Source organism: Dendropsophus ebraccatus, chromosome 9 (genome assembly GCF_027789765.1).
Source record: "Dendropsophus ebraccatus isolate aDenEbr1 chromosome 9, aDenEbr1.pat, whole genome shotgun sequence".
Classification (NCBI taxonomy): domain Eukaryota; kingdom Metazoa; phylum Chordata; class Amphibia; order Anura; family Hylidae; genus Dendropsophus; species Dendropsophus ebraccatus.
Genome location: NC_091462.1, coordinates 55,023,801 through 55,095,889, shown reverse-complemented (window position 1 = coordinate 55,095,889; position 72,089 = coordinate 55,023,801). Strand labels below are relative to the sequence as shown.

Sequence of the window (72,089 nt, the reverse complement as noted above, 5' to 3'; positions counted from 1 at the left end):
CGTTTTACAAAGAAAGCTTTGTGGTCATTTTACATCCAAAAAAGGAGCAAGAAATATTGAGCATAACTTTAGGCCATATTCCCAGGGGCAGATTAACTTTACCATAGGCCCTGGGCTGTTTGCCAAGCCTGGGCCCCTCACCCCACTGTAACTATGGCAGCACTAGCATGGTGTGCATAGTACAGGGTAGATAATGTCATGATGCCCTGATTTGTGCAAAATCGATGTAGAAAAGCAGCAATTTTTTGCAAATCATGACGGAACTGTAGCCAGAAGATAATAAACCACTGAAAGTATGTTTGAATGGGTATGGGCCCCCCAGGAGCTCAAGGCCCTAGGCTACTGCCCGAAACTGACCTATTATAATCTGCTACTGCATATTCCCTGTTTTTTTTGGACTATTTTCAATGTCTCACCCAGATCACTCACTAAAATGCTGTGAACCAATAAGTCAAAAGATTCTGCAATGCAATCTCCTTTGTCGCCACTAGATGGAAGATGAACACTGTATTTCATTGCTGATGTTTAAAGGGAAGTAGAAATACAATGCAGTGTGAATTTTACTTCTTATAAGAAAGAAAAGAACTTGCTTGGCTCCTCTAAAAGCCAGAATATTTACTAAAAGGGAAAGTTACCCATCTGTAGATGTATTATTTTAAAGTAGAAGTCTGACCAATTTTAAAATCTTGCAGCCAGCAGGGGGAAATTTGATCAGGGGTACGAACTTACCTCTCCCCGCGCCCACTGTGAGTGGCAGAACCAGCCTCAGGACCCCCACCTGAAGGCATTTTTCCCCAAGTTGTGATGACGTCACGACTCAGGGTAATATGCCTGTCCTGGCTGATGGACTGGATGTTCAGCCAATCAGTGACTGGAGTGGCGTCCCAGCCGCTGACTGGCTGAATGGCCAGTCCATTAGCCGGGTCTTGAAGTGTCAGCGCCGAAGATCCCGGAGCCCACCGGGGGTCCCGCCACTCACCACTGGCATGGTAAGATCATACACCTGAAATTTTCTTTTTTTTTTCCAAAATCTGTTTATTAAAAATATGCAGAATACAACACAATGGCACATTAATAGACCACAATGTCGGTCTAAAAGGGGGCTGTCAATCTAACATCACTCAGGCCCTTGCAAAGAGGACGTCCAGCTTCCGATAAAATACTATTCGTTGCTAAAATAAGGTACATGTAGATATCCCCACCTGTGCATATCAGAATTGCCCCCTACGGACATCTTGTCAATGTAAAGAGAGTGTTGTTTTAAAAGAAACATCTGTAATGATTATAGCATAGCCCCTACCCCAACTGTGATCCCCCCTCCCTCCTCCCCGCCCCAACCCATCCAACTCCCACCCTCCCTCTTCTCTCTCGTCCACAGAGTCCTTGTTAAGTGTTATCCCTCCTGTCTGGTAGCCGCAATTTACCTAGAGTATTCCTCAGCGCCTTCTTATTGTACCACTCTGTGTATTTAAATACCAACATTAGTTCCTTAATTTCAGCCAATGTATAATGGTCCTCAATAAATGTCCTCCATTTCCGGAAAAAACCCTTAGCACTTTTTTCTTTGTGTCGTTCTGTCTCCAGTTTGTCTAAAAGTAGCAACTGATTCATGGCATCTGTTATCTCTTCTAATGTCGGTACTGAAGATTGTAACCAGTGTCTGAGGAGACACTTCTTTACTACCATAAGAAAGGTGTGGATAATTAGAACAGGGGTGCGGTTCAGTTCCAGGCCTGGCGTATCTAGTGAAAGAATGTGGAATACCGCAATTTGGGGGGTAAACGGCAACACAACCTTCCAAACTTGTTTGGCATGTGCAAACGCTGCCACCCATACGTTTATCACCTCTGGACATGACCATAAGCCGTGTAAGAGATTCACTCTGTCCTCATTGCAAGATGGACAGGCTCTGAGATAGTGGGCTGGAGCGTTTGCGTAAGACAAATCAAAGGCATAAGTCGCCCTGTGGATGATTCTGAAAAACATCTCCCGCCATTGTTCATTGATCATGGCTTTACACACACACTCCCACCCTTTTATAATACCCATGGGGAGATCTTCATCGTTCAGTTCCCTGGCCCACTTGAGGAACACCTCATCCCTTTCCTTTCTCAGCATCTGCTTTCTCAGTGTAGGGTATAGTGAAGAGATGGAGGCTGCCGTGTATTCGGAGCCCATGCGATCATCAAAAACTCCTGGAGCCTCTGCCTCCGCTAACCGCTTAACTCTGTTTTGGCAGTAACTCTTTATCTGAGCAAATAGTAAAAAATGCCCCGCCTGTAAGCCATACTGAGTAGAGAAAGCTTCCCAGGATTAAAATTGGCCGGTATCGTTTTGCAATAGGTCCCCTATAACTGTGATATCATTCGCCCTCCACTGAGAAAGCAGAGGGTGGTTCCCTCCTCGCGGTAATAATTGGTTGTTCCACAGAGGCATGTACTTTGATAAACAATACGGGAATCCGTAAAGTTTCCGTATCGATTTCCAGGCCTGAATTGTGTCTTTAAGGAGTATACTGGTTTTAACATGGGCGGGCAGTTCAGAATAACTATGGTGTAGGAGACCTCCCAGATCACGATCCCTGGCTAGTGCCTGTTCCAAGGAGAGATTAGAGTAAAACCTAGTCCCATAGAGCCAATCTCTGGCATGTCTTAGTAAGGCTGCCAGATTGTATCCCCGTATTAGGGGTAATTTGATGTTTTGGCAAAGCTAGCTTCATGTAGGCAATTCTCGGGTGTTGGGTAAAGGCGGATTGCAAGTGCATATTATCCACGTGTGTCAGCAGTAGGGGAATGGTCTGCATGGGATACAATAACGGGGCGAAACTCACCATCTTTAAGAGGTGAGCCCTGCCAATGAACGATAATGGGAGTTCCGACCATCGAGACAACTCAGAGGTAATCCTGGATATTAAAGGTGCGATGCCCTGGCCCCTGGGGGACACTTCCGCAGTGCTGTTGTTATGAGCGGGCAATAACCGGGGCAGCTGCAGGGGTTATACTTGTCACGGTATAGGCCTGAGGGCGGCACAGCTGTAGAGGCGGTCTGTGGAATCTGCGGGTGATGATGGGCATGCGATTCCTCGCTGCACCTAGTCAGGGCACCAGTTAGTGGACACCAATGCCGGGGTTCAGTAACAGCGGTTTTATTATAGATGAGGTAACTAGTAGCAACAGTTCTGTCCGGTTGCAACCGGGTATATAGCAGGCTTTGACAAACAAGGCAGGAGTGATGCTGCATAGGCTGGGAGAACACGTGCCGGATGATGGGAGTGGGAGTATGAAAGAAAGTAGCGTTGCTGGGTGGATTAGCTTGAGAATAATACTTGCTGTGAATACTTGAAACGATGATGAGAGATAACGGAATGACACCCAGATGAGAGAAGGAACTCCGGACACTTGAGCAGGCAGATACAGCCGAAGACTTGAATACAGCAGAGCACCTGATCCACACTTCTAGTGGTGAAGTGGGACCTGCGACATGTCCAACTCCTGTGAGGCAGGAGAGAGACGACACACACCCTCCTTGCTTGGAAGCAGGGGGAAAAACTCACTTGTTAGGAGGAAGTGGGAGGTCACATGGTTGCCCCTGGCCAGAGCTAGTCGGCCATTGGAGGAACCATGGTTACAGGGCACTGGCACGGTCACGTGATCAGCAGCCTTGCATACCACTGTACAATGTAATAATACACAGGAATATATAAGAATATGCATGAGAATACACATAACCAGAGAATACCAGGGGAATACTAGCAGCAGTTGCAGTGCAAACAATTACCAGAACAGGCATTTACATAGCAATAGAAATGAGCATAATAGGAGTAGTAGTCTGCATGTTCTGGGACACTGCAAAGGTAAGTAGTTTAAAGTGTAAAGGTGCCTGAAATTTTCAATTGTCATAAACATATATATGATGTACTGAGATACAGTTCAGGCTAAAAGTAGGCACAGGTTAAATTAGTACAAACACCATACATAGCATGACGGTACAATAAACAGTACAGGTTCATATACACATTCCTGCATACAATATAAACAACTCAAACAATAATGCATTATAGACAGTAATGGTGTGGCGTCCCACTGTTCTCAAAAAGTTCTCAGGTTAAGTGGTGGAGAAGGTACTTTACAGTTTCCCTACTAAAAATGGACCAAACTAACATATTAAATCATGAACAAATCTTTATTAATCAATTGAGTTAAAACACATGATACAAGTACACTGGTTAAAAAGAGCCAATGGCCGTACAAACAAAAAACAACCACCCCCACAGGAACAATAAATCGATAAGTGAAGAGTCAGTATCATGTAAACAGTAGGCAATGGATCTATGTTAAGTATTGCACAGTGGACTATATTCCAAAAACCGCATTGCATACACCCCCAGCCTTTAGGCTAGGTTCACACTATGTAACTGTGCGGCTGTATTTTTTATGCGGCTGTAAATGTGCGGATGAAACTACGGCCGTGGGAAAAAATAGACATGCGGCTCAAAACATACGGTCATTTACTTGGAAATCTGGTTCAACTAAAAATAACAAATCAAATCTTAAGAAAGTGATGCAAACACCTCTGGATGCATCTGGGAAAGCAGGGAACACAGTTTACATGAATTGCTATTACCGGGGTTTGCGATCCTCTGCACTAATGCCGATGTCTCTCATGGTTAATCTATTAAAATAATAAGACACATTTTCGTTGTAATAAAGTCCCTTTCATTGTTCAATAATTAAATTTAAACTAATCCATCAATTTGCAATTAAATATACTGTTAAAATAAATATATATATAAATAAATGTACATTTTATATATATATTTATTTTTTGACAGTATATGTAATTGCAAAATGATGGATTCGTTAGAATTAAATTATTGAACAACGAAACTGATTTTATTTCAACGAAAATGTGTTTTATTAATTAAATATTAATTAGTACAGGAAGCTCCATAAGCCGTTAATTCATATTGCCGGCAAAAGAGTATTCTGTACTAATCATCACTTTACTTTAATGAAAACATCAAATAGTTCTTCTAATTATGTTATCACAATAGCATTATTAGAAGAAACATTTAGAATTATATGTGCGCTCAGCTGATTGGCTGATCGGCTGAGCGCACATATAATTAGCGGGTCCGCAGCACAGTGACTTCATTGTGCTGCGGACCAGCGAAGAGGACACATCGGGGTGAGTATAGAGCTCTCCACACCCCCTCCCCAGCACTGCAACCCTCCCAGCAAGGAAGAGGGGGTCACTTAACCCCTTCGTTGCTGGGATGGGTGCAGTCTGACATCAGTCTGGCCCCCAAAGGGTTAAGGGGGATGCAATACATCCTCCCTTAACCCCTTGGGGGCCAGACTGTAAGCAGCGATCTGTAAAGATGCTGCATACTGTAAGGAGCACAACACCGCTCACAATGATGGGTGTTGTGCTCCTGTTTGTGTGTTTTTTGTGTGTTTCTCCCTTTTTGTTTTTCAGATATCGGTATCCTGTGGATTACGTCGGATTCCGTGGACTACGTCGATGACCAGCGTTTTTTTTTTTATAAAATGGTCAATGAGGGGTGTGGGGGTGTTTTTATTTGAATAAAAAAAATTTTTAACTTGTGTCTTGTCTTTATTTCTTTACTTTATAGACTTAGTAGCGGAAGCGAAAATGGCGCTCCTGGACCGGGCGGCAGCAGGCTGGTAAGATTTAGGCTGGGGAGGGCCTAAACCAATGGCTCTTCCCACCCTGGTGTTACCAGGCTGCTGTCGTTTGGTTTTTAACCCGGCTGGTTATAAAAATAGGGGGGACCCTATGCGTTTTTTTTTTATTATTTATTTATTTAAAAAAAAAAACTGCATAGGGTCCCCCCTATTTTTATAACCAGCTGGGTTAAAAACCAAACGACAGCAGCCTGGTAACACCAGGGTGGGAAGAGCCATTGGTTTAGGCCCTCCCCAGCCTAAATCTTACCAGCCTGCTGCCGCCCGGTCCAGGAGCGCCAATTTTGACGCTCCGGGACCACTGGCACCCGGCTCTTCCCAGTACCCCTGGTGGCATTGGGTACTGGGGTAATAATAGGGGGTTAGTGTTAGCCATTTTATACCGGCTAACACTAGGCCCCGACTTAGTAATGGATTCCGTCTATTAGACAGCTTCCACTACTAAGTCTATAAAGTAAAGAAATAAAGACAAGACACAAGTTAAAAAAATTTTTAATCAAATAAAAACACCCCCACAGCCCTCATTGACCATTTTATAAAAAAAAAAAAAAAAAAAAAAAACGCTGGTCATCGACGTAGTCCACGGAATCCGACGTAATCCCCAGGATACCGATATCTGAAAAACAAAAAGGGAGAAACACACAAAAAACACACAAACAGGAGCACAACACCCATCATTGTGAGCGGTGTTGTGCTCCTTACAGTATGCAGCATCTTTACAGATCGCTGCTTACAGTCTGGCCCCCAAGGGGTTAAGGGAGGATGTATTGCAACCCCCTTAACCCCTTGGGGGCCAGACTGATGTCAGACTGCACCCATCCCAGCAAGGAAGGGGTTAACTGACCCCCCCTTCCTTGCTGGGAGGGGTGCAGTGCTGGGGAGGGGGTGGGGAGAGCTCTATACTCACCCCGATGTGTCCTCTTCGCTGGTCCACAGCACAATAAAGTCACTGTACTGCGGACCGGCTCATTATATGTGCGCTCAGCCGATCAGCCAATCAGCTGAGGCACATATAATTCTAAATGTTTCTTCTAATAATGCTATTGTCATAACATAATTAGAAGAAACATTTGATGTTTTCATTAAAGTAAAGTGATGATTAGTACAGAATGCTCTTTTGCCGGCAATATGAATTAACGGCTTATGGAGCTTCCTGTACTAATTAATATTTAATTAACCCTTTAAGGACATGGCCCATTTTCGTTTTTACGTTTTCGGTTTTTCCTCCTTGTGTTTAAAAGGTCATAGCACTTGCATTTTTCCACCTAGAAACCCACATGACCCCTTATTTTTTGCGTCACTAATTGTACTTTGCAATTACAGGCTGAATTTTTGCATAAAGTACACTGCGAAACCAGAAAAAAATTCGAAGTGTGGTGAAATTGAAAAAAAAAACGCATTTCTTTTATTTGGGGGAAATGTGTTTTTACGCCATTCACCCTGGGGTAAAACTGACTTGTTATGCATGTTCCTCAAGTCGTTACGATTAAAACGATATATAACATGTATAACTTATATTGTATCTGATGGCCTGTAAAAAATTCAAACCGTTGTTAACCAATATACGTTCCTTAAAATCGCTCCATTCCCAGGGTTATAGCACTTTTATCCTTTGGTCTATGGGGCTGTGTAAGGTGTCATTTTTTGCGCCATGATGTGATCTTTCTATCGGTACCTTGATTGCCCATATACGTCTTTTTGATCGCTTTTTATTACATTTTTTCTGGATTTGATGCGACCAAAAATGCGCAATTTTGCACTTTGGGATTTTTTTGCGCTGACGCCGTTTACCGTACGAGATCAGGAATGTGATTAATTAATAGTTCGGGCGATTACGCACGCGGCGATAGCAAACATGTTTATTTATTTATTTATTTGTTTACTTTTATTTAAAACCTGGGAAAAGGGGGGTGATTCAGACTTTTATTAGGGGAGGGGGCTTTTTACTATTAACAACACTTTTTTTTTTTTTTTACACATATACTAGAAGCCCCCCTGGGGGACTTCTAGTATATACACTTGGATCTCTCATTGAGATCTCTGCAGCATAGATATGCTGCAGAGATCCATGAGATCGGCACTCGTTTGCTTTCGGCTGCTGCAGCCGAATACAAACGAGTGCCGAGCCGAGGACGGCGCCATCTTGGACGCGTCCCCGGCCGGCATCAGTAACGGAGATCGCTCCTCCAGGACAAGGTCCCGGAGGAGCGATCTCCCCCACTAGACACCAGGGAAACGTTGCCTCCGGTAATCGGAGGCAGCTGTCAACTTTGACAGCTGCCTCCGATTAGCTAATTAGCGGGCACGGCGATCAGACCGTGCCCGCTAATAGCGGCGGTCCCGGGCTACACGCGGCACCCGGGATCGCGGCACTTCAAAGCGGGGCCGCCGCGCGGCCCCGCTTTGAAGTGCAAGTGAGGACATAGGACGTACCGGTACGTCCTATGTCCTTAAGAGGTTAATAAAACACATTTTCGATTAAATAAATTCAGTTTCGTTGTTCAATAATTTAATTCTAACGAATCCATCATTGTGCAATTAAATATACTGTCAAAAAATAAATATATATATAAATATACATTTATTTATATATATATTTATTTTAACAGTATATTTAATTGCAAATTGATGGATTCGTTAGAATTAAATTATTGAACAACGAAAGGGACTTTATTACAAAGAAAATGTGTTTTATTAATTTAATATATTAACTATTAGAGGCATCGGCATTCGGCATCATTGCCGGCTATTTTTGAAGTACTCCGTACGGACCGCCTGTCAATCCACGGCCGCGTTTCCAGCCGCAAACAATGGTCTTGTTCATTTTTTACGGGTCAGTTTACGATCGGGCCGTAGATTCATACATAGTGTGCACTGTGCAGCCGTATATCTCATACTTTCCAGCGTACGCATGAACCACCAAAAATACCGCCGCACAATTACAGCCGCAAATACAGCCGCACACTTACATAGTCTGAACCTGGCCTTAAAGTGCAAGTAGTAATTGCATGTTGCCCAGGTCATTTACTGTAGCCAAACTGGAGATGAAAAAAGTAGTACTACTTATATTACCTGTGGTGTGGATGTGTGCACGTCCCCCTCCAACGCACGTTTCGCGCTGAGCTTTTTCCAGGGGGTCCAGTGTACTTGTATCATGTATTTTAACTAAATTGAGTAATGAAGATTTGTTCATGATTTAATATGTTAGTTTGGTCCATTTTTTGTAGGAATGTATAGCTTTTCAGCCAGGGGCAGGCTGTTATTGGTCAATATAGGAGTTTATTAGTTTCCCTACTAGTTGTCAGCATTTTATATATTCTTATGTCTTTCTATGCACAGCTGAAGGAAGCAAAAGGGTTAAGGTTTATCTGTGTGCCATGTGTTGTACACCAGGATTACTCGGTGCATCCTTGTACACCAGTGATCAACTGCAATCCAGGGCTCCAGAGGTGAGGTTAACCCTGTGAAGCACCTGCCAGGTTACGTTAGGTGGGCTGTTGTAAAACTGTGTCTGGCAGCAAAATAACTGTTATTGTTAATAATACTTATTTTGCTTATTAAAACAGACCACCTGACATAACCTGACAGGTGCTTCACAGGGTTATTTTCACCGATACAATGACTTATTGTACATCAGGGATCAACTGCTGTCTACAGCTCTCCTGGGTGAAATTAATACTGTGCACCTGTCAGATTACATCAGGTAAACTCTACCAATACAGTGTCTGGTATTAGTATCCTTCCCAGTCTGCGTTTCTTCCTTAAAATGTATATTTCTCTGTTGATGTTTGGGGTTTTTTATTTAATAAAAAGTGTTTTTCTTATATGAACAATCATTGTTGTTGTAGCATATATAATTTCTTTTTTTTTAACATCTTTATTTTTATCCATTTTTTAAAAACAAAAACACTTACTTATTACAGGGGCATTTCAAATCCATTCCAAGAGAAGTTTACATCCGCAAATACCCTAATAACTTTTATGCCACCTTTAATATACAAAAAGTAAAATAATCCCCCCTCCCTTTGCCTACCCTTACCCTACCCTTATCAGTTCTGAAAAGATCTTTGCATCTGAGTTTAAAAGTGATATAGGGCGGAATGCTGAGTGTGTTTAAAAAGTCACAGCCATGCCTTGAATTACAGATAATTACAAAGCAAAAGGGGCCAGAAGTAGGTTTGTATAGAAGCTCAGCTGCAATTACAGGTTGCCACCACTACACAGTGTATGGTGACAAACTGCTTCCAGTCCTGTTCACTGTGTAGCCCGGACAGTGAACAAATCAGTGGGGGTGCTGAGTTTCGCACCTCACTGATAGTGACCAATTAGTGATCCTGTGGATTACTCATCAGTCTATTTTGGCTTAAAACACCTTCAAGAAGGTAAGGCTGAGCCTGCAAAGTTGTAACACTATGTAACCCCAGCAGTGTAATGTGTAGGGAAGACTAGAACTCTTAGTAGTTACTGAAGGTTGTCAGGCAGGTCTATGGTTGTCATGGAATGCTGGGTTTTGTTGTTCCCTATAGAAATGATGGTGTTACCTGTTTGTATTAAGGCTACATCATTCTGGGGATGTGGGCTGCACAATTCTTTTAAACATCTCCTACCCACTCCTGGGCTACTAGTGCTACAACTTGTAGAGCTACCAGTATTACTGCTGCCTGCTCTGCTGATCCCACTGCCGCTAAAAAGGAGGCTGTAGGGAGCTAGATTCCTATAGGAGGATTTAAATATACCAGTATATAAAAATCAATGATACCAAGTTGGTATCATTGATATCAAGTCTTTAAGGTATGACCAACAGTACCAGATTACAAGAAACAAATACCACCACATACTGACTAATATTACCACATACTAACTAATACTGAATAGAATCCATTGTACTATGACCAATATCACCATATAGTACAAAACACATTACAATGGTTCGTGAAACCAGGATTAACAATAATTATGTAATTATCTACTGGACAATGGCTGGGAATAAAAGTTCTGCTTTCACATGCTTTTGTGGTGTCCCACCACGGGCGTTGCTATTGGTTACATCCTTTGTAAAAGCCTGTACTTTTAAGTGTAAGTGGTAATGTAGTGGTACCAAAGTTTTACCAATAACTATATGTATTCAGATATTGCACAGCTGTAGGTACCAAAGGGTTATTGTTTGTGTATCACATGGATCTGCACACCAATGGGAGTTCTTTCTTCTCTTCACCAATCATCTCTCTCTTTACTTCTTCATACGCACTCCTCACCCACTCACAGCACACCTTACAGGAAGAAAGTCACATGGGTAGACGAAGTGTAGGATCTTTTTGCCTTTAGACTCTGTTAAGGTAGGACGCTCCCTACAGTTTCTCTCCAAGTAACCGTATTCCACACTATGCAGTGTTAAGCTCCTACTAGAGAGGACAAGTCAAGGATCATCCAAACCCACGCCGTGGACAAGAGGAACACAGTGCAGGACAGTATCCACAAAGAAGTAAGCAACTGGTCCGGATAGAGCAAAGCCTATACACTCTATTTCACAGCCTGGGTGTCATCAGAGAACTCTGACCACTCCATCCCAGGTAACAAGGTCTGGGCCTTGTGTCACCCTCTAGGACGGGTCACCCGACACTGGTGGGCAATAGGTGGTACAAAGACCAAAAGAGTCAAAACACAAGTACAAGTATTCTCTCTACCCTCAAGTATTTTTCTATTTCTACCTCTGAAGTTTCGGCAGAGCACAGTACTATTTGGGTTGGGACTCTCTCGACATCCTCCTCTCTACTCTTCTGATCCTCTATTCTACCTCTCATCATGCAACTCAGTCAGCACAGCTGTATCACTCCTACTCTCAGTGCTGATCTGGACTCTAAAGTATTAAGTAACCTTTCAAGGGTAAAGTATTGTATCAAGGCAAAGCTGTATCATTTGCTGCCTACGTCAAGTATCTTCAGAGTAAACAAGATTCGATTTATGCGAAAGGGACTCTGATTCCTTATTAAGCACCGACACAGCACACACACCTTTTTTTGGGTCATCTCCCCTTTTTGTGGGTGGCAGTACCAATAGTCTGGGTGGGTCATTACTCCACTCCAGACCACCATAATAATTACCCAAGGGACCCTGCAACAGCCCGGAAGGTCAGTGTCCACAGGGGAACAAGGTATAGCCAAGCCCACTAAAATAAAAGCAGGTGTGCTTGACAAACTACCACCAGACAAGTCTATATCTCGGCCAACCAACACAGAACTGGCGTCGCACCTAACCATCTGGCAAGTGACCGGCCGCTCCTCCACTCCGGAGGTCACCACACTTTGACTTTAAGAATGGTTCTGCTGACGACAACATACTGTATAAGGAAGTTGTTGGTAATACAGTTTTCTGGGACTTTTTCATATAGATGTCCTGCCCTTGGAAAAGATTGGTGAGGCTCCAACTCCTTACACCACAGCCCTATTCATTTAAATAGGATTTGCTGAAAACAACTTTCTCAGCTTTATGGAAATTACTTTAAATTACAGAAATGTGTGTAACAAATTCACAATCGAAAGTGGACTTTACACCACGTTAAATGTAAAGTTTTGACTTTGACTGTTAGCAATATTATAGTGAATTGCTTATGTGGTGTTCCACATTTAATTGCTTTAGGCACCAGTCAAAAAGTTATCCCTTTAGTGGTAATGTAGGTGCATTTTCTAGTTTTACAACAAGGTGCCAGTATTGTTTTCATACATTGTTTTATGTTGCACAGCTGTAGTGATTCAAGGGTTACTGTTTATGTACCACATGGTCTGTACCCACCTATGAAAGATGCTGTGTGGTAGTAGACAGACACATATGGAGAACACAGAGACTTCTTTTCTTAAAGCAACCCTTATACTTACGATGCAGTGGTAAACACTAAAGAGAGGACAAGTCAGAGAACAACGCAACTAACGCCGTGAACATCTCTAACAGTGCAGGACAGTATCCTAGACTGAGGAACTAATCTGGATAGAGCAAAGCTACCGCAAAAGTCTACATACTCTATCTCACAGTGCAGGTGACACTGGGACACACTCAGACACTTAACTCAACTCGGACTAGGACTGGGGCTTGTGTCAACCTGGCAGGAAGGGTAACTCGACACTACAGAAGGTGGTAAAGCGACAAAGGTTGAAACACGGGCACAAGTATTCTTCTTCTTTCAAGTATTCACTTCTCAAGTATCTCTTCTTCTACTAATGTTCCGACAGAGCACAGTACTACATTGGGTTGGGACTCTCACAACAAACTCCTCTCCACTTCTATGAACTCTCTACTCTTATCAGCACGTAACCAAGTCAGCACTGCTATCTAATTCTCTACTCTTCTCAGCACGTAAACAAGTCAGCACTGCTATCTCACTCTCTACTTCAGCAACTCTCAGTACAGATCTAGTAAAAGCAAGTCTGTATCAGTCAAGTATTATTCACATTAACAGAAACTTGCCAGTAAAGAACAGTTTTATTTATTCTACTGGGACTCATTGCACGAGCACCTACACACAAGCTACACCGTTCTTAGGTTATTTCCTCTTTCTGTGGGTAGCAGTACCGACAATCCAGGTGAGTCAAAACTCCACTCCAGACCACCGTGATAAGTGCACAAGGAAGTCATTACAGCCTGGCAGGTCACAGACCATTGGAGAGCAGTATAGCCAGTCACACACTAAAAGCAGGTATACCATCACACCTGTATGCTGAGTTTGTACTGGCGTCACGACAACCTCCTAACCGGCTGAGCTATATTCCACCTAAAATCCACCATAGAAGTGACGTCCCACATAACCATCTAGCAAGTGACCAGTCGAGCAGGCACCACACTTATGTGCATGACCCACCACTCCCTGGTGGCTTTGCAAAGCAGATTAGAGGAGCTGGTAGTTTCCTACAGCCCTGGTGGCCAGTACCAGATTTTTTTAGGTGAGGTATTCCATTATACTTTATATGCAAAAGAGGAGCCCGTAGAGCCTCATTGAAGAGTCTCGAAACACAGGACTAGACAGATATCCCTCCGGGAAGGACCCGGCCAAGGGGCAGCTCCTGTTAGGAAACCACCAAATCCACCATATTAAGTGGCCCTATAGGTCAGTGTAATGACAAGGGATAAACCAAGGCTAGGTAACCATAGGTTGCCCCTCATCAGTGTGGAGCAGGATTCTGGCTAGGTGGGAGTAATGCCTAGTAGAGCCATAAGAGAAACAGATTGCATGCATGACAATGATCCAAAACACAAGGCCAATTCGACCTATCATTGGCTAAAGCAGAACACAGTGAAGGTTCTGGAGTGGTCATCCAATTCTCCTGACCTACATATATCACTGAGCCCCTCTGGGGAGATCTCAAGTTTATGCAAGGCATCCCAGGAATTTACAGAAACTGAAGGCTTTTTGCCAAGAAGAATTGGCAGCTTTACCATCTGAGAAAATAAAGAGCCTCATCCACAACTACCACAAAAGACTTCATGCTGTCATTGATGATAGAGGGGGCAATACACAGTATTAAGAACTGGGGTATGTAAACTTTTGATCAGGGTCGTTTGGATGTTTTTTTGTCGTGTAGCAGTTTGGTGTGTGACACTATTAATGCAGGGGGTTTTTATCACCCAGATGTGTCAGCAGCTTTATTTCCAAGCATAGAGGCTCCACAAACAAAATACAGCTTTCTTCAGCAGAAATAAGTCCTGCAAACAGCAGAAATGAAAGTCCACAGAAATAATACAGTCCTCTTTCTGTGCTTAGAGCACAGTTGGTTAAGACACAGGGTTATGTCTAATCCATCTGTAGATTAGAAGTCTCTCCTGGTAACACAGCTCCAGTATCAGCAGCAGAGCAGTGTCCATGCCATGCTGCTTCCAAGTTCAACTTCCCATCAAATTAGCTGGGTTTTTAGTCCCTTTGCACCTGTGGGGAGGGACTTTTAGTCCCTCTGCACCTGCTGGGTTCACACTACATTTTTTTTGCAAAAAAAAAAAAACAACGTATGGAGAAGAATGCATTTGTGTGCATCCATTTTGATCCATTTTTCCATTAAGTTCCATTATTAACCCCTTAGGGACCAAGCCTATTTGGACCTTAATGACCATACTCATTTTTCAAAATCTGACCTATCTCACTTTATGCGCTTATAGCTCAGTGATGCTTTAACATATGCTAGCGATTCTGAGATAGTTTTTTTTCGTAACATATGGTTCTTTATGTTAGGAGCAAAATTTGGTCACTGTCTTGTGTGTTTTTGTGTGAAAAACATCAAAATATCATGAAAAATTTGCACTTTACGAACTTTGAAATTCTTTGCTTCTAAAAAAAGGAAGTCACATGACAAAAATTAGTTTGTAAGTCACATTATCAATATGCCCTCTTTATTCTGGCTTCATTTCGTAAACATATTTCACTTTTTTAGGGTGTTATGGGGCTTAGAAATGTATCAGCAAATTATGAAATTTTCATGAAATTTCCAAAACTGATTTTTTTTAGGGACCAGTTCTTTTTTTAAGTTGATTTAGGAGGCTTTTATACTGGAAACCCCCATAAGTAACCATATTTTGGAAACTAGACACCTTAAAGAATCAATCTAGGGGTATATTGAGCATTTTAACCCTACTGGGGCTGGAGGAAAGTATTCACAATTAGGCCGGAAAAAAATGGAAAATAGAAATTTTCCAATAATATATTGGTTAAGATTAAAGTATCTCATTTTCATAAGCAACATGAGAGATAATGCACCCCAAATTTTGTAACGCAGGTTCTCCTCAGTACAACGGTACCCCATATGTGGGCGTAAACCACTGTATGAACACACAGAAAGGGTTCAGAAAGGAAGGAGTGCCTATTAGCATTTCCAGTTCAGATTTTGCTGAAGAAGTTTCTGAGCGCCAGGTGCATTTGCAGTGCCCCTGTAGTGTCAGCAGAATAAAAAAAAACTAAAGTCACCCAATTTAGGAAAGTACACCCCTCGAAGAAAACATCTTGGGGTGTGGTGACCATTTTGACCCCACAGGTATTGGAGGAAAGTATTCAAAAGAAGACAGTAAAAATGAAAAAATAGAATTTTTACAATAATATGTTTGTTTAGTTTGAAATTTCTCAATTTCACAAGGAACAGGGGAGAACGCTCACCCCAAAATATGTAACGCAGGTTCTCCTGAGTAGAACGGTACCCGATACGTGGGCATAAACCACTGTATGGGCACACAGGAGGGCTCAGAAGGTAAGGAGTGCCTATTAGCATTTCCAGTTCAGATTTTGCTGAAGAAGTTTCTGAGTGCCAGGTGCGTTTGCAGAGCCCCTGTAGGGTCCCCAGAATAGAACCCCCCCCCCCAAAAGTCACCCAATTTAGGAAAGTACACCCCTCAAAGAATACATCTTGGGGTGTGGTGACCATTTTGACCCCACAGGTATTGGAGGAAAGTATTCAAAAGAAGACAGTAAAAAAGAAAAAATAGAATTTTTACAATAATATGTTTGTTTAGTTTAAAATTTCTCAGTTTCACAAGGAACAGGGGAGAACGCTCACCCCAATATATGTAACGCAGGTTCTTTTGAGTAGAACGGTACCCCATACATGGGCATAAACCACTGTAAGGGCACACAGCGGGGCTCAGAAGGAAGGGAGCGCCAATTAGCATTTTCAGTGCATGATTTTTCTGAAGAAGTTTCTGAGCGCCAGGTGCATTTGCAGCGCCCCTGTAGTGTCAGCAAAATAACACCCCCACAAAAAAAAGTCACCCCATTTAGGAAAGTACAGCCTTCAAAGAATACATCTTGGGGTGTGGTGACCATTTTGACCCCACAGGTATTGGAGGAAAGTATTCAAAAGAAGACAGTAAAAATGAAAAAATAGAATTTTTACAATAATATGTTCGTTTAGTTTGAAATTTCTCAATTTCACAAGGAACAGGGGAGAAAACACACCCCAATATATGTAACTGAGGTTCCCCTGAGTGGAATGGTACTCCATACGTGGGCATAAACCACTGTATGGGCACACAGCAGGCCTCAGAAGGAAGGGAGCGCCAATTAGCATTTTCAGTGAAGATTTTTCTGAAGAAGTTTCTGAGCGCCAGGTGCGTTTGCAGTGCCCCTGTAATGTCTGCAGAATAGAATCCCCCCCCCAAAAGTCACCCCATTTTGGAAAGTACACCCCTCAAAGAATACATCTTGGGGTGTGGTGACCATTTTGACCCCACATGTATTGGAGGAAAATATTCAAAACTAGACCGTAAAAATGAAAAAAAAATTGAATTTTTCCAATAACATGTTTGTTTAGTTTGAAATTTCTCAATTTTACTAGGAACAGGGGAGAAAAAGCACCCCAACATTTGTAACGGAGATTCTCCTGAGTACAATGGTACCCCATATGTGGGCATAAACCACTATATGGGCACACAGCAGGGCTCAGAAGAGAAGGAGTGTCATTTTAGTTACAGGCAATATGTGGGTGTTTACTGGCTATCTGGGGTGGTAATGGACAATCTCGGGGTGTTTACTGGCTATCTGAGGTTGCGAAAGGGAATCTAGTGTGGTTATGGGCAATCTGGGGTGGTTATGAGCAGTCTTTGCCAATCTGGGTAGGTTATGGGCAATCTGGGATGGTTACGGGCAATCTGGGGTGGTTACAGGCAATCTGGGGGTGTTTACTGGCTATATGGGGTGGTAACGGGCAATCTGGGGGTGTTTACTGGCTATCTGGGGTTCTTCACTGGCTATCTGGGGTGGTGACGGGCAATCTTGTGGTGTTCACTGGCTATCTAGGGTGGCGACGGGCAATCTGGGGTGGCGACGGGTAATCTGGGGTGGCGACAGGCAATCTGGGGTGGCGACGGGCAATCTGGGGAGGTGACGGGTAATCAGGGGAGGAGACGGGCAATCTGGGGAGGTTGTGAGCAATCTGGGGTGGTTACAGGCAATTTGGGGTAGTTACGGGCAGTCTGTGGCAATCTGTGGTGGTTACGGGCAATCTGTGGAGGTGAATGGGCAATCTGGGGAGGCGACGGGCAATCTGTGGTGGTTACGGGCACGGGTGCCACGGGACATCGCGATCGTGTAAGTGACCCACGGCGCCGTCCGGGATCCACCGGGACCCGTTAGATGCCGCTGTCATGGTTTGAAATCGGCATTTAACGGGTCAAACTGCCCGGAGCGGAGAATCCTCCGCTCCGGGCAGTTACAGGGAGGGTCAGCTGTCACAATGACCACTGATTCCCCGCTCTGCTGCCGCCGCTGGGCGGCAGTTTATTCCGATGCGTACGCTGTTAAAAGGTGTACGCATCGGAATAAAGCCCATTAGTGACCGCCTTTAAAAGGCAGCATGGCGGTCACTAAGGGGTTAAGAAAAAATGGATCAAAACACATCTGTTTTTAATGTACTCAAAAATGTAGTTGACAACATTTTTGTGTTTAAAACAAAGGATCGGTTTTAATTCATTTCACTATCCTTTTTTTTTTCATCTGTGTTTTGTTTCCTTACGGGGAGGGAGTCGCCGGGTCAGGAAGAGCACAGGACCAGCCCACGGAGGCAATGGGCCATTCTTGCATGTGCCTGAAATGCCAGATGGCCAGTCCAGCCCTTATACCTATTTAACCTTCTATAACCCTCTTTAATTCCCATGCCTCTACCTATCTCTCTTTAGCTAGTGTAAATGTATGTGTTCAGATCACTGTATAGGAGCTGCTTTGCTTCAATGTATATAGTAAAAGAGAAAGTATGACATAATGGGGGGAAGCTGCCTTGCAGCCAATTGCACAATTACAATGGATTACCCATGCTCCTTGCACCAAGGCTTTTGATGTAATGTAATATAATCTTGATTCAGGAAGTTCAGTTCGCTCATCTCTACTGACAGTACATACAGTTTGTAGTATCTTAGTGGTGGCCTACAAAGTACATTGTAATCTACCCTCCTCACTGGCCATTTGGCTTATAATGGTTTATAATGAATAAATATGAGTATGCATGCATTAAGGTATAACCATAAAAATTATTTTTATTATATAAATACAAAATAAAAGGATAAAAGAAACAAAGAAAATTTGCGTGCTTAATGTTACATGGTTCAGTGGATCATCCTCTTTCCTTAGATAAAACAGGAACAAACAGAGTATGAGATGGATCTAGCTAGCATATAATAATCAAAGCCAGTTTAAATACCAAACAAAATGGAGCTTAAGCGCATGGTAGAAAGGGAGAGCACTTTACAAAGGCACACATTATGTCTCCCAGTCTACAGTCCACCAACACTTCAGTAACTTCCAGCACAACTGCCTCTCCTGCCGAGAGAGAGAAGTTTGTATCCTGGTATATACATTTCTTAGACCAACAGACAGAACATTGTGCTGTTGCTGTCCTGCCTCATTCACTTTCTGACTGAGTTTTGTGGGGGGGGGGGGTTATGTTTTTTTTTTCATCCATGGGTGCATTTGTTCTGATCCATTTTTGCATTGACTTCCATCATTTAAAAAAAAAAAAAGATCAAAACGCATCCATTATTTTATTTTTATTTTTTTTGAACGTACACAAAAATGTGGTCGACTACTTTTTGCTTGTTAAAAAACCAGATGCGCTTTGATCTGTTCCTTCATAATGGAAGTCAATGGAAAAACAGATCAAAACTGATGCAATCAAAAGCATCCGTTCTTCTACTCGTTTTTTCATGCCTTTTTGCTAAAGCGGATGGAAAAAAAACTGATTAAGAAACATTTCCAGATGGTGGAGTGGCTGCCTCTACTTGGTCGTGCACTCCACCTATCCCACCCAGGTGGTGTAATTACTTTTGCTGGTATTAGACGATCTTGCATGCCCAGAGCATAGGCGTATTTCATGCCATGGAGAGGCCATAGTACAGTGTAGGACTGCCCCGAGGATGAGGCCACTGTAACGTGGTGGGGTAGTTTACACCATTTTCAAGTGGTAACCAAGAGCCTCATTATTTTTGTGGAAGTTTTTTTTGGCAGTTGGGGGGGGCTGCTTTTCATGTCTGTAGTGGCTCTGTATCTTGCCATTGTGGTGAGCTGTTGCATTTTTCTGCGTTTTTTTGTGTAAGAAACATAGTGTGAACCCAGCCTAAGCCTGTAATGTCACATTCCCATTGCGATCAATAACTTTTGATATGCCTGGTGACATGTCAAAAGTTATTTATGACAGTGACTCTATAATTTGTTTTCCAGACACAGCACTATACATGATGTAGTAACTGTGAATGGTATTATAGATCTCTGCAGCTGCCTCCCATTCAAATAATTAGATTTTAAATTTGTTCTACAAACCAGATGCATCTGGGACTAGTGTTTACCTTGCATAGCTTGTAACTGCAAGGGATATGTCTTATCTTTGTACAATTTAAAGTACATTGACCCATAGGTATATGCACTATACGAGCACCGTATTTTCCGGCGTATAAGATGACTTTTTAACCCCGAAAAATCTTCTTAGAAGTCGGGGGTTGTCTTATATGCTGGGTATGGTCACCTCATATGGTGGGGGGGCTCAAAAATGGCCCCATCCCCACCGTATGGGGCGACCACTATAAAAAAAAAACAACATTTAATCACCTAGGGTCCATTCCCGACCTCCGCGCGCCTCCCGGTACAGGCAGTGTGACGGACACAACCTGCGCCAGAGACAGAGATTGCCGAACCTCTCCCGGGCAGCCGAGCATCTCATTGGAGAGGCTTGGAGGCACTCGGCTGCCGGGAGAGCTTTGAGAGAATGAGAGAGGCACCGGAAGGTCATGAAGCTCTCCCGGCAGCCGAGCCTCTCCGATGAGAGGCTCGGCTTCCAGTGAGAGGTTTGGCGATCTCCGCCTCTGGCGCAGGTGTACGTCACACTGCCTGCGCTGGGAATGGTACGGGAGGTGCGCGAAGGCCAGGAACGGGCCCTAGGTGAGTTAAATGTTTGTTTGTTTTTTTTATTTAGTTGCAGTCAACCCTGCCTGACCGCAGCAGTTAGGTTAACATTTTCCGGCGTATAAGGCGAACCCCTGACAATCTGCTGAAAATTCAGGGGTTATCTTATATGCCCAGTCGCCTTATATGCTGGAAAATACAGTAAGTTCTTTTCCCATTGCTCTGTAATTTTGTTTTACCAGTATTTCAGCAGCCTGCATGTACCATGGAGCGCTTACTTGAGCCTATTTAATGAATAATCATGATTACTTGTTGTTTTTGTATTTACTACGTGTTTCTCCACATGCAGTGCACTGTTTTCTACCAGAGGGGTGGCTGCTTCCACAGCATCTGCTTCTGATGTTGTCAGCAGTCTCTGTTTTAACCTTGTTTTCTTGTCTTTTTGGTATAAGTCACAGCTTCAGTTTCACTTTTGCTATCTTTCATCGCTTCTTTTTACAATTCTGTATTCACGTGCAGTGTCAGACTGGCCCACAGGAGAACCAAAGGGTCCTCCAGTGGGCCCCTAGATCAGAACACTGCATACTGACTTTGACAGTCCTGGGTGCCAGGAGCAGGACATACAGCAGGGAACAGTCAGAGTCAGCTGGCATTATGAGGGGGCAAACAGGGCAATTGCCCAGGGCTCCCATCCCCAAGGGGGCCCCCTGAAGCTTCAAGTTTAACCTGTCATCGGAAACCTTGCTGCTGGTTGAGGTTCAAACTGCCCTGTGCCTCTTTAAAGTCCTTCCTTTAAGTGTCACTGTCGTTATAACTTTCAAAATCTAAATCAACAGTAGATTGATATAAAGCAAGTTTGCAATTTACCTTTTTGTTTGTTTGTTTGTTTTCCTGGAAAACACAGCACTTCCTGTTTTCTGACTTTTTTTTTTCTCAACAAACAGAAAACAAGTCCTGTCCTGTGTATCCCAGGCCATCTGAGCGCTCACAGAGAGAAGGCAGTCACGTGATTGACAGATATATTGAGCTGTGACTCTCTGTACTGGCCAGAATTCCTTGGTTTAGTATCTTTTTTACAACCAGCATAAGTCAGAAAATCTGCCTTCCGGAGAGTGGACCTGGATTTCTGGTAAGTTCAGCTTTGTTTTACAGCATGATAACAACAACAAAAAAATTATGAATGTAATTGGAAAACTTGCTTTATATCACATCTACTGTTGATTAGAGATGATCAAACAGCCTAGGTAATAGGCTGTATCCCTGTTTTCCAGGCAGTACTCGGGCTGTCTCCACCTTCCCCACTGAACGGGAAGGCAGCGGGAGTCAAATGCCGATGGTTCGGGTTCGAATGAACCTGAACATCAGCGCTGTTCGATCATCTCTACTGTTGATTTGGATTTTGAAAGTGACATTTTAAGGAGTCTCAACTCCGACAAGCCCCAGGTGTTTACAGCACATGATCATATCACCAGGACAGAAAGAGATGTGTGAAAAGGGATGTGTGCAAACACTATGCAGCTCCCTGACCCTTGCCTGCCCCAGGCTGATTTGTCACCCCCCTCTGCACTCATGTGCACACATGTCTTAGGGTCCCCCGATGAATGTTGTGGCTGCTAATTTTTCAAATTTATTTTCAGGTCATCCCAAGCAATATCCAAGGGCAGAAAACAAAAAAAGAGGCGCTGCATCACCCCATGCCTAATGTCAGAGAGGAGGACGCAGCACCATTTATTGCCACCTACACCACTCAGTTATTATCCTTATCTGCTCTCACAAAAAAATCATAATGATTATTGAGTGGTGTAAGGCCTTATTCTCATGCTCCGTAATCCACAGACACTACTGAATGTGAAGTAGAGATGAGTGAACCGGCCGAGGTTCGGGTTCGTATGAACCTGAACTCTCGGCTTCTGATTATATGTGGATGGAATCAATTCACTTGGTTCAAGATTAGCAGTAATCTTATCAGCAGAGCTACATCTGTATAAATAATGTGACAAAGAGTATATCTTTCAGTAGGTTATGGGGCTCTTAAAGAGAAATGTGTCATCAGGAAGTTACCTTTTAAAAACTACCTGTCATTAAAAATCACTTTAGGCATATCAAGAGTTATTTATTGCAGTGGGACTCACTGCTGTGACCAACTGCAACAAGGCTAAACTGGCAGATGAGCGAGCAGTCGGGGAGCGAATTGCACGGCCACATGCTTTCTTACTGGCTCTGGATTAAAGTGGGTCTCTAAAGTGGGTCAGTAACTTTTGACATGCCACTAAGCTTAATAAGTCATAGGTAATAAGTCAAGGGTGAAGGGTCAACAATCTAGCCCTCACCAGTCCAGGTGCTTGAGAAAGCCTGTTTTGACACTTTGCACAGAAGAATAAAAGCATTTTTCTATTTAATGGTCTCGGGCTATTTAATTCAAACATATATATAAAAGGTACCATGTGTCTCCTTGGCCTAACAGCTATCTAACAACTATCAGCAGGTTGGAATTTGAATTGCATGACGGGAGTAGTGGATCCACTGGACCGTCACCAGCGATGGCGTAAACCGCACCAGGGAGCGGAGTCTAAGGGGTCACTGGTCTTCACCAGAGCGGCGGGATGGACTTGCTGCGGCAGGCGACCCCCAGGTCGCTACCCCTGGATTGGCTTTCTAGTGACGGATAAGGTGTAGCAGGAACAGAGGGGCAACAGGCAGGCAGCAGCACACACAGACACAGTCACAAGCAGGAACCACAAGTGGCAGGAACAACGGACAGGAACAACGGACAGGAACAACAGGCAGGAGCAACGGGCGGCTGGGACAAAACACACTAGGAAGCATGCAGAGGCTCCAACACCTGTGGTGGGGCCGGGTTGCAATTTATAGGAGAGTCTCAGTGCAGAGCAGCAGTCAATCAAAGGCACAGTGAGGAGGAGCCCCGGCACAGAGCAGGAGATGGGGCAGCAGCGGCGCGGCGAGAGGTAAGTGCCACGGTCGCGGATGTGACACAGCTGACAGATTCCCTTTAAAATAATTGATTTAAAACAAAGAGAGAATACACTAACTGTAAATTAATGTTTTACAGTAGCAACTTTTGGTTTTGGGATTTAAATATGTCTGAAATGCACTAGAAAGATATGTGCTATAGTATTGAGGGCAGATATAAGATATAAAATGGTAAGAAGAACTCTTTTCACACCTACACACATCCTCTTCCATAACATATCTGCTTGTGTCACCTGTTTTACCTCCCTACACAAACCACAGATGTGTTAAAAGAAAAAACAATGTGTAGATTATATCAGTAAGACGTTTGTAAGTCACAGTTATAAGGAAAAGCTTTCACCTACTGGCAAAATGTGTGCTGGTGTAAACATCTAAGACAAAGACTTCTTACATTTTGCATTTACATTTTTTTCTGCAGACATTTATATTTAGCTTCTGACACTAGTATTGTAGCATGTGCCCAGGGAAATGTTTTTTTTTCCTGCAGGTGAGGTCTGTTGTTTTAATTCTATGTATTATGTCTTGTACTGAACCTCATGTGTGCCCTGGGTCATCTTGTATATACAATGCTTTACAAAAAAAAAAAAACTCATTGTCATGATTTTTACTTGTTTACAAAAATAATTGTTAGTTTTTCATGTAAAATTGCTTATATGAAATAATCATTTTGGTCATTTATACATATGAAACAATGCAACGTGTCAAGGGATGGGATATACTAGGTAGCCAGTAAACAGACATTTCTTGAGACAATTGGTAAGCTTCCAACAGGATCACGGGAGCCAAGGAGGAAGGTGGCCTTGTCTTATGAGTACCTCAGATCAGATTTCTCTCCTCCAGGCTGTGCTGTCCTGCTCTGTGGTGATTCTGCCCATAAGATGGTTGACATGGAAAAGCATGTTACCATGGCCTGTCCTCATTATCCACCACTGAGTCTGTATATATCTATTGAGGACAGAGAGAGGGGCATGGTCACATGCTCCTCCATGCTGGCCATCCTATGGACATAATGACCACAGGGCAGGACAGCACAGCCTGGAGGAGGAGAGTCTGATTTTAGCTCTTTGAGGAGGTACAAAGGGAACTACTGTAAGTAAGTGCTGTGAGTACACTTACACTGTACAATGAATATTTTACTATCTCTTTTGAATATATATATATTTACAGTTTTTACAGTTTGCACACTGTTGGTCAGATCTAAACAAAACAAGAAAGGTCTTTACACTTTACACTTCAGTGGGTCAGTCTAGTCTTCACTAGACAATCATAATATATTTCCATTACGACTGACATTTGTTATTGTTTCCGGCAACATGCTGACAGAGAATATTTTACACATATTTTATAGAGAAATTACTCATCAGCAGTCTATTCAAGATAACAGACAGGTGTGATGAAGTGTAGGGTTAAAATGGAGATGTTTGCAGCATAAATCTTCCATTTAGTCATCTAGGACATCTGTTGAAATTTGAATATTTTCTTACCCATGAAGGCAGCTTTCTGGTCTTGCGCTGATTGATAAAAAGAGACTAAACACAGGAAGTTCCAGTCATCTGCAAGTTCACAGAGAAGGACACATTGAGCTGTGACTGTACTGGCCAGAATTCCTGTGGACTGGACCTGGATTTCTGCTTCAGCTTTGTTTTACAGGATAATAACAACAATAATAATCAATGTATTTGGCAAACTTGCTTTATTTTACAACTACTGTTGATTTAGATTTTGAAAGTTATAACGACAGGGACATTCTAAGACATTCTAAAGTGTCACTGTCATTATAACTTGACTAAACTTTCCCAGGTCATCTGAGTGCTCACAGAGAAGCCAGTCATGTGATTGATGGGCACATTGAGCTGTGACTCTCTGTACTGGCCGGGACTTCAGGTGTTAAGTCTCTTTTTTTTTAACCAGCACAAGATTAAAAAGCTGCCTTCAGGAGACTGGACCTGGATTTCATGACAACTAAAATAAAAAATGAATGTATATTGCAAACTTAATTTATATATGATCTACTGTTGATTTAGATTTAAAAAATTATAACAGTGACACTATAAGGCCCATTCACACCAGATTTTTTCATCCTATTGAAAAATATAATTTTTTTTCTTTCAAGAGGAGAAAAAAATTATTAAAAGCACTCCTGAATTCCAGAAGGATACAAACTTTGCAAAATCCTTACAGTGTTAATTATTTCATCCCAGTTCTGCTGCAACCATACCTTTCATTACTATACTGTATCTAGATTGCGTGACCTCTGAAAAGCCACCATCAGATTTTAAACTTTATTCTTCAAGTCTGTCTATCCTACAATGCAACAACATAGCAACACACAGGCCAAATTGAAGGTGTTTTGGTTGTTTTATGCCAGGCTATTTTAATCATTGCTGCTTTGTGCTGATTAAGTATTACATGTTTTAATAATATACCATTCAGAAGTCTTACTCTATGAGGTAAAATGTCATAGAGAATTAAAAAAATGCTTTTTTCAATAATATTTAATGCAAATGAGATAACCTTCTTAAAAATGATATTGCAAATTATTGAGAAAACATTGTTACAGTCAGATATAGAATTTTGTTGTTGCACAAATCCTGGAGAACAAAGATGTAATAGCTGCTTAGTGCATAGGGCAGTCAGCGAGTACAAGGATGAACAGGACTGGTAGCATAAGGAATATAAGGCTTATGATTCTTTGGCCGTCGTGGGACAACATTAATGTAGTCGCTCTGTTGAATTCTTGTCCTTCTCTTGTTTCTCTGCAAAAAAGGTGTAAGCTGGTCAAATGTTTAATTAAGAAGTAATTTAACTTTTAATCACATCTGCTTTATTTGACACAAATCAAAGACAGACAATACATGTTCTCAGGCAAAATCGGCAATATAAAAATAGTACAGTCTGGCGGGGGTACATTGTATCATAACAGCAACATGACAGTATAATAACCACAGTAGTTTTTTAGTACTTTGCTTAAAGGGGTTATCCAGTGTTAGAAAAACATGGCCACTTTCTTCCAGAGTCTCCAGTTCGTCTGGGCTTTGTAACTCAGTTCCATTGAAGTAAATGGAGCTTAATTGCAAAAAACACCTGAACAGGAGACAACAGGAATCATGTTGTCTCTGAAAGAAAGTGGCCATGTTTTTGTAGAGCCACATAACCCCTTTAAAAACATGGGAACACTTCTACTATAGACACCTTTAACCCCTAGGCGACCCTTGGCGTACCTGTACGTCCTGAGCGCCTAGGGATGTTCAGAGCGGGCGGCACCCGGGACCGCGGCAGTTCAGAGCGGGGCTGCTGCGGTCCCGGGTGCCGCCCGTAGCCCGAGACCGCGGCTATTAGCGGGAACGGTCCGATCACTGTGCCTGCTAATTAAGTAATCGGATGCAACTGTCAAAGTTAACAGCTGCATCCGATTACTTACTGCAGCCCATCCCTGGTGTCTAGTGGGGTGGATCGCCCCCCCCCCCCCCCCCCCCCCCCGTTGTCCCGGTAGAGCAATTCACACATCCAGCTCGGGCCAGGGTCTGCGCCGTTATGGCGCTAATCCCGACTATGCACTCGATTGCTTCCGGCTGCAGCAGCCGGAAGCAATCCAGTGCCTATCTCATTGATCTTTGTTGTATAACTATACAGCATAGATCTCAATGAGAGATCAGTGTGCTTATACTAGAAATCCCCCAGGGGGGCTTCTAGTATAAGTGTAAAAGTAAAAAATAAAGTGTCATTATTAATAAAAAAAAAAAAAAACCTCCCCTAATAAAAGTTTGAATCACCCCCCTTTCCCATGTTCTAAATAAAAAAAATAAAAAAAAATAAACATGTTTGGTATCGCCGCGTGCGTAATCGCCCAAACTATTAATTTATCACATTCCTGATCTTGCACGGTAATCGGTGTAAGCGCAAAAAAAATCCCAAAATATACATGTTACATACCGTTGTAATCGTAACAACTTGAGGAACATATATAACAAGTAATTTTTACCCCAGGGCGAGCAGCGTAAAAACAAAAACCCTCCAAATAAAAGAAATGCTTCTTTTTTTTCAATTTCACCACACATTGAATTTTTTTCTGCTTTTGCAGTGTACTTTATGAAAAATGTGGGTTTCTACGTGAAAAAATGCAACTGCTAGGGTTAAAAAACTGTAATATTGCTTTGTACTTTTTATTTGGAAAAAAAACACTTTCTCTATAGGTCTTTATTTAAAAAAAAATGTTTAGTTTGTGTTCCAAAGCCTCTGTTATCAGTCTAACAGAGAAGCAGTTCTCTGACAGGCTTATCAACCTTTCTATTTTGAGGCAACTCTTAGGGCCCGTTCACCCTGAACAGGTGGAAATTCCGAGCGGAACCCGCATTGTGGACTCTGCTCGGAATCCTGCCTGTATCACTGTCTCAATGTAATGTGTAGCCCACCTCCGCTCTCCACTCAAAATTTCTGCCTGTTTTGCTCAATGTGAATGGGCCCTAAAGATGACTAATGACTATATGAAATGTCAACTTTAAGTCATTTATAAATCAACCTAAAAGTTCCTTCAGAAGAGAAAAGCAAGGCTGATAAAAAGGTCCTCAAAGTATTCCTGCTCTGACAGATTTTACTAATAACAAAAGCTGTAGAACACAAACTAAAATTTTATTTTTTATAAAGACTTATGGTTAGAGTGTTTTTGTACCATAATATGTACAAAACAAGATAAAAATGTTTTTAAAGGTGAAAATAGCCTTAAAAGAGATTGTCCCACCCTTAAAGCAACTCTGTACCCACAATCTGCCCACCCCAAACCACTTGTACCTTTGGATAGCTGCTTTTAATCCAAGATCTGTCCTGGATCTTGCAGACCCGTGCCCAAGGACCGTGGCCTAGAGTGTGTATGCATTAGGCTGGCATAACCCCTCTGTCCCTCCTCCCCACCCTCTTCATCATTAGGAATGCTCCAGGCAGATTGTCTCCTATTCATCAGCTGTGTCAGCACGGCACATGGGCTGGATTGTTAAGGCACCTGTGCAGTGTTCACTGCGGAGGAAGAGAAAAAATCCTGCCAGTGACATTCCTAATGATGAAGAGTGTGGGGAGGAGGGACTGAGAGGTGGTGCAAAGTTAGGGCACAGACACTCTAGGCCACGGCCGTTTGGCACAGAGCTGCAAGTTTAAAAGTTGTTTTTTAGGACAATAACTGTATCACCTGCCAAACGGACCCCAGGACAGATCTTAAAATAAAAACAGCTATCTGAAGGTACAAGCGGTTTGGGGGGGGTCAGATTGTGGGTACAGAGTCGCTTTAAGACTTCTCTTCTATGCACAGGATCTTCTAACCACTAGTATGATTGCAGGAAGTCTGACTGCCGGGAGACCTTGTGATCTCAAAAATGGAGTCTCCCTTTAGAATTCAACAGCAGTCATACATGCGCACTGCTGCTTCCCTCATTGTCTATGCAAACTGACACAGATAGCCAAGTACAGAGTTTGGTGATCTTCAGCAGCACATATAAAACAAACAAAACAAAGGGCTGGAAAGCATATGACTAAATGCCGTAAAAACAGCTCAGGCAAGATGGCAGCCCCTATAACAATGTACAAAATAAATTAAATACATTCCCTTTAAGCATTGTTTATGACCAGGTAGAAGACCACTAAGGGTTTGTTCGCCATATGCATGTAGCCAGGAGAATGCCAGGCACCTGCTTGAAGCCTTGAAGTATTTTATGGCGCTATAAGTCTTGCTGTATGTTTTAATTTTGGGTTGTATAGCACTTTTACTAGGCAAATGCATTGAATTGTTGTTAAGCCGACAAATGGCACTGTTGGGCTACACCTGTATACTATTAGTAATTAGGTATCGTGTGATATAGCCATTTGTACATAGGGCAAAAGATGGGAACTGCAAAGGATATGATGAATGTGTATGATGTTCTTGTACTGGCAACATATTAGTAAAGAGCTTCTTTTTGGTGCATAATTCAGAAAGTGATCAAATAAATAAAATGATACATAGTTGCCTTACCAAAATGTATGCAAATGAAGTAGTTATTAGAAGACTGTATGCTACCATACATCCTAGTATGATTGCAAAACTCAAAGGGACTTTCTCAACTTCTCTGACTATCTCTTGCTTGCTGTGCTCTTTATGTTCTGAAAAATTGAAAAGGAGAATAAATTGTTACTCAAGTAAATATATTCTATGAAACTATAATAAACATAAAGCCACATTATACAAGAAAAGGGTTATAATAAATATGAGAAAGGTAAAGGGGTAGTTACGCAAAAAAAAATAATCTTTTAAATCAACTGGTGCCAGAAAGTTCCAGAGATATGTAATTTATTTCTATTAAAAAAAAAAATCTCAAGTCTTCCAGTACTTAGCAGCTGATGTATGTCCTGCAAGAAGTGATTTATTCTTTCCAGCATCAGGCTATGTTCACACAACGTAATTTCCCTAGTAATCACGGCCGTTTTTGAAAATCAGCAACAACTGCCGTGATTACTACGGAACTTACATTGTGCTGGAGCTGAGGGAATCCGCCTAGAGTGTATACACAGGGGCGTAGCTAGGATTCATGGGGCCCCACAGCAAAAAAATTTTAAGGGGCTCCCCTCCCCTACGCACAACACAAAGCACTGCGCATATATCTATATATGCTTTACTGCTGGTGCACTGATAACCCCTGACCTCTGCACGGAGCTCTGCACATTTTCCTTTACTTTTTGATTGCCAGCTGGAGAACGGAGGCCAGAGGTTATCAGTGCAGTGAAGCAGAGATCTCTGTCTTCTGCTTGTTAACTGTTTTGTTTTGCAGCATGTACTTAAACATTGGGTCACTTAGGGTACTATTACCTGAAGTGATTTTTGACGATCAACAATAAACGATCTCAAACGACCGCTATGGCGAAAGGCCTAAAATCATTCACCCAGTTACACTGAACGATTGTTACTTATGATCGTTCTTGCGTTTGTCTTGTCGTCGCTATTGTGTTCATCGCTACTGCAAACGACCGAACTACGTCTTATTACGTGCGAACAATTTACAAAGATCAACGATAAAAATAGGTCCAAACTCTATCAAACAACTAACGATTTCTTGTTGGTCGTTTAATCGTTGCTATTAAACTAAACAATTATAGTTCAAATCCGAACGATCTAGCGATTTTTCGAAAGATAATCGCCCTGTATAATAAGGCCCTTACACACTGCAGTACATTAGGGGTTAAGCTGAAGAACACATGCTCTTACCTTCTCCCCTGGGCCCCGCTCCTGCATGGGCCCCATAGCAATTTCCTACCCTGCCTCTATGGTAGCTATGCCACTGTGTATACACATAGGGGGACATGTATTAAAGTGCGTATCGGCGGAAAGTGCCGATTTGCGTATTATTTTATTCGCAAATGGCCGATTTGCGAATAAAATATTCGCATATCAGCACTTTCCACCGGGAACGCCAGGGGGGGCGGGGTGGGGGTGTGGAGGGGGGTCGGAACGGGGGGTGCGCGCGATTTATCTTTTGCTCTGGCAAAAGATATGCCGAAAACCTACTCCACCTTTCAGGTGGCGTAGGTTTTCTGCCGTGCGCACCGACGCGCACAGGATTTATGTAGAGGCAGTCCGCCTCTACATAAATCTCTGTAGCGCCGGAGATGGGTGGACATTTTTAAGTCCGGCGTAAAAAACGTCAGACTTGATAAATGTCCCCCATGGTATACACTCCAGCCGGGATCCATAGCGGCACTGCAAAAATCATGTCAATCATGACATGTCAATTTTCTGCGGCCGCTATTCATTGAATAGTGGCCGCAGAGAACCTTTCAGTTCACACAATGGAGCGTGCGGCCTTTGGCCACACACTATATTGTGTGCAGCTGTGAATTTGGATGGTCATGGTTAATTAGGTACAGTGACATCATGCAACGGTGAATTCGGATGGTCATGATTAATAAGATACAGTAACATCATAAAGGGGTTATCCGGGGAGCAGAGGCTTTTGAACATTGCTTGAGGGCGACTTAGCTACCCCTACCCACCCATCTAGGTTTTTTCTGTAATTGGTATACTGAATATTGCACCATAATACATGCCTCTATATACTGTATCTTCACACAGCACTGCCATTTGCACTAGGACTTAGAATAACTAAGAACACTTTCACACTTAAACCAAAACCAGAAGTAGGTCAAAAAAACAGAAGCAAGTCTTTTCTTTCGTTTTCTCTGTGTCTGTTATACTTATGGTTTTGATTTACAAAATACTGCCATGTAAAAGTGGCCACAAGGATTGTACTTTCTTTTATTCATTTGCAGAATATGTTTATATGATACAATTTCTGCAATAATAGTGAACATGACTCTGTGGTGAGATTGCACCTTCTAGTAAGATATCAATCCTTAGTGCTCTGATTGTCTCAATCCTCTTGAAAATCCTCTAGTAAAAAATACATGATTTTTTTTATATATGGCTAGACCAGATGATATCAGATTGCTCCCAGTCTGAAATCATCTGGTCACCGCACATCACGGCTACTTCATGCTACCAAGACAAATCAATGCCCGCTCATTAATTACTATGGTAGGATACAGCTGTGGCCAATGATTGGATGAGAAGGCAGTTCCCAGGAGGCAGGAAGTTGTAGTCATGGGCAGGGAATCAGACTCGGAGGACCAAAAAGGACTCTTTTTTTATTTTACAACATCCCCAGTCACATATTTAAAGTGACACTGTCACCCCCTTTTTGCATTATGACTTCACTACACAGGTGTAAAGGGTCAATTTATCAGTTTTCATACCTTTTTTATATTATGTCATGGTGCTTGTTCCAGTAAAAAGTGATTTTTTTTATCATCCGCGGATTGTGCTATCTTGGCGGGGCTACGCGGTTGAAGCTCCACTTAGTCCCTCCTACACCACCACAGTTGGCCCCTCCCCGTCGTGATGTCATCAGGCCCCACCCCTTGAAGGCCATTGGAACAGGCCAGCCTTAAGGTCAAGGCCCCACCCCCTCTAGTTTGGCCCATACGACCCCCTCTAGGTCGGCCTATGTAGCGATGATGTCATGGGGCGGGACCAACAGTGGTGTTGTGGGCGGGGCTAAACAGCAATTTGCCCGTGAAGCCCCACCCAGATAGCACAATCTGAAGATTATAAAAGATCACTTTTTACTGGAACAAGCACCATGACATATGATATAAAATAAGGTATGAAAACTGCAAAATGTATCCTTTACACTTGTGTAGAGAAGTCATAATGCAAAAAGGGGATGACAGTGTCACTTTAATAAAAAATAGTATGTCCCCAGATAACCCCTGTGTTGCACTGTCAGGTGCTCTCCAATGCATGCTGACCAGAAATGAGCACAACTAAAGCATGCTTGAATTCCTTGTGCACCAATTGGCTGTTTTCATGTTTTCCAGAACTCCTTAGGGCTGCATCCAACTTCTTCAGCCTCTGGTATTTAAATGCAAAATGATCGGACTCAAGCATGCTGGACTTGCGGTCATCTGTAGTGCTCATGTCAGACTTTGTAGAAACACATCCTATTGATCTAGAATTGCTACTTTGTAGGAATATTTACAAAAAAGGCATGCTTGCTAACAGATTTACTGCTATAAAATATCATGTAGGGATGGTCTTTAGCTTGCCGTGCCAAGGATTTTCTGGATTAACCTTTTTTACTTACCAGTAATTACATGGATGAGAATGCCTTCACACTCACAGATGTAAGGAGGTGGGTACATGATCTCCTTGCAAACAAAGTAAAAGTCTGTATCATTCTCACTGAAGTTCTGTAATTGAATGGTGAACTGACTTTCTGATACAGCGACTCTACAGTTATGACACTCAACAGGTAACCAAGAGGCATTGAAAGCTCCGACACAAACACTGCTTGGTTTGTTAAACCCTCGGACCAATATCACCTTGAATTCCTTGCTTTTAGCAGTAAAATTGTGGTGAAATGTTAAATTGTTGTTTTTGTAAGCGTAGAAAATAACTCGGTTTTTCGCATACGATGAATCTGAAAAAGAAGACAATAAACTTAGTGATCATTTTATTATTTAAAGTAATATTTCAAACATAGCAAATAAATGTTATTCTTTGTATAGTGAAAAAATATACAGTCTTCCATTATACTTTTTGTATCAATCCTTCACTGAGAACCTTATTTGATTAGGTCTAACCCTGGCCATAAAGGACACACAGTGTTGTTTGCATTCCTCCTCTTCTTCCTCTTATACAGTAATTTGCCAGCAGTGCCCCCCAAAAAAGCTTTTCTCGGTCTTCACTGAAACATTTTTCTTTTCCCTTACATCCCCCATCCATCGGCATATATTCCTCCAAAAATACTGTGACAACACCCTAAGTGCTGAGGAAGATATTTAAGATAAAGTTTATTCTGATGAGTTAGATGATAAAAGTCAGTGTTAGGACTGTGATCAGAAGAAGGACCAGGAGGAGTTGTAGAACATGGTGGCTGAAATACCTAGCTTTCTTGGAAATGGTAGTAGTATCACTTGTAGCCATGGGGGTGGTAGTAAGGATACTGGTAGCACTTATTGGGAAGATGAACGTAGGGGCACTGTTAGTCCTGATAGCAGTAGTAGCAGTAAGGGCACTTTTAACTGTGGTGGTGGCAGTAGTGAAACTGATTGCCCTGGTGGTGGTAAAAGGGGCAGTGGTAACAGAGGTGGTGGTGATGGTATAGCCATAAATATCCGTAGTGGTACTTCTGAGGTGGGAATCATAAGAGTGATCAAAGAGCCACCTAGGCCATCCACATAGCAACACCCCTGAGGAACAGTTTCATCTGGGGGCCTCGATTTCATATGACACATTGTTGGAGAGTGGGAATTTGTAGCCATCAAGAGAACATGAGGCCTAGCCCTCCAACTATACCTACTATATTCCACGCTCTTCACTAATATGCAACCTTTTCTTAAAATTTGTTTGTCTGATTTGTTTTTTGTTGGTTTTTTTTGTTTAATCCACAGCCCGATTTAAGATATTTTGCCATTTTATACATATGCTAATGCAGTCATCTGGTGCAGTGGAGACTGGCCCAGAGCCTCCAATGCATATGTAGGTCTGCTGCTCGTGAAGCCCGCCTTCTGTTTTCCCCCAGCCCTGGCTCCTTTGTCGGCTCTGGCAGTTCTGGAGCTGACACAGAAGCTGGGGTTGGGGGAACACAGAAGGCGGGCTTCACGAGCAGCAGATTTACATATGCATTGGAGGCTCTGGGCTCACCTCCACTGCACCAGATAACCGCATTAGCATATGTATAAATGTTGAAATATCTGGAACCAGGCCATAGAGAAGCCTTCTAAGGGCTTTTTCCTCTAAGACCCATATCACACTGACATCCCTCATTAGATTCACAGGTTTAACACATTCTAAGACATTCAGTCACATTATTTTCTTACAGCCTACCAGTGTGCTCCTCACTCTAGGCCCAGACCTCTGGCCAGCCTAGGGCCCTATTACACGGAACGATTATTGTGCAAAAAATTGTTATATCGTTCGAATTTAAACGATTTTCGTTCTGTGTAATTGCAGGCAATGATCAGAAAATCGTTCGTATGTCATTGATCGTTGATTTAAATCTGAACCTAAAATGATCATTAATCGTTCTCTGTAATTGCACATTCGTTCGCTCAAGTTCCGCATTTGTTCACTAATCGTTCAGTGTAATTGCACATTGTTCATTGTTTTGCTATGATCAGACGATTATAGTAATGATCGCAATAACGATCGTAGTAATGACCGTAACTAACGACCATCGTTCTGTGTAATGTGATGACCGATTTTAGGTTAACAATAAACAATCTCGTTTGCGATCATTTATTGTTAGTCGTTAATCATTAAAAATCGCTCTGTGTAATAGGACCCTTATGACACCATACACTGCTACTATCACCATAACATCTACCACCTAGTCAGATGCAACGCATCACGTAATGGCACTTCCATACTGGCAACCCCTCTTTCTATAAAATGACATTCCAGGAACATAGTTCCTAGTGTCATCTGCTGAAAAGGAGTGGTGGATTCAGTAAAACAATGGTTCACCAGTTTCAACGATACATTCCAGGAATTGATGGGTTGATTGGCATAAACATTACAATACAAATTCATATGTTCAGCATTACCACAATAGAATGAGCAGTAACACATTGTGCATCATTGCATTACTGCAGAACATCACAACATAATAACATAATGAAGAGATAATTATGTGCGTTTGAAGATCAACCCCCTTACAGCTCCTTTAAGAAGTGAGTTAATTTTGGTACTCATCATTGTTCTTTATTATCATAACAAAGAGCTAGATGAAATCTGTTTCTAATATAATCAGACTTTTTTTTAGTAACATAAAACTGTGGTTAATCTAACCAGCCACAGTTTCACTACATCATATGGAAGACCCCTCTGCTTATGTGAACAATCTACTTCCTTTTTTTTTTCAGGGGTCCTCCCCAACAAAACATTCAGCTCTAAACACCTAACTCAGTAACCCAGATTACCTCTTCTGCAGACAGCATAGGTTAGCTAACCGTATCGGCTCAATCTTAACACAGGAAGTCATGTGCAGTAAATAAAACCACAATATAAAGGTGAAAAAAAACATGTTTTGCCATCATTCTTCAGAGGCTTTGTAAAAGGGAGACCTCTTAATGTGCATATGTATATGTGAATTACAGACAACTGCCCTCACATTAGCACTACAGTGGCGATCACCTGATCAATATTGGTCTAGGTCCCAAGTCTCCTTGCAGATGCTTTTCTGTGGAGAAGATGTGGCTATGTAATGGGCAGTGGATTTGGACCCAACCAGTTTGACCTTGATATAGGCCAAGGATCAGAGTCTATGTGTCCTCTAGGTCTTCACTCTTTATCCAGCTCCAAGATGCTAAAGCTAGACATAAAGACTCGCGTGGTCCTGGTGTGGGTAGTGGCTAGTTCTAAGAACTGACTCTCTGTTCATTTTCAATACAACAGCAGCTTCGGTCCATTAAAGGGACAGCTTTTTAGTGGTGGATGTCCATTGACTGATTAGCTCCACCCTTCTGTCTGACATGTCCTAACAGCAATGTTGTAAGTGTGTAACCATTACCTAAGGTTTCCCACTACCCAAAGCTATCCAGCAGAATTCTTAGTAAGTAAAAACTGTAAAAGAGAAATAAAGCAAACCATCTTTAAAGTCATTCATCTCTATATACCCTGTGTTTTAGTTTAGGGATGTTAAGGGGCAAGGAAACCAGAGATTATATGTTTGTTAATGGAAGGAGTACAATTTTAAACATTAAAATAGTGGTGTTGGCACATTTAGTATGATAGAACTTGCTTACCCATGGTTACACCCAGTACATTTTCACCTGCAGAAACTATGGCTTGCATTTACACCGTCACACCTTAACTTATTTCCTTCTTTAGGCTGCTTAAAAATAATGAAACATTATCCAGTAGGTTCAATTTTTTAGGTCTTGGCTTGAGACATTAACTCTTTCCTCTGTCAGCCATTTTTTGCAATTTTATGGACTGCAGCTGTCACTAAATAGTTAAAATCAATCAAGTAGCTTCACAAGTCACAAATGTAGCCCTAAGATAACTCATAGACAGTCAGTGTCTTCTTTCTTTACTCATGAAATGTAATGCTTTTCTATGTCTGAGTTTTTTTCCAAGCACAGGCTTCTATGCTCAAAACATAAGGACAAGTATCTATAAACTACTATTGATCTTTGAGTGCTATTGCTATCCTTTCAGTTCTTTATCCATTTATAGAGTAGAAAAGACAGCACGCACTGCATACGTAAAGTGTCCCCAGACCCTGACTGACAATCTGGTAGGCCGGACAAATAACCAGTGGGGTGCCCAGATTGTGAGTTAGTGGACTGCCAGCTTAAAAAAAAATGGCAACTTACCTGCCGCCACTCCCCAGCAGCTCCTCTTTCGGTGCGTGTTGTCTTTCAGCTTTTGGTGAAGGCAGCTTGGTACTGAGACACAGACTGCGGCAGATGTCCCCTGCACACATTAACCTTCATCTGCGTGTGTGCATCTTAAAGGCACACACAGGTTTATGTTCTCCTGGGAATCTGGGACATATGTCCAGGGTTTCCAGGAGGGCCCTCAAGCACAGCACAGAGATTGTATTGGTGGGCTCCGACATCAATGCTGTGCTTGAGGGCCCTTGCTATAAGATTTATAGATATTTATAGATATTACATTTAATCTTTTTCTGTTTTGTTTAATTTTAGAGACATTGTACCAGGTACACGGAGAGGGAACTGAGGCCCTGTTCTGACTATTGGGGGAAGATGAGGGCAGCACTGCTTTGCACTTGTTATTAAATGGGATTAGCCAGGAGTTCTGTTTCTTCTACAATAAAAGCCCAAACAGGTTGCTTACACTGAAAAAGAAGGGATAGCAACAGAGGATATATAAAGATTTGGATAGGCATTTGCTGGGAATAGAAATTGGGGGCTTAGTGGCTACTACTGGGGGTTGCAATGGCTACCACTTTGGGGGCATGGAAAAATGTCACTGATCTTCATGATTGTCTATGGAGAGGGGAGGGGTTGAGGGAGGCACCAAAACAGGACAACAAAGAGTTAATTAACAGCTACATGACTGGGCTGTATAATCCTTTGTTCTCTGCTCTCTGCTGCCGACTAATCTCCCTCCTCCCCCCTCCCCTCTCTATAGGTTACACAGGGCCCAACTGATGTAAAAGAGTCGAGATTTCCTGATAATGAGCAGTGGATGAGAGAGAGGGGGGGGACCTGGGGAAAGGCTTTCTGAATGCAGATAATGGCATATTTGCCTAATAAACCCAATTATAAAGGTTTTTTTTTAAAATCGCCCGGACTATTGATTTCTGCAAAAAAAAAAAACAACAACAGTAATACTTTAAGGAATTCCATCTGCTACTGGAAACAGTGGCTGTTGATACTATTGGGTATTCTGGTTGGAAAACATAGAACACATGGAAGGTTTACCTGAGCTCTGCTGCAGTCGCTTGTCACATAATGGAGGCAGTGGACACGAATCGTCACCAACTGTGGCACAATTTTCTCCTTCCACAAAAAACCCTGTAAATGAATGTAGATACAAGTACACAGTAAGTGTGTTTATTTGTCATTTACCAGGACATCTAATCAAGCTGCTTCTGAAAAAATACTTAAAAGATTGTTGAAAGATTGGCACCTATCCCTACACCCAACTCCCTTATCTTATTTTTGGATAATATAAACTGCTAAAAAATAATGACTTGGCTTTATCTCAAGCCCCAAATATCAATGACAACAATCAATACAATAATATAAGGTTCCAATGGGTCTCTGAAGAGTTCTCACCATAGGGGCCTAACCCCAAAGGAAACAGTTATTGTCTTTTCCTTCCCTTCTTAGCGCTATAACTCTTTTATTTTTCCATCTACAGAGCCATATAATTACACTGTACAGTGGCACCACTTTACCATTAAATGTACTGTGAAATAAAAGAAATTGCATTCCCCTGCACTAAGGTTGTAAATCAAGCCTGAATAGGAGGGGAAAGGGTACAGCCAGCGAGACTAAAAGTGGCTACTCTTCCATAGTTAGTGTGAATTAGCAAATAGAGCATGCACCATTCAAAGTTGTTTTTTCACTAACGTCAGCATTGCATTGAATACATCTACACAGTGGTGGAACACCATTCAGCAGACATGTCAGGTACTGGAGGCAGTTTCTGGGCAACAAGAGACCTGACAGGTACCTTTTAATCATGCTAGTATACTAGTAGAGATGTTGGATGCACTCTTAGGCTAGGTTCACACTATGTAACTGTGCGGCTGTATTTTTTATGCGGCTGTAAATGTGCGGATGAAACTACGGCCGTGGGAAAAAATAGACATGCGGCTCAAAACATACGGTCATTTACTTGGAAATCTGGTTCAACTAAAAATAACAAATAAAATCTTAAGAAAGTGATGCAAACACCTCTGGATGCATCTGGGAAAGCAGGGAAACAGTTTACATGAATTGCTATTACCGGGGTTTGCGATCCTCTGCACTAATGCCGATGTCTCTCATGGTTAATCTATTAAAATAATAAAACACATTTTCGTTGTAATAAAGTCCCTTTCGTTGTTCAATAATTAAATTTAAACTAATCCATCATTTTGCAATTAAATATACTGTTAAAATAAATATATATATAAATAAATGTATATTTATATATATATTTATTTTTTGACAGTATATTTAATTGCACAATGATGGATTCGTTAGAATTAAATTATTGAACAACGAAACTGTCACGAACGGCAGGTGAAGACAAGACACTCGACAGTGGGCCCTAAATCTGACCCCACCCACTGTCACCTGCCTACTTGCCTCAGTCGACCCTAGGCGGTCGCGGACAACCACGAAGACAATCCCTATACTGTATACGTGCAGAACATAAAACGCAGACAGACAGACAAACAAAATGCGGAGAGTCAACTAGCCGAGTCAGGAACCAAACGAGCAACGCAGTACAAAATCAGAACCGAGCGGAGAGTCAGGGGACAGGCAAAAGGTCAGAATCCAGGCAAGACAAAATGGAAAAGGATAGGACAGAATACAAGGGACTGGGGAGCTGGGATCAGAAACAACTAATAGCCAGCGATTAGAGGCTGACACTGCAAACACTTTATACTGGATCAGGAGCCCGGACCAAAGACTGATTGGTCCGGCCTCCTGAATCCAGACACATAGCAGCTGGTGCGCTGCAGGCTGAGTGGCAGAGAGATCCGTCACTCAGCCTGAGCTCAACAGCACTCAGCTGCTTGGCCGGGCGACGTACACTAACGCGAGACCCGCGGCTTCCCTGGTTACTAGGGACGCCGTCGGGTCTCCGTGACGTCACCCGGCTCGGCCGAGGAGGACGGCGCTGCGCTCCAGCCAGACCAGACGACGCTGGAGCGCGGTCAGGTAAGTTACTGACATTACCCCCCCTCTTCAGGAGGGGCCTCCGGACCTCTACCTAAGGGACCAGGCTTAGATGGATTTTGCAGATGAAACTGTCTAACTAGACGTGATGCATGCAAATCTCTACTAGCTACCCAAGTGCGCTCCTCTGGTCCAAATCCTTTCCAATGAACTAAATATTGTAAAGAACTCTGAACCCGACGAGAATCCAGAATTCTCTCCACCTCATATTCCAGTTCACCTTGAATGACCAACGGAGCGGGAGGAGCAGACGGAATCACTGGATTAACAAATTTTTTCAATAGAGATTTATGAAAAACATCGTGAATTTTCAGACTCCTAGGCAACAGCAGCTTAAATGAAACTGGATTTATGATTTCTACTATAGGATAAGGACCAATGTATTTAGGAGACAGTTTACCAGATGGTGTCTTTAATTTCAAATTTCTAGTGGAGAGCCACACCTTGTCACCTACCCTGTACTCAGGGCCAGATATGCGTCTTTTATTAGATTGTTTTTTACAATTCTCTTGAGCTTTAACCAGGTTCTGCAGAGCCTGGGCCCAAACTGTGCACAGTTTTCTGTAAATTCTTTCGGCGGATGGATTAGTGGATTCGGACGCATGTACAGAAGAACAACGAGGATTAAACCCAAAATTACAAAAGAACGGCGACATTTTGAGAGACTGACTTTCACGATTGTTCAGGGCAAATTCAGCCAATGGTAAGTATTCTCTCCATTTCTCCTGTGAGCCTGCCACGAAACACCTTAAGAATTGCTCCAGTGACTGATTTACCCTCTCCGTTTGTCCATTGGATTGTGGATGAAAGGCTGAAGAAAATGACAAAGATATACCTAGGCGACCACAAAACTCTTTCCAGAATCTAGATATAAACTGTACCCCCCGGTCAGACACAATATTCTCTGGTACCCCATGCAACCGTAAGACATGACTAATAAAAAGAGAGGCCAAAGTACGAGCATTGGGCAGTTTGTTGAGAGGAATTAAATGACACATCTTCGAGAACCTGTCAACAACCACCCAAATCACCGTTTTACCCTTAGAGGGTGGTAAATCAGTTATAAAATCCATGGAGATGTGGGTCCAAGGTCTAGCAGGCAGAGGCAGGGGTTGAAGAAGTCCCTCCGGTAACCTGCGAGGAACCTTGGACCTGGCGCAAATCTCACAAGCTTCTACAAACAGTTTAGTATCCGTAGCCCAGGATGGCCACCAATAATGACGAGACAGTAGATACTTGGTACCAGCAATACCTGGATGACCTGCCAGTACTGAACAATGTGTTTCTTCCAACACTTTCAACCGAAGATTAGGGGGAACAAATAGTTTATTTTCCGGGGTGTTTCTAGGTGCCATGGACTGAGACTGAACCACCTGAGCAGCCAGATCGGGCTGCAGAATTGCCACCACCACCCCAGGAGATAAGATGGTTTCGGATTCTCTTACAGGGACCTTTTTAACACTGAAACTACGAGATAACGCATCTGCCTTTACATTCTTGGAACCTGGTCTGAAGGTGATTTCAAAATCAAACCGTGCAAAAAACAATGCCCATCTGGCTTGCCGTGGAGTAAGGCGCTTGGCTTTATCTAAATAAACGAGGTTTTTATGATCGGTAAGAACTTTAATTTTGTGTTTAGCCCCCTCTAAAAAATGTCTCCACTCATCAAATGCCCACTTAATGGCAAGGAGCTCTCTATTGCCAATGTCATAGTTGCATTCGGTCTTGGAGAACTTTCTAGAGAAATAGGCAACGGGTCGGAGGTTAGTGAGTGTTACGGGACCTTGTGAGAGGACAGCCCCTACACCCACCTCTGATGCGTCTACCTCGACAATAAAAGGTAATTCAAAGTTAGGTTGAATCAACACTGGAGCGACAGAAAAACATGTTTTGAGTTTGTCGAAGGCCAGAATGGCTTCAGGAGTCCAGTTATCCATATCGGAACCCCTTCTGGTGAGATCGGTTAAGGGTTTAGCAATTACTGAGAAGCCTTTAATAAATTTTCTGTAGTAGTTGGCGAAACCCAGAAATCTTTGAAGAGCTTTAAGATTCCTGGGGCGTTCCCACTTTTCAATGGCTGCCACCTTAAGGGGATCCATACCAAAAGAACTAGGGGTGATTTTATATCCCAGAAAAGAGACCTCCTGAACACCAAACTGGCACTTCGACAACTTCGCAAATAACTGATTGTGTCTTAACAGTTCCATAACTCTGCGAACATGATTGACATGTGAAGACCAATCTGGAGAAAAAACCAAGATATCGTCCAAGTACACCACTACAAAACGACCCAGGTACTCACGAAACACATCATTGACGAAGCGTTGGAAAACTGCAGGCGCATTACACAACCCGAAGGGCATGACTAGGTATTCAAAGTGTCCCTCGGGGGTATTGAATGCAGTTTTCCACTCGTCACCCTCCCTTATTCGAATCAAATTATAGGCCCCCCGGAGGTCGATCTTAGAAAACCACCGGGCCCCCCCAATCTGATCAAACAAATCTGGAATCAAAGGGAGCGGGTGTTGATTCTTAATGGTGATTTTATTTAGCTCCCGATAATCAATGCAGGGACGTAATCCACCATCTTTTTTGCCTACGAAGAAAAATCCGGCCCCAAGGGGAGAACAGGAGGGACGGATGTGACCCTTATGTAAGCTTTCCTTAATATAATCCCGCATAGCTTCCCTTTCTGGTCTAGACAAATTAAAGATACGCCCTTTCGGGTATTTAGATTCAGGAACCAAATCGATAGCACAATCGTATGGACGATGAGGGGGTAGTTCATCCACCGATTTTTCATCAAAAACATCACAAAAATCAGACAGAAACTCGGGGATCTCCCCTTCTAATGAAGAACATCCTGTTAAATTTAAAGAAAGACAGTGAGCAGCACACCCGGGCCCCCATTGGACGAGCTCTCTGCTTGCCCAATCAAAAACAGGGTTATGCTGGGTCAACCAGGGCAAACCTAAAATAACATTGGAAGACAAATTGTCCATAACCAAAAAATCAAGACACTCCGAATGGATCGACCTCACTTTTACTTCTAGAGGAGGAGTGATATATTTCACTCTACCTTGAGCCAGTGGTGTAAAGTCCGCCCCAGTAATACTCAGCGGGCATTTAAGCTGAAGTGGACATACCTCCAGACTGGACCAAAACCCGAAATTAATAAAATTAGCGGATGCCCCTGAATCCACATGGGCCATTCCCGAAATACACTTCTCACCCAAACATAGTGAGATGGGGACCATTAATTTATTCTTATCGAGTGGTACCTGTGCGCCTGAGTGACCCCCTCGATAGTCACTCAGGCGCTGGAGTTTTCCGGCGATGATCCAGGCTTGGAAGTACATTCCCGAACACGATGTCCAGCTTTGCCACAGTACAGACACAGATTATGTTGCATACGATGGGCCCGTCTAGTTTTCGCATCGGTAGCCCCGATCTGCATGGGTTCCTCCGGAGGTGGTAACGGGGAAGGAGGAGGTTTAGAAGGAGACAGAAAAGAGGTAGGGGTTTTACAGAGTTCAACGATTCCTTTCTCCCTACGTCTGTCCCGCGTACGACGATCCACCCTGATGGCTAACGTCATGGTCTCTTCTAACGTTTCAGGGGGAGGATAAGCTACCAACCAGTCCTTTAGCTGCTCCGATAGGCCCACCCGAAACTGATAGCGCAGAGCAGAGTCGTTCCAACCGGATGGGATACACCACTGGCGGAACTCTGCGCAATAGTCCTCAACTGGCCTTTTACCTTGTTTTAAAGATGTCAATTGTCGCTCGGCTACAGCAGTCCTGTCAGGGTCGTCATACAATAAACCCAAAGCTGAAAAGAAATAATCAACCGAGGTTAACTCTATGGCGTTGGGAGGAAGAGAAAATGCCCACTCCTGTGGTGGCCCCTGCAACAGTGACATGATAATCCCCACTCTTTGGGACTCGTCCCCCGAGGAGCGGGGGCGTAGTCGAAAGAACAGTCTGCACCCCTCTCTGAAGGTCCGGAAATTCCTTCTATCACCCTTAAATTTTTCTGGGAGTTGTACCGGTGGTTCAGGGGGGGAAGGGGTGGTCATAGTAACTTGTCGGGGAGCAGCCTCCTGCTCCTGAACCCGTTCAGCAAGGCTCTGTACCATAGAGTTTAGGTTCTGCATTTGCTCCAACAATGCTTTCATAGGATCCATAATAGAAATCCTGGTGCACGTCACGAAACTGTACGGGCTGGCTATTCTGTCACGAACGGCAGGTGAAGACAAGACACTCGACAGTGGGCCCTAAATCTGACCCCACCCACTGTCACCTGCCTACTTGCCTCAGTCGACCCTAGGCGGTCGCGGACAACCACGAAGACAATCCCTATACTGTATACGTGCAGAACATAAAACGCAGACAGACAGACAAACAAAATGCGGAGAGTCAACTAGCCGAGTCAGGAACCAAACGAGCAAACCAGTACAAAATCAGAACCGAGCGGAGAGTCAGGGGACAGGCAAAAGGTCAGAATCCAGGCAAGACAAAATGGAAAAGGATAGGACAGAATACAAGGGACTGGGGAGCTGGGATCAGAAACAACTAATAGCCAGCGATTAGAGGCTGACACTGCAAACACTTTATACTGGATCAGGAGCCCGGACCAAAGACTGATTGGTCCGGCCTCCTGAATCCAGACACATAGCAGCTGGTGCGCTGCAGGCTGAGTGGCAGAGAGATCCGTCACTCAGCCTGAGCTCAACAGCACTCAGCTGCTTGGCCGGGCGACGTACACTAACGCGAGACCCGCGGCTTCCCTGGTTACTAGGGACGCCGTCGGGTCTCCGTGACGTCACCCGGCTCGGCCGAGGAGGACTGCGCTGCGCTCCAGCCGGACCAGACGACGCTGGAGCGCGGTCAGGTAAGTTACTGACAGAAACTGATTTTATTTCAACGAAAATGTGTTTTATTAATTAAATATTAATTGGTACAGGAAGCTCCATAAGCCGTTATTTCATATTGCCGGCAAAAAAGCATTCTGTACTAATCATCACTTTACTTTAATGAAAACATCAAATGGTTCTTCTAATTATGTTATCACAATAGCATTATTAGAAGAAACATTTAGAATTATATGTGCGCTCAGCTGATTGGCTGATCGGCTGAGCGCACATATAATTAGCGGGTCCGCAGCACAGTGACTTCATTGTGCTGCGGACCAGCGAAGAGGACACATCGGGGTAAGTATAGAGCTCTCCCTACCCCCTCCCCAGCACTGCACCCCTCCCAGCAAGGAAGGGGGGTCACTTAACCCCTTCCTTGCTGGGATGGGTGCAGTCTGACATCAGTCTGGCCCCCAAGGGGTTAAGGGGGATGCAATACATCCTCCCTTAACCCCTTGGGGGCCAGACTGTAAGCAGCGATCTGTAAAGATGCTGCATACTGTAAGGAGCACAACACCGCTCACAATGATCGGTGTTGTGCTCCTGTTTGTGTGTTTTTTGTGTGTTTCTCCCTTTTTGTTTTTCAGATATCGGTATCCTGGGGATTACGTCGGATTCCGTGGACTACGTCGATGACCAGCGTTTTTTTATATATAAAATGGCCAATGAGGGGTGTGGGGGTGTTTTTATTTGAATAAAAAAATTTTTTTACTTGTGTCTTGTCTTTATTTCTTTACTTTATAGACTTAGTAGTGGAAGCCGTCTAATAGACGGAATCCATTACTAAGTTGGGGCCTAGTGTTAGCCGGTATAAAATGGCTAACACTAACCCCCTATTATTACCCCAGTACCCAATGCCACCAGGGGTACTGGGAAGAGCCGGGTGCCAGTGGTCCCGGAGCGTCAAAATTGGCGCTCCTGGACCGGGCGGCAGCAGGCTGGTAAGATTTAGGCTGGGGAGGGCCTAAACCAATGGCTCTTCCCACCCTGGTGTTACCAGGCTGCTGTCATTTTGTTTTTAACCCGGCTGGTTATAAAAATAGGGGGGACCCTATGCGTTTTTTTAATTATTTATTTATTTAAAAACAAAACGCATAGGGTCCCCCCTATTTTTATAACCAGCCGGGTTAAAAACCAAACGACAGCAGCCTGGTAACACCAGGGTGGGAAGAGCCATTGGTTTAGGCCCTCCCCAGCCTAAATCTTACCAGCCTGCTGCCGCCCGGGCCAGGAGCGCCAATTTTGACGCTCCGGGACCACTGGCACCCGACTCTTCCCAGTACCCCTGGTGGCATTGGGTACTGGGGTAATAATAGGGGGTTAGTGTTAGCCATTTTATACCGGCTAACACTAGGCCCCAACTTAGTAATGGATTCCGTCTATTAGACGGCTTCCACTACTAAGTCTATAAAGTAAAGAAATAAAGACAAGACACAAGTAAAAAAAATTTTTTATTCAAATAAAAACACCCCCACACCCCTCATTGACCATTTTATTAAAAAACAAACAAAAAAAAAACGCTGGTCATCGACGTAGTCCACGGAATCCGACGTAATCCCCAGGATACCGATATCTAAAACAAAAAGGGAGAAACACACAAAAAACACACAAACAGGAGCACAACACCCATCATTGTGAGCGGTGTTGTGCTCCTTACAGTATGCAGCATCTTTACAGATCGCTGCTTACAGTCTGGCCCCCAAGGGGTTAAGGGAGGATGTATTGCATCCCCCTTAACCCCTTGGGGGCCAGACTGATGTCAGACTTCACCCATCCCAGCAAGGAAGGGGTTAACTGACCCCCCCCCCCCCCCTTCCTTGCTGGGAGGAGTGCAGTGCTGGGGAGGGGGTGGGGAGAGCTCTATACTCACCCCGATGTGTCCTCTTCGCTGGTCCGCAGCACAATGAAGTCACTGTACTGCGGCCCCGCTAATTATATGTGCGCTCAGCCGATCAGCCAATCAGCTGAGCGCACATATAATTCTAAATGTTTCTTCTAATAATGCTATTGTGATAACATAATTAGAAGAAACATTTGATGTTTTCAATAAAGTAAAGTGATGATTAGTACAGAATGCTCTATTTACCGGGAATATGAATTAACGGCTTATGGAGCTTCCTGTACTAATTAATATTTAATTAATAAAACACATTTCCGATTAAATAAATTCAGTTTCGTTGTTCAATAATTTAATTCTAACGAATCCATCATTGTGAAATTAAATATACTGTCAAAAAATAAATATATATATAAATATACATTTATTTATATATATATTTATTTTAACAGTATATTTAATTGCAAAATGATGGATTCGTTAGAATTAAATTATTGAACAATGAAAGGGACTTTATTACAAAGAAAATGTGTTTTATTAATTTAATATATTAACTATTAGAGGCATCGGCATTCGTCATCATTGCCGGCTATTTTTGAAGTACTCCGTACGGACCGCCTGTCAAGCCACGGCGGCGTTTCCAGCCGCAAACAATGGTCTTGTTCATTTTTTACGGGTCCGTTTACGATCGGGCCGTAGATTCATACATAGTGTGCACTGTGCAGCCGTATATCCTATACTTTCCAGCGTACGCATGAACCACCAAAAATACCGCCGCACAATTACAGCCGCAAATACAGCCGCACACTTACATAGTCTGAACCTGGCCTCAGGGAGTCCTAGAAAACATGGATACAGCCTGTGGCCTGTATGTGTGTAGCTGTTTATATTGTGTATTCATGTGAAATGTGTATACTGTATATGTGAGTAATATGTATGTATTTATGTAATGTGTGTCTAATCTTTATGGGGGGAGATTTATCAAGCTGGTGTAAGGTAGAAGTGTCTTAGTTGCCCCTAGCAACCAATCAGATTCCACTTTTTATTCCTCACAGAGTCTTTGAAAAATAAAAGGTGGAATCTGATTGGTTGCTAGGGGCAACGAAGACAATTCTACTTTAAACCAGCATGATAAATCTTCCCCTAATATGTATAAATATGTGTACGTTTATTGTTTATACGTATGGGTGTGTCATGCTATGGTATGGCATTACAAGGTATGTGCACAACGTAGCAGCACTATGTAAGTGTGTGATGCAGCAATACTAACTATGTGTGCAGTATAATAGTACTGTCTGTAATATAGCAACAAAATGTATGTATTCTTGGCAACACAATGTAAATTTGCCCTCTCTATATATATAGCGTAACCTCTTCCAGAAAACCACACAAAATAGTTTTTAAAAATAATATATGGTGAAAATCCAGTACATGAAATCTAGTTTAGATAAGAGGATGGTCAAAGAAGTGGTCTTTTGGAGAGTTTTCACTGGATAGATAAATAGATAGACAGATGTGATACCATTATTAGATTACAAAAAAAAAGTGATCTTTGCAAACACTTAGAACAAAAAAGCCCATTTCTAGATGTTTACATATAAATGAAAGGGGAAAGAGCAGATAATTCAAAATGGCATTTATGCTTGTGTATTGTGTAACACATGGTGGACACATTATTAAGGCTATGTTCCCACTTCGGAAACATACCAGGGTAATATAGACAGACGCAAATAATGGTCATGATTGTAGGCGATCATTGTATGATTGTATCATGATCATTATTTGCGGCCATCTATATTATGGCGGTCATTTATACAGTGTGTGAACATCCATCTCAAAGGGGTTATCCAGCGCTACAAAAACATGGGCACTTTCCCCCTACTGTTGTCTCCAGTTTGGGTGGGGTTTGGAAACTCAGTTCCATTAAAGTAAATGGAGCTTAATTGCAAACCACACCTGAACTGGAGACAACAGTAGGGGGGAAAGTGGCCATGTTTTTGTAGCGCTGGATAACCCCTTTAAGATAATTCAAAGCAATAACATCTTTTTATGATAAAATTGCTAGGCAAGTTGGTAGGACAGTGACTAAATCTGGAGTATAAAAGGTTTCTTTTTATGTTATATGGAAACAATGTCACTAAAAGCAAGGCAAGAGGGGAACATACAAGAGCACACATAATCTGGACGGCTGGGCAGCAATGAATTGATTAATTACGGCAATTAAATGATGCAGTAACACAATGATTTTGATACTATTTTGACACATTTTTTTTCTGTGATTCCATGAAAATCAATGGAAAAATTGTGCTATTTTACCACAATTGTGCAATTTGCGGCAAAATCAAACTTGATTACTCATGCCTTGAAGTTAGTGATGAGCGACTACTAAAATGCTCGGGTGCTCGATACTAGAGACGAATATTTCCCGATGCTCGGGTGCTCGTTTCGAGTAACAAACCCCATTGAAGTCAATGGGAAAATCGATCATTTTTGCAGGGGACCAAAGCTCTGCACAGGGAAGGTTGCGTAAAAACCTTGAAACATTAGAAAATGATGGAAGCAACACAGAAGTGGACAGGAACCAGCAGGGGCAGCATGCACAGGACACAGCACAGTAAGGATAGGAATAGCTGAACTACAGATCCCAGCCAGCCAAGAGAATGTCAGCAACAGGACAAATTAACTACTGACAGCTGCACTACAAGTACAAGCCAGCAGCCAAGTGAGCAAAACAAAATATGTTTTCAAAATTTTAAGCCCTTAGAAGGATTGTTGGGCTCTTCGTGTCCGATTCCTGCCTAACCGCACACTAATTCCCTGCCTAATCCTCCCCTGACAGACAGCAGCTCTCTCCCAGTCTCTTCCAGCCTGTGTCTCGTGCGACCACCGCGGGACCTGATTATTATATGCCCAGGTCATCTGATCTGGCCAGCCAATCGCTGCTATTGACATATAGGGTTCCCCTGTGATGCTACGAGCTCCCAAAGACTCTCCTGCATGATGAGTGGCTGAAAAAAGCTGCCAAACATGCAGGAAGAGGAAGATGCCATTATCTCGAGTATCACGAGTAACAAGCACCATTGAGTACCCTAATACTCGAATGGGTACCAAGCTCGGATGCTCGCTCATCTCTACTTGAATTATGTTCGCACATTCAGGTGTTTAATTGCAATTAATGAAAACAAATCCAGGAATGGGTTTGAATAGATGAGATAGATGAAATCTCAGTCTTTCTTTTATGGTCTTTCTTCCATTAATAATCTGTTCCTGGTTTTGGCTTCAATTAAAAACCTGACTGTGTGAACACACCCTTGTAAAGACTCTGAAAACGAGCTCCCGCTTGCTGCCTCCCATCAGGCCTTGTAAGATCAGTGGAAGCAAGTAATTTGAAGATCATTAATAGGTAGCAATAGGGAAAATATTTAAGACATGGAGCAGAAGAAGAGCTACAACCTGACTGCATTGAGGGCAAGTGGAAAGAAGTCAACAAGTGTTATGATTTGGCCATGTATGTGAGCAGATGGTTTTCACCACCTTGAAATCTAAGGTATGCTGAATGCAAGAAAATACATTCACACCATGCAGATCTTTTCCCCCACAATGCATTATATCTTTTATAGGATTCAGCACTCTAAAAATATGCACACAGTGGTTTACAGCAAAGGGCATTCAGTTGCTGACCATCCCAAGAAATTACAGTGACCCCCCCCAAAAAAAGATCACAACACTGCTTAAAAAACCTTGCATGAATGAGGTATCCTCCAAAATAAAGGAAATTAATTGAGGTTATAACCGCTTCCTGTAGTGTAAACTGATTATGACTGTGGTATTTGCACCTGATATTAAGGTTTAGGGTTGTTTGTTTTTTTTACTGAATTCAGTATTACATTATCTTTCAATTGATATATAAGTAGAATTTACCAAAACACACTTTTTTTTTATAAACGTGCAATGTTGCAAAACATAATTTTATAAAGTGTCCACAATTTTGACCTCTAATGTGTCTTTATATATATATATCTTATTTTACTACAATGTAATTGTCAAGTCTAGGGAACTGAATGACATGAGACAGGTGATGCCCTGGCATGTCCCTGCCTAATTGCCTTGACTGCCCTAGGCGGCATGGACAACTGGTCGACAGTCCCAATCTTTACAGGTGTGACACAGAACAAGACAAATAAAACACAGGAATAGCAAGGTCAGAGTTCCGGGTCGGCAACTAGCAGTGTGCGTGGTACAAAAATGTAATCCAATAAGTAGTCACAAAGTCAAGCCAGAAAGTCAAAGATACCAGTCTAACAGTATAACAGTCAGAACAATTGCTAGGTCAAGAGGTAACTCAGGGTATGAGGCTCTATCACAGGCAGGGAATTGTAGACAGGGAGGATACTTATGGAGCCTGGAGTCCCAGCCCCAGGCGTTATAGGGGCCTAAACTCTGGCCTCAGACCCAAACTACAGTCTGACTGGTGGTGCTGGCCACCAGTCAGTCATTGATAATGACGTTATGTGGTCGTAGCCCGTAAGCCATCTTCTGTATGTGTTTTCACTCTGAATTATTTCACTGATTTATATGTCATCTATTTCATTAGTTTGGAGTTGAACTAATTAGAAATAAGCAAATTTACTGTAATAACGAAGCGAAGCCTACTTCTATTATACTCACTACAACTAGGAGAATCTTCCCAGGACTGGATCCAGCTTTTCCCAGCACCTGGTCACAGAGCAGAAGTGAGTCCTTGCAACTAGTTTAATTTGGTGAAGTTACCACTTGTATTGAATGCACTCAACAGGGCCTGTTAATGTTATCACCATATGATACTTTAATTTCAATATTATTGAGGTTGAGACTTCTGACTCATAGCATACTTGCACTTTCAATTTTGCACAGTTTTGTTACATTAACCCTTCAAAGTGGCGGCAAGGTGTTTTTTTCTGCTCTTACTGCTGTTATTGCACACCTGAGAGTGCCCTTTATTGTGAAGAGGTATTTCACATCATGATGCCAAGTTAAAGGAGAACTCTGGCGAAAATTATAAATTACTGCTATTGAAAAATCCCAAGTCTTTCAGTAGTTATCAGTAGGGATGAGCGAACCGTCGGACTTTTGGTCCGACGGCATCTTTGCTCAATTACTATGCCTGTGATGCCTGCGATCCCGGGTGCATAGTTGCAATCCCGGGAATCTGGGGGCAGGATCTTCCAGGGAATTCAAGATACATTCCCTGGATTTCCCCTTTAAAGGAAATAGGAGAGGGGCTTACAGGAAGGGGTTGCATAAAAAAGGCATCCCTAGTCTAAGCAATGCACTGCTGCTAGTGAAAAGCTGCACAAGGGTCAGCTGTCCAGAACTTTATAGGTGGTCAGAAGGAAGCCTTGATTTACAGATTCTCTCCTGCACATCCCTCACCCTCCTGTGTTCTGCCTTGGTATCTATGATGGACTGAGCCTAATAACATCTGTAAAGTTAGTGAAAGCAAGACTATAGACACATTTTTGGGATATAACAAAGCAACATTTTTAAAGGCTATACATTACAGATTTTCTTGTGAGCACAACAATAGTGTATGAAAATGATCAACTCCATCTCTTTATGTCTGACGTGACAGAGCCACCAGGCAGGCTGAGCTTGAGCCAATGCAACATGCTTTTCATGAACTTAACATGGGAGATTATGTTATGACCCTCTAAGCACCTGGCAGTTCAAGAACATAGCTGAACAAGCTAACCTGCACTAACCTGACTAGCTGTCAGAATGAAATTTGTAACTGGTCAAATAATTCAACTGTGAGCAGTAAAAAAAAAAAAAATGCATACAGTGATTTGCAAAAATATTCACCCCCTTAGATTTGTACTTATTTTGTTACATTACAATTTTTGTCTGAATTGTGTGTTAGGGTGCCTTCACACCTACCGGATCCACAGCGGATCTCACTTCTGCGGATTCGATGCGAGAACCGCTGCGGATCCAGTATCAATTGACCCCTATGATAGCACATATTCGCAGCGGGATTAACATCCTGCTGTGAATATGCTTTAACTCCCTGTTGCCCGCAGCCCCGCTGTCGCATCCCCCATCTCCGGCGGCAGCACATCCTGAGCGGCACCAGAGCCGGCAGCCTCACTGCAACCGGGCCGCCGAGCAGGTACTGTATGCTCTCGGCGGCGGGCTGGGGTGGGCTGATGCGGGGGATGCGACGGTGGGTCTGCGGGCACCAGGGAGTTAAAGCACATATTCACAGCGGGATGTCAATCCCGCTGCGAATATGTGCTATCATAGGGGTGAATTGATACCGGATCCGCAGCGGTTCTAGCTTCGAATCCGCAGAAGTGAGATCCGCTGTGGATCCGGTAGGTGTGAAGGCACCCTTATGCATATTTTTCTCTTTTCACTTTGAGAACTTAGACTCAGTTGTGCAAACTGAGTCTAAGTTCTCAAAGTGAAAAGAGAAAAATATATAAAAAAAAAATAGAAATAAAAAGAGAAAAACATTGCCATTTTCTTCAGAAGTCACATGCTTAGTGAAATGAAGTCCACCTGTGTGCAATCAAAGTGTCACATGGTCAGTATTTACACACCTTTTCTGAAAGACCCCAGAGGCTGCAAGTAAGAGGCACCAAACAATACCATGACGACCAAGGTGATCTCCAAACAAGTCAGGGTTGGGTTGTTAAAAAAATGTCTACAAATGTCCGCTCCATGGAAAGGGTAGATACAACCTTGAGGACCGCCTTGAAAACTAGGATATAGCCATAGACATAGGCTGTATCCCAGTTTTCCAGGCGGTCCTCAGGCTGTATCCACCCTCTTCATGGAGCGGGCAGACAGCGGGAATCAGAAGCCGAGAGTTCAGGTTCATATGAACCCGAACCTCGGACGGTTCGCTCATCTCTACTGATGATCCCTCACAGCATCATCAAATCCATTATGATCAGATGGAAAGAATATGCTACAACAAATGGTAGCACCCACCAAAACTCTCAGACTGGGCAAGAAGGGCATTGAAAGGCTAAAGGAGCTGAATAGTTCCCATACAAAGACTGGAGTATCTGTCCATATGAAGGTGTTCTGGTCAGATGGGACCAAAATTTAACTTTTCGGACACAAAGGAATCCAGTATGTCAAACCAACACACCTCTCTCATGACCCCAAGTACACCATCCCCACAGTGCAACATGGTGGTGGCAGCATCATGCTATGAGATTGTTCTTTAGCAACAGGGACTGGGAAACTGGTCTGGGTTGAGAGGAAGATGGATGGAGCTAAATACTGGGATATTCTTGAGAAAAACCTGTTTCAGTCTGTCAGTGATTATAGACTGGGACAGAGTTTTATTTCCAACAGGAATGTTACCATTCACCAATGAAAACCATTTAACTTGAAGAAGCTGAAGCATTTTTATCTAGAGGAATGGACAGAAATCCCAGTGGCAAGATGCGGCAAGGCCGCAAGAGGTCGCTCTACAAAGTACTAACTTTAGGGGCGTGAATAGTTGTGTACACTGACTGTTCTGTTATTTTGTCCTGTTTGCTTCATAATAAAAAGAAAACAACATCTTTAAAGCTCTCAGCTTGTTCTTTCCATGAAATGTTGCAAAATCTCAAAAAATCCATTTTAATTCTAGGTTGTGAAAAAACAGTTAAAGGGGTGAATACTTTTGCAAGCTAATGTAGATACATACACATACTATATGGTTACAAGTATTTGGGCACCTATACATTATACCTACAGAAGTTTTTAGGACATCCAATTTTAAAAATATAGCTATAATTATATGAAGTTGCCTCCCCACCCCACACAGTTATAACAGCTTTCACTTTTCTGAGATGTTCTACAGGATATCTAGAGTTGCAATTGTAAGGTCAGAAACTGACGTTGGACGAAATCTCGCATTTGTTCCAATAGTGGCACCATACTAGAATTCAATGAGCTCTTAAAGGAAAAGGCCGGCAGATTATAAATTCCAGCAGCTGGCAGTAGCAGTAGGGAAACTAATAACAAGTACTAACTTACCTCTCCCCGTGCCCGCGGTGACTCGGGGAAAATGCCTGTGCGTATTGATGCACTGGTCACTCAGCCGACTCAGCGCTGGAGATCCTGTGCCCGGCAGGGGTCCCGTAGCCAGTCCCACCACTCACCGCAGGCACGGGGAGAGATAAGTTAGTACTTGTAATCAATTTTGCACCCCTGTCGGCTGACAGATTTTTTAATGCACCGGACTTCTCCTTTAAGTACAATCCATTATTTCACAAATGTTTTCAAGACTTCTTTGGAAGGTGACTGATTTTTTTTCACCCTTATCAATAGGGCTGAATGAATAGACAAATAGGAGATCTCATGTCCTGTGACAACAAAGGGAGGGGGAACTTAGTTTGGTCAGAGTGGACCCAGAGTAGAGGATTTTGCATGTCCAGAGTGGATAAGAATGAGGGGAAAAAACAGGGCAAAGGTGCAAGATAGGTTATACATGTATATAAGACATAAGGTGGTATTGGTAAGGGGGATTGTTTAGAATATTGTTATTGTTAACCGGATAACCCCTCTAATATCACCACTCTAACAGTCTGTTTAGTGCCCCATTGTGCTGCTCATGATTCTGCGTTTCACCCTAAGGTGAAGGGTGCGCCCTTAGATCAGTTAGATTATTCAGTGGCAGCAGTGCACAGGGGTGTGTACAGGGGTGTGTATGGCTGCTGGCAAATCAGCATTTATCTTCACTGCGCCAGTCTGTGCAGAGGGATACCTGACATTACTTCCTGCATTTGGTCTCTTTTTTGCTTTTACAAAAGAGGTTATGGCCCTAGTGTTGGAGCCACGACTGTTTTTAGTAAGTGAGACACAAAGTGGCAAATTTTAGTAAGTGAGACACATAGTGGCAAATTTTAAAGCATCGTATTAAAAAAAATAAACAAAATTGCTATGATGTAGTATATCACCTGCTGATTTACCATTATTATAAATAATAGTGCTCATTTAACTGATCAGGAAACATAATGGAAATTTGTTTAGTAGCAAACAATGCCTGCCAAGTTGCTCCCCATTATAAGAATGAGTATTGATAGTATCTTATAGTATTTGAAAGGTGGTAATTGTTCCTTATGCTCTTTCATATCTACGATGTCCTCAATATTCCCCATGTGTGCATTTTACTATAAACCTAGCGACTTTTGCTGCACTTTTTCATGGATTATTATGACTAGATATACTTAATTGGTGAATCACTCTCATATACATAGTTCACTCACTCAAATAATAAGCAAAATATTTTTGCGTATTGCTAAGGATATTCAAGTCTTTTAAATACTCACCAATTACAATCAGATCAAACACTGAACCTTTTCGGTCTCTTGTGTACTATATTAAAGAGGTTATCTAGGCTTAGAAAAACATGGCTGCTTTATTCCAGAAACAGCACAACTCTTGTCTCCAGTTTAGGTGGGGTTTCGCATTTGGAGCTTAACTGTAAAACCATACTGAAACTGGAGACAATAGTCGTGCTGTTTCTGATAAAAAGGTGGCCATGTTTTTCCAAGCCTGGATAACCCTTTAAATTGAAGAGTGAACTTGTTACAGAAAATTTTGTAGCATGAGGCCCCCATTTTCAAGATGCCAGCAAAACTGCTTTTTTATACAGTTTGTTATAATTCTAGGAGCTTATTTATGTTATGCTCCTATGTTTTTCAAGGTTTAGAAGCCCTTTAAGGAGAGTATTTGGTTATCTACCTGTATTCTGAATGTGAAGCATATCTGCCCCCCAAAAATTTTAAGTTTCAGTTTAAAAAAATTCTTGATTGGATAGGGTCTGAGAGTTTAGACCCCTGCCTTGGCTAACTACTTCACTTCCTGGCTCACTGCAGAAGACTATTTTCCTCACATCAAAAAAGATTGTCTCCATAGACTTACAATAGAGACCATCTCTCATAGCTCTGTGTAACAATCAGTGTGGGTCTGAACATTAAGACCAGACCTGTCAAATCTTTTGACATGTCAAAAGATATTTAAAGTTGCTTTTTTAAAGGGAACTTGTTACCATGAAAATACTCCCTGAGCAGGGGCGTAGCTAGGATTCATGGGGCCCCATAGTAAAAAAAAAGCTGTAAGGGCCTCCCCCTCCCCTATGCACAACACAAAGCACTGTATATATATATATATATATATATATATATATATATATATATATATATGTGTGTGATGTGGCCAAAAACAGAATCTCTTGTGCCAATGGCTGCTTGCTCTGTCAGTACACTGTTTTTAACTATAAGGGCCCATTAGGACCCCTTATGGTTAAATACATGGGTACAGGAGCAGACTACCTTTTGCTTAACCCCTTTATGTAGTGCTGTGTGTAAGTGACCCTAGGTTCAAAAGACAATGAGATATCTGTTTTACAGCTGGTGCACTGATAACCCCAGACCTTTGATGGAGCTCTAAACATTTTCTACTTAATTGGTCAGGGCTTATCAGTGTAGTGAAGCAGAGATCTCTTTGTCTTCTACCTTTTTGTGTTGCAGCATGTAAATAAACATTAGGTCACTTACACACTACAGTACATAAGTTCAGTAGAAAGACAGGATGGGTCTTATCTTCTCCCCCGGGCCCCCTTCCTGCACAGGCCCTATAGCAGCTGCCTACCCTGCCTTTATGGTAGCTACGCCATTGTCCCTAAGCTATTGTCATCATGTCATAGAGCAGGAAGAACCAAGCAGATTGATATCTATCTTTATGGGAAAATATTTAGTATAGCTTGTAATGTATTGATTGAAATCTCTGATTTCTGACACAGAATGAGAAGGGATTTTAATCAACAAGTTACAAGTTTTACTGAATATTTTGCCACAGAGATATACTGTATATCAATCTGCTCAGTTCTTCCTGCTCTATAATATTGATAAATTAAATAGCATTGTCTTGGTGAAAGGTTTCCTTTAAGACAAGTCTACTTCTATACCTGAAGGGCTTAAGCGAAACAAAACTGATACAAACACTTAACAGTTAAAAAGATTTTTCCCCATAGACTGGTTTATACATTTTCAACAAAAAAATGTCAATGTCAAATCATGTAAACCTTTTATTTCAGTTGTTGCCAAAAGTTGGACAGTTAATATGTATAAGACAAAGATGATTGTATTTATCACTAATTTAATTATACATTGTCTAATGACATTGTCTGCTCACAATGGTAAAATATGCAAAAACGTAAAAAAAAACTATTACCTACAACACAGGCTATAGTTAGTTTGTAAAACTAGCCATCTGACATTACATAACAGCAGTCTTAAATTTAAATAAGATGGACACCATAAGCACTGTATGTATTTGACATAATCTAAATATAGATTGCTAATGGACTTACCTATACTTTGTACCAGCATGATCAGACCCATAGACCAGATCTTCCCCAGAGCCATGGTTTTAACAGTGACAAAATAGTATAAAGTCACTGTTACCTTATCATTCATACATTACTAGAGCTGGAGGATCAATCAACCAAGGTTGGTTGAGAAGAAAAACATGTTTGACTATTATCTTCAGACCCTACAGTGACTATAACACTTGTCTCTCACTTTTTCCTAAGCCTGTCTCCTCCTCTTACAGCCTATCTTACTAAAATTGTTACGCAATAAACTTTCATTCAGGTCGAGAATATACAAGACAGGAAACCACGATTATGACTTCATATTTTCTACACTACATTTAAGCTACACTACATTTCCAATTCCTTTTTCTATTATCACAGAACAACAATGAAATCACAAATATAAGACTAGGCTCATACAGAGGGAAAAACAACCTATATATGACCATAATTTGGAGTGAATATAAAACAATATGTGCACAGATATTGAAAAACTGTCTGTATTTAGCAAAAGCTGATGGTAAATAATGAGCATGTTCATTATTTGGACAATCCTAATCAATTACGGCAATTGTTCAATGTGGTGTAGCATGGCCATGTAAATTTCCATTTCCATTGAGCGCATTATTATGCTAAAAATACAGCCGTACTATTACTTCCAAATTCCGAACATATTTTAAGGTATGAGAATTAAACTGAAAACATGTCAGGAAAGACTTAAAGTGAATTTGTCATTTAACTGTCACTTTGCAGAAATCAACAGTATAACTAATTTTAAGAAACTTTGTAATAGGTTTTATTAAGCAAAAGAGTTTCCTTCTGTACTCAAAAAGCAGCCTCCCCCTCACTTTAGAAGAAGCAGGTTTTCAGTGTCCATTATAGGATATGGAGGGGGGAGGGGTTGAGGGTAATGAGTGAGCATGGAGAGGAGAAAAGGCAGCCTTGCACAGCAGATCACCCTGCAATCTTACCTCACCAAGTTCCCATACCAGCCCTGAGTAATCTGACCTTGAATCTAGCGTTTTATATGCCCAGACAGTCTCCAAACTGCAGGGCTGGTTGTCTGCTCTTCCTATTCACTCATCCCCTCGGCCCCTCTGCCCTCCATAGGTTACAATGGCCACAGCAAACCAATGTTAATGTTGCTCCTCTGTAATGTAGATGACTTTGCCTGATAATAAACAGTGTCCATTATTTTAAAAAAAATGCATGTAAAGCTATTCTTACCATCAAATCTGATAGGGACTGACAACATTGGCTCAAGAAAAAGCCTTTGACAGCAGTTTGTACTGACTTTAAGGAGAAGTTTTTTTAAGGCAGAGTGGAACATAAAATACTATCTCAACTCACCTCTCCCCGCTGGGCTCATGGATTTCAAACAGAGCCGACATCACAACCTGGTCGATTGACTGGCTGATCAGCCAGTCAGTGACTGGGGAAGGGTGCCACTGATAGGCTGAGCGGCCAGCCCATCAGCCAGGACAGGCATTTTCCCCCGCTTCGTGACATCATCACAACTCAGGGAAAAATGGCTTGCGCTGGGGTCCTGGGGCCAGTTACGCAGCGGATGGCAGGCACAGGGAAAGGTAAGTAATGACTGGTTATTATGTTCTCCCCCTGCCCCTGCCTTTAAAACAAAAACTTGGCTGGACTTCTCCTTTAACTGGTTAATGACATATGTTAAGAATGCATTTCATGAATCATAAGCAATAACCACATATTTATGAGCATTCGTATCATGCTTATTAGATGGGCTCAATAGCAGTGATAATACACAAAAATCCTGATCTAATGGTGGAGATCAAAGACATGCATGGCCAGGACTGCTTTTGCCATAAGGCGAAATTAGTTTATTGCTCAGGCGGTAGCTTTGTACAGGCAGCAGATTTTATGGAGTGGCCAAAAATTATACTGTCTGCTAGACACCACTGATTTCATTGATCCTATGATCTGCAAATGTAGCTGGACACAGACGTAGAATGCAAGGAGGTGAGGACTGGAAACACTCTGCAGGTATTGATGTATGCTTCACACATTACTACACTTCAAGTGATTACAATCCCTTTAACCCCTTAAGGACAGAGCCCAAAATGGCCTTCAGGAACGGGACAATTTTTAATTTAGCATTTTTGTTTTTTCCTCCTTGCCTTCTAAAAGCTATAACTTTTTTTTCACGAACAGGTGTACTTTGTATAATCGCCTTTTGATCTATGATGCAACCACGAAAATATAATTTATGGGGTGAAATTGGGAAAAAAATACAATACGTGTTTACGTAATGGACTTTACAGTAAGACTGACATTTTATCTTTATTCTATAGGTCAGTCTGAATACAGCGATATTTATTTTATATCGCTTTTCTAATGTTTTACTATCTTTATTAACAGTAAAACTTTTTTTGCAAATAGATATGATTATAATGGCCCTTTTGTGACTCTTATAGCGTTTTTTTATTTTTTCACGTACGGTGCATCATTTTTTGTGCCATGATCTCTAGTGTTTATAAGTACCATATTTGTGTAGATGAGACATAACTGATCAATTTTTATTCATTTTATTTTAAATAAAATGTAATAAAAATCGTCAATCTTGGTGTTTTTTAGGTCGTTCACCATGCGGGAACAATATTGATTTATTTTATTAGATTGGGCGATTACACAGGCTACAGTATATTATATATTTATTTATTTTTATGTTTTATCTATAAAATGGGAAAGGGGGTGATTTAAACTTTTATTGGGGGAGGGGCTATGGCATTTTTTTTAAAACCTTTTTAAAAATATTTTTTTACACTTTTTATGTCCCCTTAGGGGACTTTAACATTTTTATATTGGATTACATACACTGATCATTGCTATGCCACAGCATAGCATTGATCAGTGTAATCTGCGATCATTGCATAGAGCCTGCCTGTGCAGACTCTATACATGGATCGCCGATCTGACTGCTGGGAGAAAAGTAAGAGACCTACGGCAGTCATATACAACGATCAGAACCCCCACAGTCACACTGCGCATTAACAGTGAGGACCCGACCGTCGTGGCAGCCAGTCATTAGCAGTATGGACCTGGCTGCATAAAGCAGCCAGTTCCCACGTGCTTTGAAGTGAGCTCAGCTCTTGAGCTCACTTTAGAGCATCACTGGACTCCATGACATACGGATACGGCATGGATCCTTAAGTGACAGGATTTCATGATGTACCTGTAAGGCATGGGTCCTTAAGGGGTTAAATAGAGCACAAGGTGTAATGCTGGTATGAGCATAAATAAGATCACCATGAGGAGTCAGTTTCTGCTCACACACCTTACTTATGTATGATTTTAATTAGGCTTCGGGAGGCTGATGGGGTGGCGCGGGCACAGGATGGGAGGCATTTCAGCTTTCGCCTCAGGCAGCAGAAAACCTAGAATTGCCCCGTGCGTGGTAACACTGAGACTTCTGTCAGAAATGCCACAAAAAATGCCACAAAAAATGGCAGCTGTTTTTACTGCTTTTTGGCAGGTTTTACTTAAGTTAAACATGTATTTTACCAACCAGTGGGTGAAGAGCAACAGAGATCCAAAGATCCAGTACAAAACTGCAAATAATGTATACAAGGTAATATTACAGTTTGGCCAAGCATTAAAAAAAATTGCTAAATGCTAAAGGATAAAGCTAGAACACGTGAAGTAGAACCTAAGGGACGTAGAAACTAAGCACGAAAGTTAGCAATCATATACAGCTACAAGTCCCATAAAAATGAAAATCCTGGGTTGGCCACGTGTAGGAACATAAGAGGCCAGCGGTAAGTCCAGGATGAGCCCACAACAATTTGACCAAAAGCAAATAAGGCACAGGTATCGCGTAGCATAGTGACCTAAGTATTTTAAAATAAAAATAAGGAAGAAGAGGAGAAAAGTGGAGAGAGTTGGTGTAAGCATAAGATGCTCACAGATTATGTTGATGTGCTTTACTAGGTATCCTAGATGCCCCGGGTCAATGTTAAAAGCATTAGGTATAACAGGATCCAAAGTGGATGCAGAGAACTGTAAGTTGGGAGGGGGGCAGCAATAAAGACTCCTGTATCTGGGGGAACACTGAAAAGTCCATCCAGGCATGCAACCTCCGGGGGGCCATTGCTAATAGATCTTCCATGTTAGGATATTGGGTCATTTCAGCATACCACTCCTCCAGAGATGGGGGATCTGTAGATGTCTCAGGATGACTGCCGTTGCTGCTTGCGATGGGAGACATGTCAAAGATTTTTTATATTTATAGGGAACATAAATAAGAGAGTAGCCGTAATTGTGCTGGGGATACATGCCCCTGGGATTTCCAAAATCACCTGAAGTACTTTGAACTAAAAAGATTTGAGTTTGGGGCATCCCCACCAAATATGTGTCATAGTCCTACCAGTGGCACCACATCTCCAGCATACATCTGAACCGACGGACAGATGCAGGAACTTTGTACCATCAGTTAAGATTTTATAACAAGTTTCTTAAGCCTTTGTGGCTATGACAGCTTTATGGGTCAAAACTAAACATGTAACCCATTGGGCTTGTGAGAACCGTTTATCCAGCTCCAATTCTCATTGGAGGGCAGGATTATAACAATGATCATTTCTCAAAGTCTGTGAGTGGGCGGTGCAGCTGTTTGCCTCAGGAAATGGTGGAGTAAAAGTGACCCAATTGGATATATATATGTGGTGCATGATTTAGAACTGTATCTTTCTTCACAATGTAGGACTGCAGCTGGAGAGCGCCATTAATAGGGACATGTGCGAACCTAAGGTGCAGTATAAAAGAAGGGGGAGGTAGAGCACCTGGGTAAAAACACAGGGTGATCGGTGATGGGGAGTATAGAGGCTAAACAGTCCACCAAGGGCCCCCACTGCCTGCATTATACAGGCTAGCTAAAGTGTAGCTAGTAGGGAAAGGCATGGAAGAAGTGTCAGTAGTGGAGAGGGTACAGGTCCATGGAAGTGTTGATTTTGAAGGAACTAGGCAAGGGAATTATTATTCGCATCCAGTCATAATAAGCAACAAGATTATGGTATCCCTCTGTCTCAGGTCACACAAATGGTTAACACAAAAAGAAAAACATAGGAGAGCGGACAATTCTCTGTTTACTATTAAACATCGTACAAGGTAGAAAACAGCAGGGTTATTACTCACTCCTTGAAGGGAAGTATCCACCACACCACCCCCCGGGCCAGGTATGCTTAGACACAGTAGCTCCCTCTCGTAAAACTCCACTCCACTTGATTGCTCTGTCCTTCATTATGGAGGTAGACTTCCATTGGGAACTCCGTGGCTGCAAGCGGGACGAGTAAGTCGCTGACAGCTTGCATAATTATAATCTTTAGGATGAATACGCTCATCCCTAACGGCATGAATGAAATGCTAGAAAAGGTTTAGTGGTCTCACTTTCGTCGTGACGTCAGAGACAGGGGGAGGAGCGTTAATGAAGATGTTAGTCTATAAGTGTGGTCCTATTAGCCTGAGTCTTTGCTTATCCCTGAGGATGGCGGTGTTTTTATGTAGTCCCACGATACTCGTTGGATGTCTATAATAAAAATTATAATTATACAAACTTACAACTTATGAGTAATAACCCTGCTATTTTCTGTTTCAATAAGTTTTTATTAAGGATTTTGCATGGGTTTTAACATAGTATGCATGTAACGAGCTGAATACATCACAATAATGCAAGTATAATAGTGAGATTGTAAGCTATACAAGAATGCAAATATTAGAGCGAAAGGATAAACAAAGCAAGCCGACACAATGTTAGCGAAACACAATCAAATGCTGTTTAGAGGCATGAAAATGTTGTGCAAGTGCATTAGAAAAGCTGGGAACACAATATCAGCACGGGGAAAAGAAAACGCTCAACAATAGAAATAATAAAAAGCTTAAAGGTTCATGCCAGGAAACGGGCGAACAAGCACGCCACTTGGCATGTGTGGTGGGGCACAGAGTCCAGCCTGGTCCAAGACCTAACGGAGACCTATGAAAAGACTAAAAGTCCAAGCTAAAATGTTCAAGTTAAATTCCAGGAAGACACCAGGCACCGGGCCTCCCCCGGGCTAAGAACATGGTGTTGCACCTCCTGATGGAATATCAGCAATTGCGAGGAATTTATCCACCTGTAGAAAATGCCTTTGTCTCGTAAAAGGCTTGTCACACTAGAGAAGGCACGTCGTTTTTGCAAAGTTATTGGGGACAAATCTGTATAAATCGTAACACCCGAGTATTCAGTCGGTAGATGCTGTCTGCTCCTCATTACTGCCATAAATTCTGATTTCACATGCATGTAGTGAACCCGAACTACCACATCCCTTGGGGCGTCCGATGGAAGGTGAACCGGTCTCGGCAGACGTTTCGCCCAGTCAATTTGTAAATCCGTGGGTAAACAGTTCGGGAGCACAGTACCCAAGAGTTTCTGAGTATAGGATGGGAGTTCAGATATGGTGATAGCTTCAGGGATTCCCCGCAGTTTGATATTGTTGCGCCTTTGAACATCATCCAAAATTCCCTGCTTATCATGAAGGAGTTTGAGCTCAGCTTCCAATGTCTCGCACTTAGCTGACAGGGAGTTATGAGCTCCAATGACTTCGGAGAGCTTTTGTTCAGTTAACAATGCTCTATCCTCCGCTGCCCTCACCAGGGAGGAAAGAGATGTAAAAGCATGGTCCAGTGTTTGTAACAGAGAGTCTCTCAACGTTGCAATCATCTCTTTAACAGTAGAAATAGACAGTGGAGCGGGGGACGCCAGAAGGAGATTCAGATGCTTGGCATAGTCCTGAAAAGCACCATCCAGAGAAGAATTTGTACCTGACTTTGTAGAACCATTGGGTACCTGCGCTGTTAAGTGTCGCGGAGAAACCGAAGTAGTAGTAGACGGTAAGAGGCAATGAGGAGCAGGAACATCCATGTCGCCAGACAGGTGTACAGGAGGCACAATATGAAACGGCACCGCCAGAGGAGAGAGGGTCTTAGATAGTGGAACAGGGAAACTTTCTAGGGCAACTCGGTGTACCTGTGTTACATCCATATCCCCAGTCGGCTGAGTAGAGCAGTCGGCAGTAGCAGAGTCAAATGTGTCGTCAAACAGAGCAGGAAGACATAGATCAGAACAGGACTTCGCTGCCAAAGCCAAATCCGTCTCTGCCGCTAATCGCCGCTTAGCCTCTTCGGCGATTCTAGCCTTCCTCCTTCTCCGCTTCTCTGCCTTAGTAGGTGACAGGCTAGCGTGACTCACCTCCCGACAAGGAGCTTCAGAAGCGGACGCTGAGGGGTCCTCCCACGGCCCCACCGCACCAGCTAGTATGGCATCAAGAAGCGAGTTCGGGAGAGAGCCGGCGCCATCTTGAAAAGCCGGCACTGCAGGAACCGAGGCCCTTGCCTTCTTTCTGGCGGCTGCCGATGCTTTCCTAGATGTGTGCCGCATCTCAGTATGTCGTGGAGGTGTTCCGGTGGTCTCCCGGTGTCAATCCGGTAAGAGAAGCAGAGCAGAGATCGCTTAATCGTAGCTGAGGACGGAGCTCCGCAGAAACACGTCCGGTCTCCTCAGAAGCAGGCCACGCCCCCCCCCTGCTATTTTCTTGTACGATGTTTAATAGTACACAAAGAATTGACCGCTCTCCTATTTTTTTTTTCTTTTTGTGTTATCCATTATATATCCGGAGGATTGTTTCATCTGACTGGGTGGAATGCAGCAGACCTGTGTATAGATATATTGCTGGGCGTTGGTTTCTAGGGAGTGTAAGTGTATATTGGCAAGTGTGAGTATATGGGTGGGTTCATACTGAGGAATTCTCGTGGATAATGTCACTTCTTTCGGTGGATATCGGAATACGCCGGTCCTTAGAATGGTGTCTATGGAGCCGGCGGAAAGGCGCGCGGGCGTGCGCGCGGACAGACAGCGGAATTCCACGGACATTATCCGCGACAATTCCTCAGTATGAACCCACCCTAAATTGGCAATTGGACGGCATTCACATTAATGAACTGATTCGCTCCCGATTGGTTTTTGTTCGTTTATAGATTTCAGGTCACATAAACAAACACTGCACACTGGCAAGAAAAAAAAGAAAAATTAATAACTGCTGAACAGTAACAAATACATTTTATCTTTAAAAAACAGGGGTAATTTAATTTAACTAAGAACTCACACAGACATAATTTGAACTGTGTAAAAAGTGGTTCATGTAGAATGCTGGGTGCCAGGTAAGTGGGTGGCTTTCAGTAGAAAAGAGACAGTTGCAACGGTTTTCCTTTTTTTTTTTTTTTTTTTTTTTTAATGCAGATAGAAATTGATAAAGATAAAAGAATTTCCATACAGTGGCTTTGATAAGCATGTAAAAGGTTAACACATGATGCCAAACATACATACGAGTCTCTATCTGTTGGTTTACTGCTTAATATTATATAGACCATCTAAACTAGTGGCACTGTGGTTCTGAACATCCATACACATCTATATCTATATACAGTGGGGGAAAAAAGTATTTAGTCAGTCACCAATAGTGCAAGTTCTCCCACTTAAAAAGATGAGAGGCGTCTGTAATTTACATCATAGGTAGACCTCAACTATAAGAGACAAAATGAGAAAACAAATCCAGAAAATTACATTGTCTGATTTTGTAAGAATTTATTTGCAAATTATGGTGGAAAATAAGTATTTGGTCACCAACAAACAATCAAGATTTCTGGCTCTCACAGACCTGTAACTTCTTCTTTAAGAGTCTCCTCTTTCCTCCACTCATTACCTGTAGTAATGGCACCTGTTTAAACTTGTTATCAGTATAAAAAGACACCTGTGCACACCCTCAAACAGTCAGACTCCAAACTCCACTATGGTGAAGACCAAAGAGCTGTCAAAGGACACCAGAAACAAAATTGTAGCCTTGCACCAGGCTGGGAAGACTGAATCTGCAATAGGCAACCAGCTTGGAGTGAAGAAATCAACTGTGGGAGCAATAATTAGGAAATGGAAGACATACAAGACCACTGATAATCTCCCTCGATCTGGGGCTCCACGCAAAATCTCACCCCGTGGGGTCAAAATGATCACAAGAACAGTGAGCAAAAATCCCAGAACCACGCGAGGGGACCTAGTGAATGAACTGCAGAGAGCTGGAACCAATGTAACAAAGCCTACCATCAGTAACACACTACGCCGCCAGGGACTCAGATCCTGCAGTGGCAGACGTGTCCCACTGCTTAATCCAGTACATGTCCGGGCCCGTCTGAAGTTTGCTAGAGAGCATTTGGATAATCCAGAAGAGTATTGGGAAAATGTCCTATGGTCTGATAAAACCAAAGTGGAACTGTTTGGTAGAAACACAACTTGTCGTGTTTAGAGGAAAAAGAATACTGAGTTGCATCCATCAAACACCATACCTACTGTAAAGCATGGGGGTGAAAACATCATGCTTTGGGGCTGTTTCTCTGCAAAGGGGCCAGGACGACTGATCCGGGTACATGAAAGAATGAATGGGGCCATGTTTCATGAGATTTTGAGTGCAAACCTCCTTCCATCAGCAAGGACATTGAAGATGAAACGTGGCTGGGTCTTTCAACATGACAATGATCCAAAGCACACCGCCAGGGCAACGAAGGAGTGGCTTCGTAAGAAGCATTTCAAGGTCCTGGAGTGGCCTAGCCATTCTCCAGATCTCAACCCCATAGAAAACCTTTGAAGGGAGTTGAAAGTCTGTGTTGCTAAGCGACAGCCCCCAAACATCACTGCTCTAGAGGAGATCTGCATGGAGCAATGGGCCAACATACCAACAACAGTGTGTGCCAACCTTGTGAAAACTTACAGAAAACGTTTGACCTCTGTCATTGCCAACAAAGGATATATAACAAAGTATTAAAGGGAACCAATCACACACAAATTGGCCATAAAGATAAGGAAACGTGCTGGTACATCAGCCAGCACGCTTCCTAACCATCCCCCTGTCCCCTCCGTCCCATGAACATTCAGCCCGCAAAGTTAGTTTAATAGTGTCCCGCGCTGTATGCAAATTACCATCTAAGTAGTCAAGGTGGGCGGGCGGCTGGTCAAGTAGTCACGGTGGGCGGGGGCTTCAACATGTAGTCACAGGCTCCTGGGCCGCCTCCGGTGCTGTAATCACGCCCCTCCGGGCGTGTTGTAAAGCGGCTCCTGGTGACGTCACTCGGGGGGGCCGACATTGCACGTCGGCCACGCCGACGTCTTTACTAAGCTGCGCATGCGCAGTACAGTGGGTGAAGCCGCTGCTGTACTACGTCGCGCAAGCGCAGTACAGCAGCGTCTTCTCAGGCTGCACTGCGCATGCGCAGCTTAGTAAAGACGTCGGCGTGGCTGACGTGCAATGTCGGCCCCCCCGAGTGACGTCACCAGGAGCCGCTTTACAACACGCCCGGAGGGGCGTGATTACAGCACCGGAGGCGGCCCAGGAGCCTGTGACTACATGACGAAGCCCCCGCCCACCGTGACTACTTGACCAGCCGCCCGCCCACCTTGACTACTTAGATGGTAATTTGCATACAGCGCGGGACACTATTAAACTAACTTTGCGGGCTGAATGTTCATGGGACGGAGGGGACAGGGGGATGGTTAGGAAGCATGCTGGCTGATGTACCAGCACGTTTCCTTATCTTTATGGCCAATTTGTGTGTGATTGGTTCCCTTTAAGATGAAATTTTGTTACTGACCAAATACTTATTTTCCACCATAATTTGCAAATAAAATTCTTACAAAATCAGACAATGTGATTTTCTGGATTTGTTTTCTCATTTTGTCTCCCATAGTTGAGGTCTACATATGGTGTCAATTACAGGCCTCTCATCTTTTTAAGTGGTGGAACTTGCACTATTGGTGACTGACTAAATCCTTTTTTTCCCCACTGTATCTAAATCTATATCTCTATATCTCTATTTATATCTATATCTATATACTTATTGACAAAAACAATAATTCCCTTAAAAATTTGATTCCTGCTTAACTCTTAAAAATCCCCCTGCCAGCATGCAAATGAACAGGATTTATGTAAAGGGTGCACACCTCCCTGCACTCCCTGTGCACAAGGCAGTGAAATTTACGCCAGAGTTGGCATAGATTTCACTTACCAGCGTAATTCAGCGTGAATTGTTATTAATGCGACTGCACCCACTATCACACCCTCTTTCTGCCTTTGTAACACTCTGTACAACCAGCTGGCCCTGCGTCAGGCGGAGGCATTGCGCAAGAATCTACACCTGCTCTGAAGCAGATGTAGATTTTTTCCTGGTTTGCACCGTTTTCAGGCGTAAATCTTAATACATCCCGCCTCCTCTCTGCCTTGCTACAACCCCTCCTGCCAGTCCATCAAGTGAGCAGGGGTTACGGCTGGTGTACTCCAAGGAGAAGGCAAGAATCTGCACCTTGCCCCAGGCGTACACCAGGGAGGCAACTTTACTAAATGTCCCCCTGTGTGTTAACATTGCATAAGGGAGAGTGAGGCATAATTACACCATGCTGCCTTGGCTTATTCCCAAGTTCTGTGAAGCACGGACAGCATGGGTGGGGAAGCCTTGTTGTGGAGTCGTTCTCTGGGCATGATGTATCAATATCATGCCAAGAGAGGAGAAAGTGTTTAGTGTTTGAGAACTTCAGACTGGGGTGATTTTTGGTGCAGGTATCTCGCAGCTCCGGTCCCCCGATTATGGACGCTTCTGTGTCTGAGTGGGGACCTGGGATGTGACATGCCAGGCCCACTCAGCCAGTAAACGGCCATAGCAAGGTCCTGCCTCGGCCACTCAGCTGCAAGATACCACAACCAGCGCTGGAGCAGGGGAGGTGAGAGCATGTTGCTTCTTTCATCCTTCCCGAAACTTTGCCAAAAATCATACCAGCCCAAAGTTCTCCAGCTCAAAGTGTGAGTGGCTGAGAAGAGGACAAAGGAAGCATGACTACATGCCGCTGCGGCTCAACCCCAATACCTAGTTACCAGGTGCCAGAAGCTTTGATTAAAAAATTTTTTTATACATATATATAAATTGCGGACCCAACACAGACTGTCAGGCACAGCGTCGGAGAGCTCTGCACAGCAGCAATAAGGTATTGGGGCCAGGGAGGTGACCGGTTCCCTTTTATTTACATAATAAAAATTAAACACTGTTCTTAGGATCTGGGGTACACTGTTAGGCTATGTTCACACTGCGTATGAATCCGTCCGTAGATCGTACGGCGCCGTACATGTGCGGCTGAAACTACGGGGTTGTGGGAAAAAATAGACATGCGGCCGGATGCGTACGAACCGCGAACATACGCCCATAGTACAGTTATGCTTCCCTATCTTGTTTCGAAGCGATCTGAAACAGGTCATTTACTTGGAAATCTTCACCCAGCCCCGTAAACCACACAGAACCTTTTGGATCGAAAAATCAAGTTCAATTTGGATAAAATAAGTACTCCGTACGGGACCGCATGGAAATCCACGGCCGTGAGTTTCAACATTTCTGTCCTCAAACAATGGTCTTGTTCATTTTTCACGGCGCTGTATCCGATCTGGCCGTAAGCTCATACGTAGTGTGCACTGTGCGGGCGTATATCGTATACTTTCAAGCAAACGCATCAACCTCAAACCTACGTGCGTATGTTCGCGGTTCGCACTACGGACGGATTCATACGCAGTGTGAACATAGCCTTAAAGTGTACCCCTGATGTTTTTTTAAAAAAATTACTAAAATGCAGCACTGTGCATCCTAGTAATTTTTAGAAGCACTTTAAGGGTCCATTCACACATTCAGGATCTTCAGCAGATTTGAACCTGCAGATATTACACTGAAACTCAGCATAAAATCTGCAGCTTTAATCTGCACCATTAATCTGCTGCATGTCCTGTATGTGTGAATGGACCCTAAAAATCACATTTTGAATATGACATGACTCTCTGAGCACCTGTTTACTATACTAGCATACTGCCATATGCACAAACAGTAGTTTTGCCTGCATATGGGATACTACTGTACTCAAGAGAAATGGGGTAACTAACATGGGAGGCTGTTTGTGTTCCTTGTGAAAATGTGAAAAAGTTGAAACTACTACTATTGTTTTAGCAAACCCAATATAGTACCTAGAGGGAAAAAAAAGAAAAAGAAGGCCCCAGGATCCACAGAGTGATCCTCTTTCCAAAGAGAGTGTGGGCATGGCAAGGAGCGCATTAGGGCCACACATTGGGTATTTTGAAAAACTGACTTGGGGTAATAAATATTAATCTCTTATTGACCTAAGGTCATTGATGCACAGATGTTAAGGTCACAATGAAGCAGCGCTCTCCTCCTCGCCTTCTCAGAGCCATAACGCTTTTACTTCTCCACTTACAAGGCTGGTTGGTGTGTCATTTTTTGCGCCATGATCTCTAGTTTTTATTGGTATTATATTGGTGTAAAAGAAAAAAATTTATCGCTTTTTGTTAACTGGTGTTATTTTTTTCTCTTTTCATTTACGCTGTTCACCATTTGGGAAC

The 72,089-nt window shown here is 42.7% G+C and overlaps 1 protein-coding gene across 1 annotated transcript; it reads right to left on the bottom strand.

Annotated features, from left to right (window-relative positions):
* Positions 1-26,063: 26,063 nt before the first annotated feature.
* CD28 (CD28 molecule) lies at positions 26,064-58,804 on the bottom strand. Its single transcript, XM_069983409.1, has 5 exons — positions 58,603-58,804; positions 38,521-38,613; positions 33,210-33,545; positions 29,549-29,676; positions 26,064-26,306 (listed from the first exon to the last, which is right to left on the bottom strand). Exons 1-5 carry the CDS (start codon positions 58,706-58,708, stop codon positions 26,184-26,186), a joined length of 786 nt encoding a protein of 261 aa, XP_069839510.1. The 5' UTR covers positions 58,709-58,804; the 3' UTR covers positions 26,064-26,183.
* Between the last annotated feature and the right edge of the window lie 13,285 nt (positions 58,805-72,089).

Bases quoted from the DNA above. Each gene is read 5' to 3' on its own strand.
- CD28 (XM_069983409.1), bottom strand. From the start codon at position 58,708: ATGAATGATAAGGTAACAGTGACTTTATACTATTTTGTCACTGTTAAA. The intron at 38,614-58,602 runs GTAAGTCCATTA...ATTCATTTACAG, and splicing joins CATGCTGGTACAAAGTATAG to GGTTTTTTGTGGAAGGAGAA. The intron at 33,546-38,520 runs GTAAACCTTCCA...CTTCTTTTTCAG, and splicing joins GCGACTGCAGCAGAGCTCAG to ATTCATCGTATGCGAAAAAC.